This window comes from Talpa europaea, assembly GCF_964194135.1.
Source record: "Talpa europaea genome assembly, chromosome: 1".
Classification (NCBI taxonomy): Eukaryota; Metazoa; Chordata; class Mammalia; order Eulipotyphla; family Talpidae; genus Talpa; species Talpa europaea.
In genome coordinates, this window is record NC_140073.1 from 144,123,444 (window position 1) to 144,193,166 (window position 69,723).

The following is a 69,723-nucleotide window of genomic DNA, read 5'->3' on the forward strand; positions in this document are numbered from 1 at the left end:
GCAGGGATCAGGGAAATCTGCATGAAGGAGCAGATGGGCAGTCGTGGGCGGGACTTCATTTGGAGAGACTGGAGGAAATAAGAATGGACATTCTGGGCCCGGCGAACTGCTTGAGCATGGAGGTGGGAAATTGTTGGCATATTTATTCAAAGGCAGGTATTAGAAGCTAAGTCTTGAAAGGTTGACGGGTGCCTTGCTATGGAGGGCCTTGAATATCAGGCAGGTGGTTTTTTTTCTTTTTTCTTTTTTTTTACCTAATTCAGGAAGCTGATGAGAGCCAGCTATTGGAGGTGCAAAGTAACAGGATTGAAGCAGATACTTAGGAAGAAAGCTCTGGACTCACGTGTAGCAGTTTGTTGAGGCAGCGGGGGAGACCCATTAAAATGTCATTTCAATAACTGAAATTTAGTTGCGAGATAATAAAGGATAAACAACAGTAGGAGGTGAGCATAGATAGGAGAGGGTATTTGAAGGACATTACTCATGGAACCACAGCATGGGGTTACTGACAGGTGAATGAAAGAGAATAGCTTTTTCACCTACTAACTTCAGCCAGGGGGTGCCCCATCTATCTCAGCTGGTACCAGGAACCACAAATAATGTGTCCATCCCTTATTCTGATGGAAAACCGTTTGTATTGTTCTCTCAGGTTTAAGGAATCTCCAGACATGTTCCTCTGTCAGGAAACTGAGGTATGAACAGGATCATGAAGGGCAAAATGGGACGAGGGACCTGGAGTCTCAGCCCTCTCATTCCAACGTCATTCCTACCCCACAAAGTAAGGATATTGAAGCACACAGTAGCACTTACCTTCCCGCTCCCAGCTTCTGCAGGCGGGAGGGATTGCTGATTACGGGTACTAAACTAATCTTGTGTTTTGTCCCACCTTCACTGCTCTCCATTCCCAGGTTTTGAAAACTACTCACGGCCTGTAAGTTTCATCTTCTCCCATTCAAGATGCCCCTCTCAGACTTTGTTCTAGCCCTGAAGGACAATCCCTACTTTGGGGCAGGATTTGGGCTGGTGGGTGTGGGCACAGCCCTAGCCATGGCCCGGAAGGGCGCCCAGCTGGGCCTGTTGGCTTTCCGAAGGCATTACATGATTACACTGGAAGTCCCTGCTCGAGACAGGAGCTATGCCTGGTTGCTTAGCTGGCTCACCCGCCATAGTAGAAGTACTCAGCACCTCAGTGTGGAGACTTCATACCTTCAGCATGATAGTGGCCGCATCTCCACTAAGTTTGAGTTTATCCCCAGCCCTGGAAACCACTTTGTCTGGTAAGTTTGGAAGCCCTAAGAGTAGAAAAGGAGAATGAGGGGAACTGGGTTTCACTCCATTCACACATCCCTTTTAAACCCTAGGTATCAGGGAAAATGGATCCGAGTGGAACGAAGTCGAGAGATGCAGATGATAGATCTGCAGACGGGGACACCTTGGGAATCTGTCACCCTCACAGCCCTGGGCACTGACCGCACGGTTTTCTTCAATATCCTGGAGGAAGGTGTGGGATGGCACAGGGAGAGGGGCTTGCAGGAATGGGAAGCTTTGACATCAGAGGAAGAGAATCTTGGAGAGGAGCAATAGGAGGATCTGAGCTCATGGGAGCAGGGGGCCAAAAGGAAGTTGTTTGGGCGCAGCCCTGCCTAGTTGCATGGCAAAAAGAGGAATTATTGGCTTGGTCTCCTCTTGCCTCCTCCCAGCTCGAGCGCTAGCCTTGCAGCAGGAAGAGGGGAAGACAGTGATGTACACAGCCGTGGGCTCTGAATGGCGCTCCTTTGGTTATCCACGCCGCCGTCGGCCACTGAATTCTGTGGTTCTGGAACAGGGTCTGGCTGACCGAATTGTCAGAGACATTCGGGAATTCATCGATAACCCCAAGTGGTACATTGACAGAGGTGAGGAGCTGGGGTCTTGACAAAGCTTTTTTTTTTTTTTGAAGATTTATTTATACATACAGGCCAGGGATGCAGGGGTGGGGAAGTGAGGATTCACCAGAGACAGAGTGGGGAACAGAACAGGCAGATTGACCGAAGTGCACTGCTGAGGGGAGCAGCTGGTGAGATAGGAGAGGTCTGCTGCGCCATGTGGGTTTCTCCCTGGCTGGCCAGGGATCGAACTCGTGCTGCAGAGTCTGCGGATTGCTTCATAGTGCAGTGTTTAACCCCTTGCGCCACCAGGGAGGCCCGACAAAGCTATTTTTAATGTGGTGTTAGAGCAGGAGGAAATAGGCAGTTCTCTGCCCACATGGGGTGAATATAAAGCTCTCTAGACAGCTCAATTTCCAGAGATGAAGGGGAAAGAAGAGTTGCCTGTGGGGATGAGTTCTTCCAATACTGAGGTCATCAGGCCTCCAGGGAGCAGGGTTTGGCTATATATGTGGCCAGCCCTCGGGCGAGCACATGATTCATTTTAGATCTTGATGATCATCTTGGCTGCATTCATAGGTATTCCCTATAGACGTGGCTACCTGCTTTACGGGCCTCCTGGTTGCGGAAAGAGCAGTTTTATGTGAGTAGAGTCAAAGTTCCTTTTAACCTGCAAACTGGAAACAAACTAGGCTGATGGGGTTGGAAAGGGAAAAAACATTAACGACTGTCATCAGAAGAAACATGAGACATGGAATGTCAGGGTAGGGTGGTAGGAGGGTGGTAGGAGGGTTTGGAGACACACCCTGTAGTAGTGAGGAAAGAGCAGTTGGGCCCAGGGACAGAACTCCCAGGTCGCTGACCACATGTCATCCCATCCTCCACAGAACAGCCCTGGCTGGGGAACTGGAGTACAGCATCTGCCTGCTGAGTCTCACAGATTCCAGCCTCTCCGATGACCGGCTCAACCACCTGCTGAGCGTGGCCCCTCAGCAAAGCCTGGTACTTCTGGAGGACGTGGATGCTGCTTTTCTCAGTCGAGATTTGGCCTTGGAGAGTAAGTGAGGGCAATTAAGGGAGGGAGAGTTGTTTTTTTTCTTCTTTTTCACATTTGTCCTGGAGAACTTTTTTTTTTAAAAGATTTATTTATGGGGCCTCCCGGTGGCGCAGCGGTTGAGCGCTGGGTTGCGAAACTGCCCGCAGCCTCTGCAGCGCCAGTTCGATTCCCGGCTGCTCCCCGGCCACCAGAGGAGGGTCCCACATGGCGCGCAGACCTCTCCTGCCGCCCACTGCTCCCCTCAGCAGTGTACCTCGGTCCTTCTGCCTGCTCTGCTCCCCGCTCTGGCTCTGGTGAATTCTCTCACCCTCCCGCGCTTCTGACTGTACCCAGTGCTTGTATAAATAAATAAAAATAAATCTTTAAAAAAAAAATTTATTTATGCATACAAGAACTGGGGTACAGGCCAGAGGTGTGGGGCGTGAGAGGATTCATCAGAGAGAGTGGGGAATAGGTGAATTGACCAAAATATACTGCTGAGGGGAGCAGTGGGTGAGACAGGAGAGGTCTGCTGTGCCATGTGGGTCACCTCCCAGGCAGGGATCAAACTTGTGCTGTAGTGGCTGCGGATAGCGTCATAGTGCTGCATCTTAACCCCTTGTGCCACCAGGGAGGCCCTGGAGGAGGAGTGTTTCCAATGAGGAATAGTGGACGAAGGTGGGAACCCGGGGAACTGATGGAAGCTGCCTGGCATAGCAGCCAGAGCCTATGGGTGTTAAGCAGACATGGTGGGGAGTGGAAGGAGACTGACAATCCGTGCTTCTTTCTGCTTTTTCTATAGACCCAGTAAAATACCAAGGTCTAGGTCGCCTCACCTTTAGTGGGCTGCTCAATGCCCTGGATGGTGTGGCTTCCACTGAGGCACGCATTGTGTTCATGACCACCAACTATGTTGACAGGTAAGAGTGAAGTATTCTGAGACTGAGACAAGACTGCAACCCTTTACCAGAGGGTTCAGGAAGGTCTGCTTGTGGTTCTGTTGCCTGACTCAGCTTTTCTGCCTTCTTTTAGGTTGGACCCTGCCCTGATACGCCCCGGGCGAGTAGACTTTAAGGAATACGTGGGTTATTGCTCACACTGGCAGCTCACTCAGATGTTCCAGAGGTTCTATCCAGGACAAGCACTTTCCTTGGCTGAGGACTTTGCGAATCGTGTTCTTCAAGCTGCAGTTGAGATCAGTCCTGCCCAGGTGCAGGGTTACTTCATGCTGTATAAAAATGACCCCAAAGGGGCAATTCACAATACTGAGTCTCTAAGGAGGTGACAATCTAGCTGCTTAACAAACACTTGTAAACCAATAAATACCTGCCATACTTAATCTGGTCTCTGACCTCCCTTAATGTATTGACTAAAATGCAGGGGCTGTGATCACAGATGCATACAGGGGCCACCAGACACCCACATATACATGTGCTGGAGTCATAACCAACGAGAGAGAGACTAGTAAAACAACCAAGTGCAGCCCACCTCAAGGCATCCAAACAAAAATACACATACAGCAGGAGCTCGAATAGCCCTTCCCTGTAATGAAGAGAAAGTCAGTTCCCACCCTAGGGCTCTGGCTGTGTGGAGTGTGCATTCTCCTCAAGTCTGTGTGAATTTTCTCCTAGGACTCCAGTTTTTGCCATGACCAGATGTGCATAAGGTTCACTGGTGTGTCTCAATTGTCCCAGCTGGAGTGAGACTGTGTGCCCTGAGATGGAAGGGCATCCTGCAGGTGGGTCTAGTTCCTACCCTGTGCTCTGAGCTGCCAGTATGGGTTCTGGTCACCTGCAACCCTGAACTGGAATAAGTGGGGTGGTAAGTGAATACAAATGATTGTTTAATATTAGAAGAGTTTTGGGTCTTTATTTAGAAATTTGGTGTTTCTGTGACCAGAAATATACGGAAGAAACTTGTTTTATGTCAGTTAGCCTATGCTCAGATAGATTTCATTATGTCCTTCTGCTGAGTCACGGTTTTGAGGCTCTATCAATGAAGTTAAGCGAGGATTTACTATACATGTAATGTGGGTATACCATATTCAGCTGGTCCTTGTGCTAGGTGGCAAGGTGGTTCTTCTGTAGTCTACTTAAATGCTGACATACACTAGTTTTCCCTGGAAGCCACTACACTTCCTTAGATGTCAGACTCTACCATATCCTAATGCCTTGAGAACAGACAGCACAAAGTTGGGGCTAGGATGGCACGTTCCAGCCTTGCTAAGAATGTAGAAAGAATCAGAAGGTGCTGCACAACAAAGCCAAACAAGGCCAAATCTCTTTATTGTCCCCCTCCCACCCCAAATTCCCTGTCCCCCCATAGTACTGCTAGGAACCATCCTCAGATTCCAGGTTTAGGGGATCCCTCCGAGTGCCAGGTCGATAGGCTCCCCGACCCCGAGGCAGGCGGGGGTAGGAAGTACCTGATGTCCGACCCTTGGAGCGCTCCCAGCGGGCACAGTCCCGAGTCCTGCGGGGTGGAGGACCCTGCCAGTCGCCAGGCCCCTTCTCTTGGGGAGGACCTTCAACCCCTTGGTTTTGGGGTTCTGGCTTTAGGTCCATGGGCTCCTTGAAGGGCCCCTCAGGAGGTGGCAGTTCCTGCATGTCACTGGTGCCTTTGGGGGCATTGCACTCCCCTCCCTTTAGGTGCCTCCGTTCCTGCGGTCTCCAGGGGCCTCGGCTGGCCCGGGGGGGATCTAGTGTAGTTTTCTGGTTATCGCCCAACCTTTGCTGATTGGACCCAGTCCCTGGAATCTTCTCACACGTGAACTGGGAGACTGCAGGCAGAGGTGCTGGCAGGGCGGGTTGGGCAGTGGATGAGGTGGACGGTGGTTCTGTGGCAAGAGCACTGGGTGGGTGGGATCCTCTGGAGGCATCTACAGCTGACTCAGTTTCCAAAGGCGCAGGAGGCTAGAAAGAAGTGAGTGACAGAGTGCAGGAGATGCTGTTCCTGGAGGCAGGGAGCCACAGGTTGTTCCTTGCCCATTCTGACCACTGTCAGGCTGTAACCTCTCTGGGGAGAACAAAGCTCAATCCTAGGGCTATGGAGGAGGGGTGTTGGTAGGAAGGCTGAAATTTCCTCACCTGCTGGAGGCTGATGAAGTACCGGTTACGCTCAGCCTCAAGGTCAATGATGCCCCCCCTCTCCTGCTGCCTCTGGTAGAGCCGCTTGCGCTCTTCCTGTTGGCGCAAACTCTCTGCGTTAGGCTGGTACAGCTCCTGGAGGGAAGAAGCAGAATAGCAGGGAGGAAAGTATAAACAGGACAAGGAAGACTCAGACCTGCTTTCTCGCAGGATTGCACAGGTGCTTGGTCATGTCCCTTGGATTTGGGCTCCTGAACCACCTTAAGATCCCAGCGGAATCTGTGGCTTTGCAGAGAGTTACTGTTCCAGAGATTCCATTCAAGGTAGACAAGATGCCATTCCTCCCTCCTTGGAGAATGCCGTTATTCTTGGCTCAGATTAGAAAGGAATTCCCTTACCATGGGCTGTTGGGGTTCAGGGGCTGCTTTCAGTGATGCAAGATCGTACACGAGGGGCTCTCTGCACACTGGACACTGCACACCAACTGCCTTCTACAAAGAGAGAAATCACACCCCTGCTTCATAGCCCAGGGTGCTCGCCAGCTGCCCAACCCCATCAGGCTAAAGAGCACAGCATACCTGTTCAGCAGTGAGGTGCTACAGTGTAGGGGTTACCTAGTTAGAGCTTGGGAAACCTCTGAAACTGCATGCAATATGATTAAACATATAAGGATGTCCTTTTGTGTGGACAGAGGGGAGCTTCCATTACTCTTAAAGGTATCTATGACCCTACAAAGATGAAGAGGGAGCAGAAGGGCAGAAGAGGTGTCAAGTGAGAGCAGGGACTGGCGGGTCGACCTGTTTCGTTGCGGCGTGCTGCCGCTCCTGCTCCTGTCCTTGAGCCTTTAGCTCCTGCTCCATGTGCTGGATGTACCGAGCCAGGCAGTGGCAGTGGAAGTAGTGGTAACAGGGTGTTTTGGTAAAGGCCTCCTTCTCCTGGAGGAAGGACAGATGTGGGGCACTGAGTCAGTCCACTCTCATAACCTCACTGCCCATCCCAAATGGATCCCAGGTGCCAAGGGAGAAACTCACCTGGAAACCATAGAGGCAGATGACACACTGGCCATGGGGGATGTTGTTATCTGTGAGAATTTCCTTCCCTTTCTGAGAGGAAAGAAGATGCTGTTAAAACAGGGAGGCAGGGGCCTGAACTGCAAGCACAGCCTGCCTACCACTCCCGGAGTGCCTGGCTGGACTCCTCTCACCAAGTCAGAGTGATAACCTTGTGTTCATGCATTTCTTTCGTGGGGATGCTCCCTCTGCTTGGGATCGACCCTCTTCCATGTCCCCACCTTACCCCCTAAATCTGCTTGACTTCAAAATCCAATGTGATTGTTTTACCACTCATTAAGCTGCCTTTAATATATCTTGAGGGGAGTGGTGGTGGTGGTGAAAATAATACATCTTAGACAGAAACAAATGTTCAGGTAAGACTGACATCTACCGGAGGCCTTTCTTAATGAACCCCCTTCAGCCTGTTGTGGAGTCAACTTTCAAAAAGCCAAGCATTTCATGCAAATGAAATATGCACATTTGTGTTGCTGTTTGACCAGCTAACTCCCTGGAATTCCAGAGTTCAAGGCTGCACAGTGGCACCTGGGTCAGGAGTGCAGCTGTGATCTGTGCCCTCTCTGACTTTAGGCCACCCACCTTCATTCTTTTCTAGAACATTTTCTAAAGCACTCAGAGCAGAGGAAAACAGGACTGTATTGAGACTGTGTTTCTAATCTTAGCTAACCAAGGTTATCTGTGTATATTAACTTATAGTTCTAGATGTTGTTTCAGGTGGGCTGTTTCCTTCATGAGGGCAGAAACTTTGAGCACTAGGACCAAGATTTCTTCCAGGCAGCTCCAATAGCAGACTAGCCTTCATATGTTCACTATGCAAAGGCCCTCCAGGGAACAACCTCTTGCTACATTGAGTTGCCAGTGCCAAGAGAACAAGAATTGCACTGAAAGTTAAAAAAAGAAAGAAAGAAAAAAAGAAGAAGCACATCACAGAGGAAACGTTATTTTCTGTCAAGATGGTTGAACAGGCAACTTGGAAAAGATACAGTACTATATTTTGGGGAGATTTTTTCCAACTGAAAAAGTGTCATCTTTGTGGATCCACTTGGCTTTAACCTACACAAGGACTAAATGAGTGACTCCAGAGATATTTAAGATCCTAGGTCTATGGTTTTCCTTGTGAGAAACTGTTCTCCCTTCAGGGAAGGACGTTACCCCAGGTTAGCACACCTCTTACCTCAATGAGTTCATAAAGCATAGCTGCCCCCAGCCCATCATTGGCCACACGGCTCAGCGCCTGTGAGATCCTGGAGGAAGAAGACAAACTAAACATGAGACCTGGCTTCTTTCACTAGAATGAGCTGTATCCAAGTGTTCCCTGCTTTGACGGACCCAACTTACTTGTGGATCTGTTCATCTGAGAGTCCTCGGGGGTTACGGATAGAGATCTGTGGCACCTCATGGGGATACTTGGGAGAGAAAATAGCAAGTTACTGCTAAAGCACTCTACCCCAGGGCCTCTCTCCTTCCTCGCTCTGCTGTCAGAGTAGGGTGCTCACCTGTGTTGGGACCTGAAGCACCAGAGTGAAGCAGACATACTGTGAATCCTGGTCCTCTGCAGTGGCAGGGTGCAGAGTGATGTAGATCTCCCATGGTGAGGATCTGCAGGTGGATGAAGCGGAAACCTGGGATGTGACTGGGCAGGGACTTGAGGGGTGGGGAGGATGGGGGTGAGACAGTAAAGTGGGCGGAGGAAGTGGCACCGGGTTTTCTTTTGGGGGACGAAAGGAACAGCCTTTGCCTACATGAGAGGAACATTTCTGAATCAGGGCTCAGTGTCTCAAGACCAGATTATGCAAGGAATCCTCCTGTTTTTAGGGGGTCTCCTGCCCACCCCTAGTTGAATCCATACCTGTTGTTTCCTTTAACCACCTGTAGTTCATCCAGATAGATAGACTCCAAGACCTCGACTTCTGAGGGAAGGACCCTAAAGAGACAGGGGAGATTGACTTACCATTACTGTGCTCCCTGTTAAAGCCCACGGCCAATGAAGGCTGGCCTAGTAGAAAAATGGCAACTAGACTGAGTACATTCTCTGGTTATTCTCCACAAAAACAAGGGAAATACGCTTCTTTAAGCCATCAAGTGGCCAGAGAGGAAGCACGAGAAAACAGAATTTTAGACATCATTTCTGCCAAATGAGAAAACAGATTCCCAGAGAGGTGAAATGAGTAGCCCAAGTCTCAAGGTGTAAGAGGTAGAAATGGAACCAGAAGCAGGTCTCTTGATTCTGCATTCAAATTTTGTCAGCTTTGGGCAGCTCCTTAGTGATGATCTCAGTCAGATATATATATGATGCCAACTGACTAGCGTCCAGATTACCCATACTTAGACGTCTCTATACTACTTTCTCTATATTCCTGGCTTTCTCTTTATCACTATTTACATGGAATCCAGTACCCTGGCTATTATCAAAACACACTGCTGATACCAGTCACCCCAAACCTTCTCAAAAGAGGTACTAGCTTGAACAGAACAACAGGTCTAGGTGGTATAAAGGCTGTGTTGTAGTGAAAGTCATCAGCCTTGGAGTTGGTAACAGGTATCAATCACTTACCAGCTACGTGATCTGAGCAGTTATTTCTGTAAGCCTGAGTTACCCTATCATATATAGATAATACCATCCTTTCTCTAGGGTTACTGTAAAGATTAAAGATGATTTGTTAACTAAAGCATCCTGCAGTATCTTAGCCATACTAGCTAATCTATATCCTTTTTCTGGTTTGTATATAACCGTCTCCTTTCAAAAGAAAGAGGGATGTAGTTAGTACTTGACATATTTATGAACCTTGCTATGTGGTTGAGCTACATCAACCTGTTCAGGTCAGGTCAGAATTCAGTGGTCCTGATGTAAATCAGAGGACAAACATGTTGAATCACAGAAACAGCAGTTGTAATGACACTGAAGATGACTCACTTGAGTCCACAGCTCTACCCAGGCAATATATGGGAAGTACATGTTTTGTTTGTTTTCTTACACTTATACTGGCCCCACTTCACAACAGCAGGGCTACCTTAGTGCAACCTGTGTATCCGTGTTTTTCAAAACTTTAAAAAGTTAGTCACTTTAAAGAGTTCAAAATATATATTTTAAAGTTCTCAAAATATAAAGCAGGTAACAGTGAATTAGTTCCTTCTGACATGGGAGTGGGCGTCTCAGAGGACCATAGATTGGTTGTTAAAATCCTTGTTACCCTCTCCATGGCTTGAGTGACTCCTCAGAATCTTAATCTTTCCTTGAATAATTGGAAAACCAAAGATCTACAGAGCCCATAAAGGCCAGCAGTGGCTGGACTCTCTGAACCAATGAAACACAGAAGTGTAGCCTACATCAAGAAGCCCTTCAATACTGGCTTCACCCTAGCAGTGACTTTGCCCTGGATGTAAGGGATGGGGTGGGATGGTGTTAAGCTGGTGACAAAAAAAGGGGAGGGGATGTGGAAGAAAGAACTATAGACTTTTACAACGATAAGAACATAAGCTTTGGAGTGAGACAATCTGGTACTTTTGAACAAATCATTTTACCTCTCCAGGCCAAATCTAGTATCTTCAGGATTATAAACCGCGTTATTAACGAAAAGGAGGCTTACGCATGCTACAAATCCAACAGTGATCCTCTCAACTATTCTATGAAGTAGATGCCACACCCACATTTTTACAGCTGAGGACACTGACTCACCAAAGCTAGGTAGCCCGGTTAGCATCACACATCTAATAAAATGAGCAACTAACCCACATTTATCCTACTTCCAAATCGCTGGATCCTTCCAGGGTCTTATCTCTTCACCAAGGATGCTCAAATGGAAGGACTTGGAGAACCTTCTATGAGGTGTAAAGCTTTATTCAGACAACACTTCTCATTAGTGTTGTCGGGGAAGGAGGAGGTTGCGAAAGCCTCAGGGGAAACAGGTTGATGCAAGGGTACAGGGGGACGAGAACTGGAGGACATTGGTTCCGAGAAGTCAAACCGAGGTGGGGAGATACGCTAAACGGGCATCCCCCGGGACCCCGAGAAAACACGCTTCGAAGGAGAGAACGGCACGGGGTGAAGAGGAGTGGGGGTCGAGCCAGATAAGGTACGGCCCGAACTGGTCTGGCCGTGGCCGGCGCACCTCGGGTCTCCTAACCCTCAGACCAGCTCCCCTCCACCCCTCCGCTTCCCAGTCCCAAGAAACTCCCTTCGGGCGAGATGTCAGCGTCTCCGCCACCCCTCACCTGGCTCTCAGCCCCCGCCCCCCACCCTGCGGGTCATCCGCGGCCGCCACCAGCTCCCCGGATCGCATTCGGGCGATCAGCCAAAGCCCGTGCCCCTAAGTTACCAGTCCTCCTCCCCTGCAGCGGCCGACGCAGACACCGCCATGTCCTCGCCAGCCCACTTCCGGAACCGGAAACGCTCTCGCGAAGCCGGCGGCCGCGAGCCGGAGGCGGGGTGAGTCGGGCAGCGAGCGGCCGTATCTAGGCAACCGCAGACTCCGGGTCCTTCGTGGGTCCTAGTGGCCAAGCGACGGTTCGGAAGTGCCCTAGAAAGTGCCCATGGCTCGTCCGCCGTCTCTCTCACACCGCTGAACGCCTTTGTCCTCTGAACGTCTGACCAGTTCAAGAGAGCAAAATTGGTAAGAATGGGAGCCTAAAAACAGCGGCAGGGAGGGTGCAGAAGAATTATAAATCAGGCAAAGTGCGCGGGCAGCCAGAGGGGGCGGGGTTGAAGGCTGGGCTGGCGTCCCTCGGCCTGAGGAGCTTGAAGCTCCTAGGCTGGGGGCGAGAGAAGGGTTGCGGTCTGCGATTTGCGCCCGCAGCGGGTCTGCGCTGGGGTGTCGAGGAGGTTGGCAGTGGCAGGAACTTGGGGGAGGCTGGGAGGGGCGGGGTCGGGTGGGCGAGGCTGGGTGGAGGGGGCGGGGTCGAGGGGCGAGGCTGGGTGGATGCGGCAGAGGTTGGGTGGCTGGGGCGGGGGGGGGGGGGGCGGGGAGCAGGGAGGGGGACACGGGTCCAGTGGGTGCGAATTTGGGCGGGGGGAAGACCTGCAAGAGGCGTTCTGTTTACTCCAAGATTTTATCTTTTCATCCACTCCATCCTACCATGTTTTTGTGGCCTGGGTTATTATGAGAAAAAGGCAAGATGATTAATATTAACTTTTTCCCCCTGCCCGAACCAGGCCTCCCAGATGTTTGGAACTGTCCCTGAAGCTGTAGCCCTTCGCTACCTTCTTCCTTCTGAGGGATCCCGAAACCTCTGTCATGGAAAAGTACCACGTATTGGAGATGATTGGAGAAGGCTCTTTTGGGAGGGTGTACAAGGGTCGACGAAAATACAGTGCTCAGGTGGTGAACAAAGAGGGTTATTTCTTGAGTGGGATTTGCACTCCCAATTCTAGTAGAAAATGGGACCATATGGGAAGCATTAATAACAAGCAATCCTAAGGCATTGATTGCTTCATGTTTCTTAGGAGCGTGAGCCCTGAAGTTGGATTAATTGAATTCAGATTCTAATCCCATGACTTTCTAGCCTTAGAGTTATAGACAAGTTACTTAAGTTCTCAGTGTTTTAGTTTCCTCATCTGTTGAATGGGAATAAGAACAGTATTTGATAAAGTTTGAGGATTAAATGATGTTGCATTTAATGCCTGACATCTAGCATATAACAAATTATTATTATTAATCTCTGATGCACCATGCAGAAAGCAGTAAATCCCCTGAACGCTATACTTCCCTATCATTTTTTCTTCTTTCCCATATAATCTTCCCCATAAATCTTGAGTTTTTTCAACCCAGATCAGAGCACCTCTCCCAGAATCCACTAAAGGGATCTGTCTGGCAGATGCTATTTTCTCCTGAGGCAAGAGATAGGGCAAGCCTGGGTAAGGCTGGGGTACCATGGGGGAAGGTAGTGGGAACAGTTATCGTGAGAATTACTCAAACAATTTGAAGTCCAGGTTGTGGAACGCTGAGGTTAATGTTGAAGTTCTAGTCCTTTTCAATAGTGTGGTTAAGCTTTGACTCTTAGCACTCACTGACAGGTAGTGGCTCTGAAGTTCATTCCAAAATTGGGACGCTCAGAGAAGGAGCTGAAGAATCTGCAACGAGAGATTGAAATCATGCGGGGTCTGCGGCATCCCAACATTGTGCATATGCTCGACAGCTTTGAGACTGACAAAGAGGTGTGCTTTAACAGTTTGGGGCCACCTCCCTTCAAACACATGGGTCCCAGGAATCTCCCAACTTCAGACTGCATAAAGCTCGGGCTATCCATGTCATTGCCTATTCCCTACAGGTGGTGGTAGTGACAGACTATGCTGAGGGAGAGCTCTTTCAGATCCTGGAAGATGATGGAAAACTTCCTGAAGATCAGGTATGCTTCCTGGCTCAAATTTCTCCCTGCCCCTGGCTTCTCTTCTCAGTAAAGATTGGTAGGTAGAAGTGAGGGCATTGAGAGTCTCTATTTTGAAGACTCCTGAGAAAAACCTAAAAGTCTAGGTGGATATAGAGATGCTGTGGTGTGATAGTAAAGTATGCAAACATTGAAACCAAAATTTCTGAGTACAAAACGCAACTCTGTCATTTAATGGCTGGATCCTTTGGGCAATTTAACCACTTGATGCTTAAGCTTCCTCAGTTGTAGAGATAATGTCTACCTCACAAGGCTATTGTGAAGAAAGATCAGTTAAGTCACATAAAGTGTTTGAAAGAGTGCCCAACACAAAGTATTTAGCTATTAATTTTGTTGTTACTAGGCCAATGTGGTAGTACCAGAGAAGGCGGGAAGAAATAAGGGTTGTGGTTATGTCAGGACTTGTTTCCATGACACAGGGATTATGTGGGATTTGAGCACATTTTTTGGCCATGCTCATTCTAGGGATTTCTCTGTACTCTAGCAAGTAAACCTCCCATAAGACTTATCTTCTGAGCTCCCATTATTTATGTCATGATACTTGTTTGGTGTCTGGCTCTTTCTTTTGAGAAGAGCTATACGTTGCATACATACTAAGTGCCAGGCACCATTCTGAGAATTACATAACTTTATGTGCTTTAACTGACTTAATCTCCACAGTGAGGTAGGTGGTATCATTATTATCACTTTATAGATGCTGAATCTGAGAGACACAGATAAGTTGCCCACAGCTGGTAAGACCTTATTTGAATGAATGGGTTAACAAAGGAAAGAAAGAATGAGAAGGGGAGTAAGTTCTAAAGAAGGTGTTGTGTAAGACTTGAGAAGAAAGGGAGGGTAAAGAAGATCTTCAGCAGAGACATCTAGGGAAGAGTCTTGGGACTTGTCAACAGGTCCTTTCCCTGCCCTTCCCTTCGTCTTTTCCATCTGACTGTTTGACCTCTAGGTTCAGGCCATTGCTGCCCAGTTGGTATCAGCCCTATACTATCTACATTCCCACCGCATCCTCCACCGAGACATGAAACCTCAGAATATCCTTCTTGCCAAAGGTGGTGGCATCAAACTCTGTGACTTTGGGTGAGGAGCCTGACCTTCTGTCTCTGCTTCTCATTCTACAAGGACTCTTAGACCCTGCCTTTGACTTCTGTGGGCCTCATTTTAGAACCTGAGCTGGAGACTGGGAGGTGATGGGTCTTTTGGAAGGTGCTTTATTTGGTTTGGGATACCTCACACAATGATAGGTAATAGTGACCGAGTCTAGTTTTCATGGATTATTTTCTCTCTTTCCATTTCATTCTGTCATCTGCAGATTTGCCCGGGCTATGAGCACCAACACGATGGTGCTAACATCCATCAAAGGCACACCACTCTATATGTCTCCAGAGCTGGTGGAAGAGCGACCGTATGACCACACTGCGGACCTCTGGTCTGTGGGTTGCATCCTGTATGAACTGGCCATAGGCACCCCTCCCTTCTATACCACGAGCATCTTTCAGCTGGTCAACCTTATCCTCAAGGACCCTGTGCGCTGGCCCCCCACCATTAGTCCTTGCTTCAAGGTAATCAATATAGAAAGGGAGATTGCTGCTGCACCAGAAACCTGTTTCCCTCTACCCTTCTTCCCTTTTCCAAAATTCTTTTCCAGGTATAGGGCAGGACTTTGTAGTTACTGAATTAATATGGAGCTGAGCAAAGTTATAGGAGCTTGTTCTGGAGGGTGTTCTAATGTCTTCGAAACTTGGGCAGCCCCTCATTGGGCCTGTATATTATCACACTAGAAAGGTAATTTCGACATACGAGGGACAGATATTGATCGTTTCACATACCCACTATTCTACTTATTTCCTAGCAGATGCAGTGTCCAGTTGATATCTAGACTTACCCACACAATTTTCCTCTTCCTGAAAGAAGACATCCAAATGGCCTGAACTAGTGGGATTAGTTCAGCCATTAGGGGCAGATGATAGATGTGGTTGGTGCCTGCTCATTGCAGCTAAGTCTCAGCAGACACCCTGTTCATTTTTTATCTAGGGCAAGGTTTGGGCCTTCAGTGGAATTTAACTACAACCTTCTACTAGAGCGAAATTTTGTTATAACTTCTCTTTATCTAGGGTTAAAAGGGACAAGTTTCTCCCAACCTACTTGGTTCAAGTAATTATTGAAAAGAACCTAAACAGTAGGAACCTAAGTAAGTGACATACCTCGGATAGTCATTCTCCTTTAGGGCAGACAGGCTGGTAGCTTCAGCAGAGCCCAGGTAAGCTACTCATTTTATTTTAGAACAGTGGTCATAATCTGCTCATACTTACTATTCCTGTTTCATGCACAATTGAGGATTTTCCCTAGGGTAGCTCATAACATGTACCCTTTTCAGAGTCAGTGTCCCTAACCCTCTAGGCATCTGAAGTCTTGCTGAAATATTTGTTTTTGTGTGCTCCCACGCACATCTTTACTCTGACTTCAATATAGAAAGGGAGATTGCTTCTGCACCAGAAGCCTTTTTCCCTCTGCCCTTCTTCCCTTTTCCAAAATTCTTTCCCAGGTGTAGGGCAGGACTTTGCAGTTATTGAATTAATACGGAGCTGAGCAAAGTTGTAGTATGCTTTTAACCATAAACACAGCTGTTTCTACCACCTGCAAACAAACTACAGTCGAAGGGAGGGCAGAGTAAGCAGTTTGGGACTCCTTCTTAAGTTTGCTTTCTGAGGATGATTGTGAAGTTGCCAGTCTTCTCTTTCTCCCATATTTTCCTCACTTCTTCCCAAAGTTGGTGACATTGAGGTTTCTGTTTTTACTTCTGGGATTTTGAAGTATTCATGGTCAGGAATTGGGCCTCCCCAAGAGGTGAGGTAGTGATGTCCGTTCACTTCAGCCAGGGAAAAGAAGCCTAAGAGTAGGGTTAGAGATGGTATGATCAAGACCTACCCAGGCTGCTCTAAGCATGAGCTTAGGAGTCTTGGTTTGCCAGTTCTGCTGGTAGGTCAGAGAGGAAGTGAAGACTGATGGGGTATTTCTTCTCTCCACAGAACTTTCTGCAAGGACTTCTCACCAAGGACTCCCGGCAGCGTCTGTCCTGGCCAGACCTCTTACATCACCCCTTTATTGCTGGTCGTGTCACCAGTAAGTCATTAGGATTCCCAGGGATCCTGTATTTCCCCAGTATTCTCCCTCATATATCCCATCTTTCCCCAACATCTGGATCCAACACGCCACCTTTACTCCACCAGTTTGAACTTTCTTCCTAGCTTTTTGCCTAATCTTTATCACTTCTCTTTCTACCCGCCTCCCTCTTTGTCACTTTGTCAAAATGGTCTCATTCCACAGAAGCCTGGAGATACTGAAGTTGCTCTGGCTAAATGGCCATAGTGGTAAAGCTCCAGTGTGAACATGTCTTCCCTCTCTTCCCTCCTGGCAGTAGTAACAGAACCAGCTGGCCCAGATTTGGGTACCCCATTCACCAGTCGCCTGCCTCCAGAACTTCAGGTCCTAAAGGACCAACAGGCTCATCAGCTGGCCCCTAAGGGCAGTCGATCTCGTTTCTTACGACAAGCCTGTAAGCGCATGGCTGAAGAGGCCAAGCAGAAGGTGTGTGGGGCAGACAGAAATATGTGACATGACTGGGCTAGTTAGTAAGTAGGGGAGTCATAGAAGGTGGGTGACTTTCTAGGGTTCACACTGCCTGTGGCAGCCAAATGGTTCTGATTCAGTGTCTCCTGCCCACTTTCTACAGAAACACCAAAACACAGGACCTGCAGTTGATCAGGAAGAAATGATCAACAAGGTGACTTCTGGTACAGTACCTCTGTCCAGACTAAAGACCACTTCTCAGGAAACAGGCCTCTTGGCTGGGATCTTGGCTTCAGAAATGAAGAGCAGCTGGGCTGACTGGGGGGCTGGAGAGGCCCCTCCCACACCTCGGTGAGGAGGGTATAATTAGGAGTTTATAGGATGAGGTAGCTGCAGATCTTTGGCTCTGGCCAAAGCAAATACGTGATGGTTCCTATCAACAGCCACTGCCTAAATATAGACAGGATCCTTGGAATCTGAGTCCTGGGTTCTTGAATTCTAATTCCAGATACTTTCCTGGCCCATCAGGAAAAGTGGGAGCATACTTTTCTCTATGATTTAGTTATACAGTAGTTAAAAGTGAAAGAATCATTCCTATGCCCAAGGAAAGATGATTTGAATTGAGAAACACGGGTGAAAACTGTGAAGGCAAACTTAAGAATAAGATCCAAAGTGAGAGGACAGTTGCAGATAAGTGTGTAGTGGTCAACATATCATATCCCTGTCAAATCCTAGAAGGAGATCTCCTCAATCCATGGCTTGTTCTCCATTCCTCTTTTCTGGACCCCAATGGGAGGGACAAATTAATGAACCCTAAAGCCTCACAGGTAGAACTCATCCTATTCATCATTTTCTCTGGTAGGGAAAACCGGATCACCCAGGATTGTGAACGAACGTTCCCAGAGTTAAGGCCAGAGGTAGCGGGCCAGCAGAGCATGGATGCGGTAGACATAGAAAATGAGGTGAGCCCTAGTTCTTGCCATGGGACCTTGACCTTGATCTTGTTCCTGCCATGGGATTTTGGTCTGAGTAAATGTTTTCTCTAACAGTGATTCCCAGCACTCCCAGCCTGATTTCCTGTTGTGTTAAAAATACTTTCTTACTTAGTTTATAAATTTTAATTGCATGGATTTAAACATGTAACTATCAAAAATTGGAGCACATAGGTAAAAATGAAAGTCCTTCTTGAGCCTTACCTGTCTCAGAGTTATCTACTGTTGTTTGTTTAGTCTGTCTCTTCCAAATGTTTACATATATGTGTATACACTTGCAGAAATATGTGGATTAGCTGTTATTACATTATTGAGTTTATTACATATGTCTCATTTTGCATCCTGCCTTTCTTACCATGTGATCTGTTTTATTTATTTTTTAAAAAGATTTATGCATATTTATGCATACCAGAACTGGGGTATAGGCCAGAGATGTGGGGGGGTGAGAGGATTCACCAGAGACAGAGTGGGGAACAGAACAGGCAGACTGACTGAAATACACTGCTGAGAAGAGCAGCGGACGAGACAGGAGAGGTCTGCTATGCCATGTGGGTAGCTTTCTAGCTGCTGGGGATTGAACTCAGCGGCTGCCAACAGCTTCACAGTGCTATGCTTAACCCCTTGTGCCACCAGGGAGGCACCCCCCCCCCTCCCTGCCGTGGTCTGTTTTAGAGAACTTTTTACGACTGAACATGTAGTTCTACCTCAGGCACTTGTGGGGTTTTTTTAGGGTTTTAACTTTTTATTTGAAATAATCTCAAGCTTAAAGTATCGTTGTCAGTATACTACACAAAGAATTCCTATATGTTCTTTCATGCAAATTCACCAATTGTTAAAATTCTGCCACATTTACTTTGTGTTTCACTCTCTCTATATGTATATGGACATGTCATTTTTCTAATTACTTTAATGTATATTTGCTATGAACACGGTTCATTCACTTGCACAAACACAGTACAGTTTTAGAAGTCAGAAATTTCACATTGATAAAATTCTCTTACTTAGCCTATGTTCCATATTCAGATTTTGCCAGTTGCTCCAGTAATTTTTTTTTAAAGATTTATTTATTTATGCATACAAGAGCTGGGGTGCAGGCTAGAGTTGGGGGGCTGTGAGAGAATTCATCAGAACAGAGTGGGGAACAGAACAGGCAGATTGAAAAAAGTACACTGCTGAGGGGAACAGCGGGTGAGTCAGGAGAGGTCTGCCGCGCCATGTGGGTTGCTCCCTGGCTGCCTGGGGATCGAACTCATGCTGCAGAGGCTGCAGATTGCTTCATAGTGCTGTGCTTAACCCCTTGCGCCACCAGGGAGGCCCAGTAATGTTTTTTTATAGCAAAAAAAGATTCATTTTTCTGGTCTATGATGCATCCCAGCGTTGCTCATTGTGGGAGTTGTTATACCTTATTTGACCTATTTGACCTGGGACAGTTCCTAGTCTGTCTTTATCTTTCATGACTGACAGAGTTGAGGGCGGCCACAGGCCAGTTATTTCACAGAATGTTCCTGAAATTGATGTTCCTCATGATTTGATACAATTTTGGGCAGGAATACAACATAAGTAGTATGTCTTCATTACCGCAGTCTTCCTGATATGGATATGCTGTAGTTTATTATTCCATTGCTGACATGTTTTTTGATGTTTTCATTTTTTAAAATCATAAACCACACTGCAATGAACCTCTTTCTAGATAATCTCTTCATGCACATGGGCCAATATTTTCCAAAAGAGTTCAAGACCTTTTGAATACTGTCAACTATACTTTTTTAAACTGGTGGCTAAAAAAACACATTTGTGCCAAATACACTGGCTTTGGTTACTTCATGATTCCCAAGTTGGAAGCTACTGCCCTTGAGCCCCACACACTCCTCCTGACCTCTCTTGCCTCCTTACCTCAGGAGCCAGACAGTGATGATGAGTGGCAACACTTGCTAGAAACCACCGAGCCTGTGCCTATCCAGCTGAAAGCCCCTCTCACCCTCCTGTGCAACCCTGACTTCTGCCAGCGCATCCAGGCTCAGCTGCTCGATGCTGGAGGGCAGGTAATGGGCAGACTGATGTTGTGGAAGAGTTCTGAGTCTATTTTCACAGAAGAGTCATTAAAAACAGCAAAAGGAGAAACAAAGTTGTCTCTTTCTAGTTCTCTTTCAGTCCATCTGTTTAACTCAGTGAGGTTTTAGTAACACTGAAAGAGCAGGCCTGGAGGTGTCTCTTCTTGAAGGGAAAAGTATCCATCTTAAGGAGGGGTCCTGTCTGCTCAGAACTGATCCATTAACCACATGATCCAAAACCTGTTTTTCTGGTAAACATTTTGGGTATTGTGAACAAGAGGCAAAAATTGGAAGTTATTATAGTATTTCTATAATGACAGAAAACATATTTCCACAGATTTTTTTGTTGATGAAATTAAAAGCGTGTATGTAATAAGTAAGCATACAATATTTTGTAATGCAGACCTATGAATGAGAAGAATGAGATTCTTTTCTAGGGGATAACATTTTAGTTAATTGGTGGAGGATAGGAACTGGGTCTGATGTCACCTGGAGAGAGGGGGACCCTCTCCCTCTCCCTTCGTCTTGGCTGTTACATGTCAGGGGACCTGATGATCTGTATTCCTCATCCCTGGCATCGTTTCCTTATTCCCTGTTCATCTTCCCTGGGCTTTAGACTCTGCCCAAGAAGGAATGAGAACATTTGGCCTGTTTTACCTATTCCCTGGGGATACTTGATGACTCTGATTTTACCTCTGATTATACTGATTACTGCCTCTTTCCCCCTTGTCACTCAGATCCTGAAAGGCATTCTGGAGGGTGCTTCCCGTATCCTTCCTGCACTCCGGGTCCTGAGCAGTCTTCTGTCCAGCTGCAGTGACTCTGTTCTTTTGTATTCCTTCTGCCGTGAGGCAGGGCTTCCAGGGCTGCTGCTCAGCCTACTCAGACACAGCCAGGAGAGCAGCAGTGTCCAGCAGGTAAACCCTGGGGCACCGCTGAAGAAGTGTAGGAGTTTCTTCTTGGACTTCTCTTCCAGCTGCCTTCTCCTCTTGTCTTTCTAGTTAGTAGATCATGAATCACAAAGTCTGATGTCTTCTGGGGCAGACAGATAATGTGAGTCAGTGAAATGACTTGTGTGGCACTATTATGGGGAAATATGATAAATTGGAGACCACCTGTCCAGTCCAAACAGGAAACCCTCATCTCAGCTCCCGCCCATTGTTAGCACGAGGAATATGAGCCCAGTGTTGCCAGACCATTAATTTCCCGGAGAAGCTAGAAATCCAGATTTTAATGTGCAGTTTTCCACTATTTAGAGCACTATGCTTTGAAATGTTAAATCCCAGGCTTTATTGACCCACTTTTACAGAGCAGGGCACTGAAATTCAGAGATAACTCATACACAGGTACTAACTTGTAACTGGTCATGGAGACGATAAGTAGAACAGATTGAAACTCGAGTTTGGGGCCAAGCCTTTACTCCTCTATGCCGTATGCTGCTGCAGCTGAGCTGGGAGGACAGAACAGAGCAATGTTTAGTGGGGCTTAGTTTCAGGCAGCTAGAAAGCTGCATTCTGCTGATGAGTGTTTTAAAGTGATTCAGGAAAGAATTTGAACTTATTTGAAAAGCAGGACCTCCTTAACTCCAATACGTTGTTTAAGCGAAAAAAGACACAATATCAGGCTATTTACAGCCCACTGGATGACACTTTATTAATCTAAATCTTCTCTCTCTGTACAAATGCTTTCCTTCCCGACCCTTTCTGTTTGGGGAACCTGACTGAAGATGTGCATGCCTTTTCTTTTTTTTTTTTTTTTTAATTGCTTTTTCTAGTCTTTACCTCTATCCCCTACACATCCCTGACCCTCTGTCCTCTTCCTTGGCAGCAATGCTGGTATGGGACCTTCGTACGGGACTTGATGGCTGCGATTCAGGCCTACTTTGCCTGCACCTTCAATCTGGAAAGGAACCAAACAAGTGACAGGTGGGCTGAGAGGAAGTTTTGCTCTTATGGCCAGTATGACTTCAGTTTCTAACCCCTTCACTTCCCCTTCCCATTAGGAAGAGGCTAAGGAAGGAGAAACAGTGATCTGTGATAGGTTTAGGAATCAGTCGACTGAGCCCTCAGAGTCCAGCTAGTCCTATTAAGAATCCTGAGACATCTTTAGATTTTCCCCTCAAGACTTTAAGGTTCTAAGAGTCAGCAGTCACCATGACCTAAATGGAAGGGTCAAGAAGTAAATAACCTCAAGAATATGGCAGAGAAGGGTCTCGGCGATATGTGTGTGAAACTGCATGTCTTTTGGGGAGAGGGGACGGAGCATTATGAGGTGTTCCTTTGCAGAGATTGTCTTGCCTGCCTGAAACTGATTCATTAACTACATCCAGGGTTTTTTAGTTGAGAGTTGAGACGAAACCACAGGCTTATTTTTTTTCCAGCTTACAAGTATTTCAGGAGGCTGCCAACCTCTTTCTGGACCAGTTGGGAAAACTGCTGGCTCAGCCAGATGACTCTGAGCAGACTTTGCGGAGGGACAGCCTTACGGTAATCCATGCCTACATGCAGATTTGTCTCTCCTGTCTTTGCCAGTGTACCCCCATCACCTTTCTTATGACCATGAAGAGTTGTATCAAGGTAATACAACAAACATTTGTTGAATGCCTACTATGTGCCCTATGACACATGAGTTGGTGACCAACTTCAAGGGAGCAAGGATAGTTTCTCTACTTGGGGAGATGTAAAGTGATGAAGGACAAGAATATAAAAAGCCATTAGAGCTTCCTATAAAGTACAGAAGCGCCACTGCAGAAGATAAGATTAATGTTAATTTGAGAGTCATAGAAGAAATCTTGAAGATCATCCCTGATAGGATTTGAAGAATGCATAGAAGTTTGTCAGGTAGATGAGGTAGGAAAGTAGGGTGAACACTCCAGACAAAAATATAAGCATGTGTAAAGGCCCAGAGGCATTAAGCAGTGTGGCCTATTTCAGGGAACCACAAAGAGAAGTATTCTTTCTTTTTGGTTTTATGAGATTAAACTTCACTTAAGAGGCTGATTAGTTTTCTAGTATTAACATTATGATTGAACAGACTTTTACAGTGCAATCCAAAGATCATTTATGCCCAATAATTCATCATTCCTAAAAAGTTTTCATCCTGAGCATGCTGGTGTCTAGAATATACCTCTTTTTCTTCCTCCCCAACAGCAAGTCACCAACCTTGGAACAACATACCTGTGTTTCGGTTCCCTGTTGTTGGTGACGAACTGGTGATATTTTCTATAGTTTTTCTAATGTTGTGTTTAGTGAAAAGGTTTACCAGACAACCTCCCTAGATTGCTATAGGTGAGTGAGTGGAGTCAGCCAAATTACTTCTTTTTTTTTTTTTTTTTTAATAGAGGCATGCTTTATTTATTTAGTTTGTTTGTTTGTTTGATACATGCACTGGGTACAGTCAGAAGCGCGGGAGGGTGAGAGAATTCACCAGAGCCAGAGCAGGGAGCAGAACAGGCAGAAGGACCGAAGTACACTGCTGAGGGGAGCAGCGGGCGGCAGGAGAGGTCTGCGCACCATGTGGGACCCTCCTCCGGTGGCCGGGGAGCAGCCGGGGATCGAACCGGCGCCGCAGAGGCCGCAGGCAGCTTCGCAACCCAGCGCTCAACCACTGCGCCACCGGGGAGGCCCCCAAATTACTTCTTAAAGAGTCTTGTAGGTCAACTAGTATTTCTTAGTCCTGTTTGTCTTAGTAAACTATGTGGTATACTGAGAACCACTAGTAAATTATGTGGGTTCTCTCCCCTGGACTCTGGAGGTGAAGGACCAGAGAATGGAAGATTGATCGAGAAAGTAACTGAGTTCAGACTGATCTCAGAAGACACAAATCTCTAGAGAGAAACATGAACATGTGCAAGGAAGTAAATAATAACCCAGTCACCACCAAACTAGCAATTGGGAACTCAGAGCTTACATCCCTGCCTCTGTCTGGTCTCTTCTAGTTTGAGAGCTATTTTAACATCCCTCAACCTTTCAAGTCGGGGAGCTTTTAAAGTCTACCCTAAATATTGGCCAGCAGTGACACGTGTTACGGCTAGCGCTTCTCTTGTGTCACTGTGCCACGAGAGGCGTGGGAAGGTTGGAAGAAATACCCCATCACATGAAGTTCTGAATCAGTAGGACTAGGTTGGGAAAGACCAACAAATCTCCAGGAATTACACTCCTGATCCACAGATAACATTTTGAAAACCATCCTCTAGGGAACAGCTCATGTTATAATAGAGTAACATCTAAAATTCCTGTCCTTGAACTGTGAAGGCAGTTACAAGGCATTTTCTATGTGAGGAATACATAGAATTAGACAGCCGTACTCCTGAGTTTTTATCCTCTTCTCAGCTCCTCTGGGAATCTTGCGTCTTACCCTAAATCCAGTCACTTCTGATGCCCTCATTATAATGCTGCCCCTGCCTCTCCTAGTGCTTTACTGTTCTGTGTGAAGCCATGGATGGGAACAGCTGGGCCATCTCCAGAGCCTTTTACTCCAGCCTACTGACTACGCAGCATGCTGTGTTGGATGGGCTTCTTCATGGCTTGACAGTTCCACAGCTCCCTTTCCACACGCCCCCAGGTAAAGTCAGAGTCGGGGGTGGGTACGAGGTTCTCCTAACTTACTTGTCCTACAGGACCAATTCTGCTTTTTCTACTGCCATGTCCTAGAGCAGTGCCTGGTGTCTAGTGAGTGTTCAGTACATAACTGTGAACTGAAAGAATGAATGGAGACCTGAGAGGACCAACCAAACCCATCCTGTGCCCTTTGTCTTTCTCCATAGGAGCCCCCCAAGTAAGCCAGCCACTGCGAGAGCAGAGTGAGGATCTGCCTGGTGTCATTTCCTCTGTGCTTGCAGCCATATGCACTGCCCCTGTAGGGATGCCTGGTTGCTGGGAAGCCAAGGAGCAGGTCTGTGCTGCAGATTCTCATCCCTGTTGCCATCATTGGAAAGGCTGGCCCCAGCTTCTCAGAAAGGCAGAAAAACAAGCTTGTATGCCTGCTCTTAATCTGTGTTTCCAGAAACAGATGCTCCAGTCTGGGATCTGAGCCACTTATAGAACATGAATATTCTAGAGCCCTTGACTAGCTGGAGAACTCATTGACAAACTGCCTGTATGGTAGGGTACGGTAGGGTAGGTAGCTTAAAGTGATGCCTTAAGAACTCAGGATTCATACCTCCTACTTTCTGTTGCCCAGCAGTACTTCTGTATCTGCCTGAGCTGGGGCTAAGTTAGGCCATGACATTTGGTTCTCCATTGTCTCCCTTGACTGGGGTCTGAGGTTCCTGGTGAACCTGGGGAAGAGTGTCTGGCAAGGAGTTATGAGTCCTGATTAATTGGAGACATAAGAGGAATATATCTGTTTGGAATAATGGGTGTGGGGTTGAGCCTTCAGGTATATCCCTGTAGATCTCTCGGCATTTGGCAAATCAACTCACTGAAGACAGCAATCATCTAAGGCCGTCCCTCATCTCTGGCTTGCAGCACCCTGTCCTGTGCCTCCACCTTCTCAAGGTACTACCTATCCATACCTCTTGGCACTTTGGATTTTTTTTTTTTGCATAGAAGAACTGGGGTGTAGGCCAGAGGTGCGGGTGTGCGAGTATTCACCAGAAATGGAGTGGGGAACAACAATGCAGTCCCTGGACTCCTGGATTGGAAGGCTCACTACAACAACAGGTGGATTCACTGAGTACACTGCTGAGGGGAACAGTGGGTGAGGCAGGAGAGGTCTGCTGCACCACATGTGGGTTAGCTTCCGGGTGGGAGATCGAGCTGAGCCACAGCAGTGACAGTATTGAGACTCAACCCCTAGGCCATTAGGGAGGCCCCAGAGATTTTTTTTTTAAGATTTATTTATTTATTTATACAAGCACTGGGTATAGTCAGAAGCATGGGAGGGTGAGAGAATTCACCAGAGCCAGAGCAGGGAACAGAACAGGCAAACTGACAAAATACACTGCTGAGGGGAGCAGCGGGCATGGCAGGAGAGGTCTGTCACACCATGTAGGACCCTTGCTGGCGGCTGGGGATCGAACTGGTGCTGCAGACAGGCAGCTTCGCAGCCTGGTGCTTAACCGCTGTGCCACCAGGGGAGGCCCCCCAGAGTTCTTTTTAACCCCCAGATTGAGAGAGACCCTGAGAGAGATGCAAGACCATCTTGGAGAACCCCTTTCTGCTTTTAAATTTTTTCAACTCAGAAGGCCCCATTGTTAGCCTGTCCTTACAGAATTAAGTATCCCTGTCTCACTATCTCACAGCAGGAAGCAGAAGGGGCCTGGACATCTCACATACACCACAAGTGTGGATGCTAGGTCTGTGGAGAGACTAGTCTGTGTTGGTAGTGAGCCTTCCAATGTAGGAGCCCAGGGGCTGCTCTGCCTGACCAACGGACTCCTTCTTGCCCCCTTAGGTGCTCTACTCCTGCTGCCATGTCAGTGAGCGCCTCTGCCATCTCATAAGCCAAGAGCCCCTGGCATTGGAGTCCCTGTTGATGTTGGTCCAGGGCAAGGTAGGCCAGCCACATGGGTGGGTATCTCATGGAGACCCCACCATCTCAGAGATGGCGCTAATATATGAGGTTCCTTTGTAGGTGAAGATAGAAGATCGGGAGGAATCTACTGAAGTGACGCTCTATCTCCTCTCCCTTCTTGTCCTTCGACTGCAAGATTTGCCTTCTGGGTGAGTTGTAAGGTGGAATCTCTTCATTGAAATGTTTTACCCAGTTATGAATATGGAGAGTGGCACCCCATAGCCTGTATTTAGGAGGGATTAGGATAGAGAAAATGAGGTTTCTATACAAAGAATAGATCTGAATCCCCCCAACAAAGTTTGTGCCTTGGAGGTGGACACGTGGCCTGTGTAGAGAGTGCTACCCAAGGAGAGGGAAGGCCATTTGCTAACTTCCTTTCACATTGCTGCAGCCCTGGATGTATCTCTTTTTTTTTCCCCCAGAATGGAGAAACTAGGCAGTGAGATCGCTACCCTCTTCACCCATTCACATGTTGTCTCTCTTGTGGTGAGTTTTCAACCATCACCTTTTTTCCTCTTCTCACCTATCATGCAAGCTTCTGGGAGTGGGGGAGTCACCATCCCATCTGCAGCTGTAATGAGGCTCTGTGGACAGAGACATACACCCTCCCGCTCTGTCCTGAAGATGATTCTGACTTAGACATTCCTTCTCTGACCCTCCCAGAGTGCAGCAGCCTGCCTTTTGGGACAGCTTGGTCAGCACGGGGTGAGCCTTGATCTCCAGCCTGCAGACTGGATCGCTGCAGCCACACATGCCCTGTCTGCTCCTGCAGAGGTGAGGTCTACCAGGGAAGATGTAGACGTATTTTCTCTGAGTCAAACAGGGATCGAGGGAGAAAAGCCTGAGATGCCAGCAAACCTAGAGTAAACTAAGGAGTTGTTGAGGAATGAAGGAGGATTCCTTTTCCTACCCTTCTGCTCCCAGATAAAGTGCCCTCCTAAACCAGACCGGTCAGGTCCTCTAATGCTATACTTTTTTTTTTTTTAAGATTTATTTATGCATACAAGAACTGGGGTACAGGGCAGAGGTGTGGGGCGTGAGAGGATTCACCAGAGTCAGAGTGGGGAAGAGAACAGGCAGATTGACTGAAATACACTGCTGAGGGGAGCAGTGGGCGGGTCAGAAGAGTCTGCTATGGCATGCGGGTTGCTCCCTGGCCAGGGATCAAACTCACACTGCAGGCTGTGGATAAATTCATAGGTTGCGTCTTAACCCCTTGCGCCACCAGAGAAGCCCCTAATCCTATACTTTTAAAGAGAGAAGGGACAGAGACCTAAGTCATCTGAGGAGTAAGATTTCCCTGCCCATTTTAGTTCCCTCCTCCAGAATCTTCTGCTGTTCTTGTTCAGATCCTTCCTAAGGCTTGATTTCTCTTCCTTCTCTAACATTTTGCACTTTTTCCATTTTCTCCTTAACTGAGATGGAAAAGGTGGCTGACATCCTATGAACGCCTCAGGAGTTCAGTAGATTATGTAGCCTCCTTTCTGCTTTCTCCTTTTTTAGGCCTTCTTCCTACCTCCTTTTTAGTACTCCTCCTTTGGAGTCCATATTTCCCTCATTTTGTAAAAAGAGGGATAGAATCGTATTCAAATTATTGTCATTCCTTATGTATGTAGAATTCTTTATAATTTATAAAGCACTTTTGCATGTTATCCCAGAACACATGAAAGATGGACGCCTCAGGCCTCTCTGGTGGCGCAGGCGGTTGAGCGCCACGCTGTGAGGCTGCCTGTGGCCTCTGCAGCGCTGGTTTGATCCCAGCCACCGGTGAGGGTCCCACATGGCGCGGCTGACCTCTCCTGTCTCGCCTGCTGCTCCCCTCAGCAGTGTGTTTCATACATCGGACTATTCTGTTCCCTGCTCTGTCTCTGGTGAATCTTCTCACCCTCCCACGCATCCTGCCTGTGCCCCGGTTCTTGTATAAATAAATAAATAAATCTTGGGGAAAAAAAAAAGATGGACACCTCAAATGTAATAATATTATCCTTTTTACTGGATGACGTTTCAGTAGGGATGGCATAACATTCATTCATTCTTTTTTTTTTTTCCAAGATTTATTTATTTATTTATACAAGCAATGGGTACAGTCAGAAACGCGGGAGGGTGAAAGAATTCACCAGAGCCAGAGCGGGAGCAAAACAGGCAGAAGAACCGAAGTACACTGCTGAGGGGAGCAGCGGGCGGCAGGAGAGGTCTGCGCGCCATGTGGGACCCCTGCCCTGGCGGCCAGGGATTGAACCATTGCTGCAGAGGCTTCAGGCAGCTTCGCAAGCCAGCACTCAACCACTGCACCACCAGGGAGGCCCCATTCATTCATTATTGATGGCAGCACTAACATTCATCCAGGAACCTAAGTCAGAAGCCTGGTTGTCACATAGGCTGCTCCCTCTTCTTATTCCCCCATCCAAGTGGTTCTTCCAGGTCTCTGTCCTGCCCTGCTGTTGTCTCTCAGACCTTTACCTTCCTTAGTACCATCACTGACCTGGCTTGGTTTATGTGCACTTCATCCCCCTGTGACTGTGGCATTTGCCTACTAAAGGGTCTCCTGTGCCCTCTCCTTTCCAGCACATTCTCTTTATTGTCATCAGAGTGAGCTTCTCTAAAATCTGGTCATTATGTCACTTATATGTAGAATATAGGGAAGCAAAACAAAGGGTCAGATAAAGCCAAACTGACAAACCCTAGAAATCTGAGGCTACGGTGGGTGCGGAGGGGATAGGAGAGAAGAGTGGGAGGGCTATAGACAGTGGACTGTGATAGGGGACTAGGGGTGCTCTGGTGGTGGGCATAGTATAGTAACTACACCTGAAGGGGGAGATGCTGTACCTCTAAAACACAGTGTAAACCAGTGTTACCTGTATTTAAAAAAAAATTAGTTCAACTAATAATTATTTAGCCCATAAGTATGCATTGAAGGGCTTCCCCTGGTGGTGCAGGCAGTTGAGCACAGCACTGTGAAGGTGTCTGTGGCCTTTGCAGTGCAGGTTCTATCCTGGCCGGCCAGAGAGAAACCCACATGGCGCGGCAGGCCTCTCCTGTCTCGCCTGCCGCTCCCCTCAGCAGTGGATTCCAGTCACTCTGCCTGTTCTGTTCCCAGCTCTGTCTTTGATGAATCCTCTCACCCTCTCCCATGTCTGATCTGTACCCCGGTTCTTGCATGTATGAATAAATAAATCTTAAAAAAAAAAAAAAAAAGATGAGGAACCAGTTAAAAAAAAAAAAAAAAAGTAGGCATTGAGTCCAGACACTATTATAGGCTCTGACACTATTATACAGCTGTGAATAAAAGACACCAATTATCTTGCCCACATTGAGCTTATGTGAGTCCTCAGTGACTTCCCACTGCTTCTGGGATAAAGTCCAAATTTTAATCTGCTACTCAAAGCTCATCTGTTACCTCTGGGCTCTGTAATCCTGCTATTCTAACTCAGGGAAGCTATTGGAAAGACTTACCATTTCCAAAATTCACTATGGTCTTTTATACCTGCCTGCATTTAGATATACTGTGATTTTTTAGAATGTTTTCCCTCCTTATTAACTCTTTCATTTGTCTGCCTTTTAAACTTTCGATCCATCAGTTTTCTACTTCCAGGAATCAGAGTTAGGCATTCTCGGCTGTGTCCCCACTGCAGTCTCTTGTCTAGCAAGTGTCTTCCTAAGCTGTATTGTTGCTGTGTCTGCTTACCCTACCAGAACTGTGTGTCTTTAGGACTGGTCATTGAACGAATAGGCTAGAACCAAGACATAAGCCCAGAAGAACTCTCTCCACTACACCGGGCCAAGGAAGAGCTCTTTCTGCCTGACCAGGAGTTGGGTGCACAGAGGGGACAGAGGGGACACCTCATCTGTCTCAGAGATCTGTTTTTCTCCTGCCTCTCTGACAGGTTCGGCTGACTCCACCAGGTGGCTATGGGTTCTACGATGGCCTCCTCATCCTTTTGCTGCAGCTTGTCACCCAGGAACAGTTGCGGCCTACGATGGGGGAAGTAAGCAGTAAGAAGCTGGGGAGCCACTGGATGATAGGAATGAAGAAGCAGCTCACACTTGCCTTTCCTTTCAAACTACAGTCTTAGAGCAGATCACCTGCGCTAGTATGGACCCTTTAAAGGATTCATTCAGCTGCGTCCCTTGGGGTTCAGTGGAGGGAAAAGCTGGAATTTTCTGGTTCTAGCATGTGGGTTGAGACATCAGCGGGTTATGATGGGGTTAGAACAGGAACTAAGGCTATCATATAATCCTAGGTGGGAAAACAATTATTTCTGGGACTCTCTTTCCTTATAGTTTAGGGATAAGAGTAAAAAAAAAAAAAAACACTTCGATTCCTGACTTCAATTTCCTCACCCACCCTCCTTCAATTTTGTCTCCAGCAGGCAAAGGGTAGCTTGATTAGGGATGTGGTTAGCTCAGAAATGTGGACTGTTCTGTGGCACCGCTTCTCCATGGCTTTGAGGCTGCCCAAGGAGATATCCACCCAGGAGGAGGAGCTGTCTCTATCCAGTCTACAAAGCTCTGAGCCAGACTGGACGCTCATCTCACCCCAAGGTATCTTTCCATCAGCCTGGCCTCCTTGGTGGGGCCAGTGTATCAATCCCTCCTCAAGAGGAGGCAGCCTGTAACTGGGTTATCCCACAGATTGCTGCTGCTGCCTCCTAGGGAGAGGATGGCAGAGTATAAGCTGGAGCTGCTCAAGGATGGGGGAGGGACCAAAAAGGTGGTAGTCCTGGGGGCTGTGTGGAAGCAGGGGACCTCAGTGCCTCTTGCCTACCCCACTGACACCCATTCTTGTTATTTCCAGGCATGGCAGCCCTGCTGAGCCTGGCCATGGCCATCTTTACCCAGGAACCCAAGTTATGCCTGAGCCACCTTTCTCAGCATGGAAGTATCCTCATGTCCACCCTGAAGCATCTGCTTTCCCCCAGCTTCCTGCATCAGCTGGGCCAGGCGTGAGTCTGAGCCAAAGGAGGGAAACCAGAAGATTCAGAGAGTCTGGGTCTTCTGGGAGGTGGGAAGGTAAAGGTAGGAGGGAAAGAGCTGACAGTTTCAGCTATGAGGCAAGAAATAGGATTGCTGAAATTGGGGAAAGGGAGGTAGACTAGAGAATTTGAGAAGAGGGTTGAAGGTAAAGGGTAGGAAAGACTGAGTGTGACTTTCCACACTCCCCTCCTTAGGCCTCATGGGACTGAGTTTCTCCCCGTCGTGGTGCTCTCAGTCTGCCAGCTCTTCTGCTTCCCCTTTGCCCTGGATGTGGACTTCAACCTCCTTGTAGGTGTCTTGGCTGATCTCACAAACTCCGAAGTCACAGCCCACCTACTGCAGGTACTTGGGAAGCTACCTGGACATGAAGGTGGGTCAGGAAGATGGCCAACCTCTGTACTCTGATTCACTTGGGTACAGCTCTGGGGCTCTCCTAGGCCCTGTTAGAGTGGAGCATCTGGTTTGATTTAGAGTTGGAGTGGAGAAAGCATTCAGACCTGAAAAGAGGCTTATGGTTGCAACTGGGGCTGGCCACTCCTTCTCTCCAGCAGTCTCTTATCTGGATTCCGTTGCATCTCCACGGGGAGATTATCCATCTGGCTCTGGACACTTAGCTCCTCAGCCAGGAATCACTTCTCTGGCAGTTGCTAGCTTTAAGGTCGCTGAAGGCAGAGAAAGAGTCCTGGCAGAGCAAGGAATGAATGTAGAAAGGACCAGTTCCCATGGGCCTCACATTGGGTCTCACATGGGATGCTATGGCTCAGGTCTCCCAGCTTTCTGTGGTATTTCTCATCATAGCTGGGCTTTTCTCACTCCCAGATTTTGGCTTCTAGCTATCTAATTGCAGTGTAGTCTCTCTCTCCATGAACTACTTTAGCTGCTCCCCTCCTCCTCCCAGGTGTGCTGCCATCATCTTCAGTTGCCACACGTCGAGCTGCCCATCAGTCTGCTCACACGCCTAGCCCTCACTGATCCCACCTCTCTCAACCAGTTTGTGAACACAGTGGCCGCCTCCCCTAGAGCCATCCTCTCGTTCCTCTCAGTTGCTCTCCTGGGTGACCAACCGCTGTTGACTTCTGATCTTCTCTCGCTGCTGGCCCACACAGCCCGGATGCTGTCTCCCAGTCACTTGTCCTTTATCCAAGAGCTCCTGGCTGGCTCCGATGAATCCTATCGACCCCTGCGCAGTCTCCTAGGCCACCCAGAGAATTATGTGCGGGCGCGCACTTACGGGCTGCTGGGACACTTGCTCCAACACAGCGTGGCCCTGCGAGGGGCCCTGCAGAGCCAGGCTGGACTGCTCAGCCTTCTGTTGCTGGGGCTTGAGGACAAGGACCCCACTGTGCGGCGCAGTGCCAGCTTTGCTGTGGGTAATGCAGCTTACCAAGCTGGCCCCCTGGGCCCTGCCCTGGCAGCTGCGGTACCCGGCATGACCCAGCTGCTTGGAGATCCTCAGGCTGGTATCCGGCGCAATGCTGCGTCAGCTCTGGGCAACTTGGGGTCTGAGGGGTTGGGGGAGGAGCTGCTACAGTGCCAAGTACCTCAGCGACTCCTAGAGATGGCGTGTGGAGATCCCCAGCCAAGTGTGAAGGAGGCTGCCCTCATTGCCCTGCGGAGCCTCCAACAGGAACCCCGGCTCCATCAGGTACACCCCAGGGGTCTTAGGAACCACAGTGAGGGAGTTGGTGCTCACAGGTTTTTGTGAAATTGTCTTTAAGGAATTGGTACATCAAGAAACCCAAACTGTACCCCTCTCTGAGAACAGTGTCTTGGAGATGTGTTTTCTACATACCATCTCCAACGCTAGAGAATGGCAGGGGTTTGGAGGAGGACTCCACTGGGCTGAGAAAGTCTGGACTCTCAAGATCCACTCTTTAGGGGAGGGAAGTCTAGTAGATGTTGAGGTGTAGTGTGGTTTCATTCTGGGGGTTGTGAAGGTACTAACACTTTTTTAGTACTCTCCAGGTGAAAAGCACCATGCTAACCACTTTGCCTTTATTATCTGTTTTTTTTTTTTTTAAGATTTATTTATTTATTTATACAAGCACTGGGTACAGTCAGAAGCGCGGGAGGATGAGAGAATTCACCAGAGCCAGAGTGGGGAACAGAGCAGGCAGAAGGACCGAAGTACACTGCTGAGGGGAACAGCGGGCGGCAGGAGAGGTCTGCGCGCCATGTGGGACCCTCCTCCCGTGGCTGGGGATCGAACCGGTGCTGCAGAGGCTGTGGGCAGCTTCGCAACCCAGCGCTCAACCGCTGCGCCACCGGGGAGGCCCTATTATCTGGTTTTTAAGCTATTATGCTGCTCATTGTGCAGGTGAGGGAAGTGAGGCACAAAGAATTCAATAACTTATCCAAGTTACAAAGCTAGTATATAGACTTGGACTTTGAATCCAGAGCCCACACTCTTTTTTCCCTGCCTTGGTTTCATAATGTAGCCATTTTTATTATGGACAAAGCACCCTTGCATTTGGTGAGATAGGAGCCCATACTCTTTTTTTTTTTTTTAAAAAAAAAGATTTATTGGGCCTCGCCGGTGGCACAGCGGTTGAGCGCTGGGTTGCGAGGCTGCCCGTGGCCTCTGCGGCACCAGTTCGATCCCCGGCTGCTCCCTGGCCACCGGAGGAGGGTCCTGCATGGTGCGCAGACCTCTCCTGCCGCTTGCTGCTCCCCTCAGCAGTGTACTTGGGTCCTTCTGCCGGCTCTGCTCCCCGCTCTGTCTCTGGTGAATTCTCTCACCCTCCCGCGCTTCTGACTGTACCCAGTGCTTGTATAAGTAAATAAATAAATAAATCTAAAATAAATAAATAAATATTAAAAAAGATTTATTTATGCATACAAGAGCTGGAGTACAGGCCAGAGATGCATGGGGGTGAGAGGATTCACCAGAGACAGAGTAGGGAAGAGAACAGGCAGATTGAGCGAAGTACGCTGCTGAGAGGAGCAGCAGGCGAGTCAGAAGAGGTCTGCTGCACCATATGGGTTGCTCCCTGGCCAGCTGGGGATCGAACTCGTGCTGCAGAGGCTGAGGATTGGTTCATAGTATGGTGCTTAACCCCATGTACCACCAGGGAGGCCCCAGGGGCCCATACTCTTAACCACGGCTTTGTTCTTCTCTTCCTGCTCCATTTTCAGTGTATAAGCCATTCAATGAAAATCATACATCTACATAAGATAGTGCTAAATTCCAAATAATAGCTTGGTATGGCAGCATTGGGTGGTTCATGCAGAATAGACATTTTGATGCGATATGAGTGAGTACATACATTATAGTATTTTTTGACAACCCATGTGGGGAAATCATAAAAGAAATTCTTGGGTGGTGATGAGGTTATGACCCCCTGGTCTGCCTCTGTGAGTGAAAATCAGACTTTTTGGCTCACCATCACCATGGCATCCTTTACATCTTCCTGGGGACAAGGCATACTCCCTTGGTGCCTTGGTTTCATGGTCTGTAACCAGAGAGAATGAAACAAGACCTCTGGTCTTGCCTCTGAGGTTTTATTTTTCTCACACAATCTATTTTGAATCCCCAAGAGCCCATTTTCTTTTTCTTCCTTTTCTGGAGTGGGAATTGCTGGGCCCAAGGAGCATCTAATGCATGTTGTGTTCTGTTTACTGCTTTCTCTCCAACAGGTGCTGGTATCCCTGGGTGCCAGTGAGAAATTAGCTTTGCTCTCCCTGGGGAATCAGTTGTTGCCACACAGCAGCCCCCGGCCTGCGTCTGCCAAACACTGCAGGAAACTCATTCGCCTTCTGAGGCCAACCCACAGCACGTGATGCCCAACTCTCAGGGCCCAGCCTCCAACCCTGGTTGCCCTACTCTTGCCAAGTCTTCCATTTTCTACTCTACAAGCCACCAATTTAACTGAGAGCTTAAGTGACATGAACGAGAAACTGCCAACTCGACTGATTGGAGAATGAGAAATTGAAGAGATTTATGTATAAAGCTCCTTCCTTCCCCCCAGATTCAGGATGCTATCAACAAGTAAACTTCATTATTATTGGTGCCAGAGAAGATTGCTTCCTTCTGTTCATCTTGGGGCCTTTTCTCCAGTAATGTGCCTTTAACCCCAGGAACATGCCTCCTGGACCTTTGGGAAACACCTTCTTTCTGACAGACCTCTTCTTTCTGAAACTCCTTACAATCCTCCCAGCAGGTACTTGCCTTGGCCCCAGGACAGTGATGGAGACAGAGCCTATTTAGCTCTAGATGGTCCCTATGGTGGAGGGTTCCCCAGCCCATAGCTTACATTCCCACATATGGATGGGGGTGGGGAGTGTGTATATATATATACACACACATATGTGTATGTATGTAATAGTTCTGTTATATAAACTCTTGTCATGAAAGGTGTGCTTCACCCTACTTGGAGCTGACAGGGTAAAGAGTTAGAAGGCTCAGCTCCTCCAATAGTGTCTCTGGTGCTGGAAGCACAGATACCCTTTTTACCTAGATCCTGGTTTGGGAGCTTATTTGTATCAAATAGCTTCCTCCTTCCCAGGTAGTTGTTTGTGGTCACTACTTCCAAATTAAGGACAGTAGGGCTAAAATAGGAAAGAATAGGTTCAACAGAAGCAAATTGGATTGCTTTAAGATCTAAAGCTTAGTGACTAGTTTTAATATTGGATGAAGTTTTAATAGGAAAGCCTAGGTCCTCAGAAAGCAGTTATTTGTGGAGACTGCAGATGACCAGGAAGGTGTTTGCCAGGCCCCATCAGAATCATAATTCAGCTGCAAACGTAACAGAAGGCTGAGATCTTGACTTGCTGGATGGCTTGGGACAAGTTTCCCAAGCCCTGATTTCTCCATCCATCAAAAAGGATTTCTAAAACAAATTTCAACTATTTCAGTAATTAAAGGTAAATATGGTGCCTTTATTTTATTTTATTTTTTTGTTTTGTTTTAGGATAGAGCCTTATTTTTTTTTTTTAAACATTTATTTTTATTTATTTATTTATTTATACAAGCACTGGGCACAGTCAGAAGCGCGGGAGGGTGAGAGAATTCACCAGAGCCAGAGCGGGGATCAGACCAGGCAGAAGGACCGAAGTACACTGCTGAGGGGAGCAGCGGGCGGCAGGAGAGGTCTGCGCGCCATGTGGGACCCTCCTCCGGTGGCCGGGGAGCAGCCAGGGATTGAACCAGCGCCGCAGAGGCCGCGGGCAGCTTTGCAACCCAGAGCTCAACAGCTGTGCCACCGGGGGAGGCCCTGGTGCCTTTATTTTAAATAAGAAATATTATTTAGTTCTCATCTTCATTGGCCACTCTTTATGTTTTAGCAAAAATAACTTTTTTATAGAGACCACCATAATCTTATCCAGATGATTTCATTTCAGCTCATATATTTATTGCATCCCTTTTAGTTCCAGATACCTATGTTCTGGGCATTGGAGATAAAGGAGTACTTGTTTGTTACAGTGTTTCCAATCTGGGGAAGGGAAGGGGTAGGAAAAAAATCAAGAGAGTTGTAGAGAGTATGTAGGAAAGGGGGGGGGAGAATCCTCGAGTTCAAACAGACTGCAGTGTTGGATGGTCAGGATAGGACTCACTGAGATGGTGACCTTTTTTTTTTAAAGATTGATTTATTTATGTATACAAGAGCTAGGGTACAGGCCAGAGGAGGGGGGGGGTGAGAGGATTCACCAGAGACAGAGTTGGGAGCAGAATAGGCAGACCAAAGTACACTGCTGAGGGGAGCAGTGGGCGAGACAGGAGAGGTCTGCTGCGCCGTGCGGGTTGCTCCCTGGCCGCCTGGGGATCGAACTCATGCTGCAGAGGCTTCGGATAGCTTCATAGGGTGCATCTTAACCCCTTGCACCACCAGGGAGGCCTGAGACAGTGACATTTGAGCGAAGGCTTAAGGGAGGTGAGGGAATGAGCAATGTAGCTATCTGATGGAAAAGCCTCAGTAGAGAGAACGACCTCTTTCTTCAGAGGTTCTGAGATGGAGGGTGCCTGGCCTGCTTGAGAAGTCATGAGAGACCAGCTTAGATGGAAGAAGAAGGAGGAAGAAGATAGTAGGAAATGAGGACAGGAAGGTAATGGGGACGGGCATTGCAGCCCTTATAGAGCTTGTGCTTTAGAGAGAGAGGGATCCATTGGTGGTTTTTTTTTTTTTTTAAGATTTATTTATTTATGCATACAGGAACTGGGGTATAGGTCAGAGGTGCAGGGGGTGAAAGGACTCACCAGAGACCGAGTGGGGAACAGAACAGGCACACTGACTGAAACATACTGCTGAGGGGAGAAGCAGGTGAGACAGGAGAGGTCTGCTGCACCATGTGGGTAGCTCCCTGGCCGGCTGGCGATCGAACTTGTGCTGCAGAGGTTGTGGACAGCTTTCACAGTGCTGTGGTTGTGCTTTAACGCCTTGCGCCACCAGGGAGGCCCTCATTGGTGGGTTTTGAACAACAGTGAGTGCTGTGATCTATTTTGTTTTCTAAAAGATTGCTCTTCATTCTGGTGGTGTGGCATTTGTGAGGAATAAGGGTAAGCAGTTAGGAGGTTATTGTAATAATCTAGGAAAGAGAGAATGGTATTTTGAATATGGAAGAAATATGATTTCTTGACTGATTGGATGTGGGGGGTGTGAGCAAAGATGACACCAAGGCTTTTGGCAAGTGAACACTTGAAAGGATGATTTGCCATTTCCTGAAACAGGGAAGGCTAATATCCAAGTGGCACTGGTAGGAAGATTTGAGCTCGCATTTGAATGTGTCAGGTATAAGAAGCTGGAAATTTCCCAACACTCAAAAGTAGAGAAATTAGTTTCAACAGCTAATACAGCTATTCTTTTTTATTCAGGCATTTAAAAATAATCCTAGGATTATTTTTGAGTTTAATTAATTGAGTTAATATTATTCATAAGTACTTGGTATCTTTGAAAAATTAGAACTTTTCCTTTTAACAAAAATACAGCACTTAGAGCTGTTTGGATTTAGGCAAATACAGTAAGTCCTCACTTAGATCATCATCAATAGATTTTTGGAAACTGTCTTTTAAATGAAACACCATTTAATGAAAGGAGGGCCTCAAATAATGAAAAATACCAACTGGGGATTGTTTTATTCTCATCAATGTTATAATGAAACAAGTTTAAATGAATTGACATTATTTGAGGACCTGCAGTAAAGTGCTGTATTTTATTTAATTCATTTTTAAAAGATTTATTTTTATTATTTATGCATACAAGAACTGGGGGCCAGACCAGAAGTGTGAGAGGTGAGAGGACTCATCAGAGACAGAGTAGAGAGCAGAGCAGGGAGACCTACTGAAATACACTGCTAAGGAGAACAGTAGGAGAGACAGGAGAGATCTGCTGCGCCATGTGGGTTCACTCCTTTGCTGGGGATTGGACTCAGGTCACAGTGGCTGGCGATAGCTTCATAGTGCTGAGACTTTAACCCCTGCACCACCAGGGAGGCTGAGTGCTATATTTTAAAATTTGGGTTTTTCCCCCCAAATCATGGGTAATTCCCTTTTTACACCCAATGATTCATTACATTCAAGCTTGAAATATGCCTATCTGATACATAACAATTTGATATAGAGAAATTGAATAAATATATATTCAAAGTTCGTAGGCCATTACATGAAGCAATAGTTACTTTTTGAAGAAGCATAATAAAACGTACCCATCCTTGGAAGCATACGATCTGAAGGATTAAAAATATGTGAACAATTTTACATCTAGCAGTAGTTGCACACAATACTAAGAGGGTTTGGAGTGGTCTGAGTAGTGCCTGGAATTCAGAGAATGCCCTGAGTTTGAGGACTGTGACACAAGTGTGTTTGTCAGTCTGCCTGTTCTGTTCTGTTCTGTTCCCCACTCTGTCTCTGGTGAATCCTGTCACAATCCCGAATATCTGGTCTGTACCCCAACTCTTGTATGCATAAATAAATAAATCTTTTTAAAAAAGAATGTTTACTTAAATCATCAAAATGTTAAAATATCCTGTGATTGCCACAACACACTACCACAACACAAATTTAGCAGCAGTAGAACTTTATTCCACCACAGTTCTGGAAGCCAAAAGGCAGGCTATACTTGGGCCTCTAGTCCCTCAGAAGGCGCTAGGAGAGAATCCATTACTTACCTCTTCTAGTTTCTGGGGTTCTGGGTGCTGCTAGGTTTGTATCTACATCCCTCCAGTCTCTCTGCCACAGTGGTCATATTGCTGCTTTTTCCTGTGTGGTCTATCTGCCAGATCACCCTGAGTTTCACTAAGGGCACATGTCATTGGATTAGAACCCAACTAGATAATCTAGGAAAAATTCTTAATCCTCCCAAAACCCTTAACCATATCTTTTGCAATATAAAGTAATATTTACAGGGCCTCCCCGGTGGCGCAGCGGTTGAGCACTGGGTTGCGAAGCTGCCGGCGACCTCTGCGGCGCCGGTTCGATCCCCAGCTGCTCCCCGGCCACCGGAGGAGGGTCCCACATGGCGCGCAGACCTCTCCTGCCGCCCGCTGCTCCCCTCAGCAGTGTACTTCGGTCCTTCTGCCTGCTCTGCTTCCTGCTCTGGCTCTGGTGAATTCTCTCACCCTCCCGTGCTTCTGACTGTACCCAGTGCTTGTATAAACAAAACAAACAAACAAACAAATAATAATAAATAAATAAAAAAACATGCCTCTATTAAAAAAAAAAGTAATATTTACAGGTTCCTGGAATTAGGATTTAAGTGATAGTGGTGGGGATGGTGGGGCATCATTCAGTTCATTACAATGACTGACTAATTTTTTAACATAATCTAAATTCTTTTTTTTTTTTTAAGATTTATTTATTTATTTATACAAGCACTGGGTATAGTCAGAAGTGCGGGAGGGTGAGAGAATTCACCAGAGCCAGAGCAGGGAGCAGAGCAGGCAGAAGGACCGAAGTACACTGCTGAGGGGAGCAGCAGGCGGCAGGAGAGGTCTGCGCGCCGTGTGGGACCCTCCTCTGGTAGCCGGAGAGCAGCCGGGGATTGAACTGGCGCTGCAGAGGCTGTGGGCAGCTTCGCAACCCAGCGTTCAACCGTGGCGCCACCGGGGAGGCCCTAACATAATCTAAATTCTTAATGTCTAAAGTTCATATTAGGATTTCTCCTTTGCCTCAAAAATTGCTTTTACAGTTGCTTGGTTTGAATCAGGTTCAAATGAGGTCACCATAGCCTTTGATTATGTCTCTCATAAAGTAGAATAGCTTGGGCGTTTCTTTGTTTCTTTCTTTCCTTTTTTTTTTTTTTTTTGGTTACTCAAATTGTTGAAGAAACAAGGTCATTCATCTGCACATTGGCCCACATTCTGGAATTGTCTAATTGCTTTCATGTGGTGTTGTTTTTATCTACAGGAAGTTGGAGCCAAATTAGATTAGGTTGGATTAGATTCTTCGTAAATGTTCAGTTGCATCACATCAGGAGATAACATAGCTATCTCACATTTCATCATCGAAGATTACAATACAGAACTGATGACAAACACCCTTCCAGTGTAAAATTCCCTTATAAATCCTCTAGTGGTTTTAACATCCATCAATAACTTGCCAAAATAAATGATTTATTTAGCATTCTTGCTCTGATCTACATTATTCTTATTGGGTTAGTTTCATCTCTTATTGTCTATGCCTGTAGGTGTTTAGAAAAGATTCTTTCTCTTTCTTGCTATCTCTAGGGCAAATTCTTTAGGTCTAGGGACATTTGAGAATGAAGCAGCATGACCTGTTCTTGACTGGGGAGATGAGTCAGTATATCCTACACTTCACACTTGAAGCCATAATGAAGGTGACTGCACTTGTCCCTTGCCGGGCGGCTTGGGGTTAGACAGAGGAGGGTGCGGGATGCAGAGTGGATGGGGCCATTTCTCCTTACCTGGGGTCAAAACCAAAGACTGTTCTTGGAAAGAACTACTAAGAAATTTCTTTATTAAGCCTGAGGTTTTTTTTCGTGTGTGTGTGTATGTGTGGTTTTTTGTTTTTTAATTTCAGAAGAACGAGTTAGGTGCGGCTAAAGAAAGCCCACGGTAAAGAAAGCCCACGGGGGTTAGGAAGAATCAAGAATCTGGAGTCCCAGGATGGAACCTGGCGGGGCTTTAACCTCGGGACTACGACTCCCAGAATTCCGCTCTACGGACGCCCCCACCCTCACTGAAGCGATCGCGCATGCGCACGCCAGGGGCCGGCCTACCCCCACAGGCCCATAACCCCCGGGATTCCACGCGCTCGCCTCCCTCCGGATCGAATCGCCCCTTCCAGGCCCTCTGTCCGTCCGCTGGGGGCGCGCGCAGTTCGAGCCTGGCGGCCCCGGCGCCGGCGCTGCGAGCGCGGGTCTCGAGGCGCAGCGCGGTTGCCAGGGGCAGCAGAGGCCTCCCGCTCGCCCGCAGGCCGGAGAAGGAAGCAGCGCCGGGCCGGCGCCGAGCCGGGCCGCGGCTGGGTCCGCCGGGTGAGTGTGGCTGCGGGGCCGGGGCCAGCCTCCCGCTCGACCCTCCCGCCCCGGCCCGGCCGGCTCCTTTCTCGCGGGTCCCCAGCCCTGCCCTGCCCGCCCCGCCCCCGCCCCCACTCCCCGCCCGCCGCCTCGCCGGCCCCGGGCGCGCAGGGGCCGCGGCCTTCCACTCGGCCCGGCTTCGCGCCTCCTCGGAACCCGCCTCCCCTTCGCCTGGGCCCGGGAGCTGGGCCGGCCCCGCCCCTGGCTGCCCGAACCCCGCAGAATCCCCTCTCCCTAGGCCTCGGAGCCTCGTCCCCGCTGCGCTTGGATTTAAATTCTCGCTTGGGTGTGAACCTGAGCGCCTCTCAGGCTTCTGGGCTGAATTTTATACGGATATCCACTTTTCAAAACCCCCACACCTCCAGAATTTAGCATCTATAGAGAAATACTTTCCTAAACTGCAAGATTCAGCCTGAATCTGAGATCCGGTGCAGTTCAACTCGCATCCATCTAGCCAGTCTTTCATTTAATCATTCAGTAATTTTTCGTAAACATTGACAAATTATTTAATGAGCCAGGATATTGTGGAAGGCGCCGAGGTGCGGGGGGGTGGCGGGGAGACGGTGGTGGACTAAGTGGGGGTGTTTATCGCGCTGGTGGTCTTGGGGAGAGGAGACTTTAATCGAGAAAACAAGCATTTGCCATACTGTGTGGTGTGTGCTGTGATAGAACATTAGAAAGATACCTACCCCAGGTTTCCTTGTTAAACTCTGTTATCCTTATTTCCTGGTCGTAAAATTCCCATTCCGGGTCTGGGAAACGTTTTAATCCTCCTTTAGAGTCATTCCCGCTCTCTCTCAAGTACTGAAGGTCTTCTCTAACTTAAGCACCTGTTGGTTTAGCCAGTCAGCAGGCAGCTCCGGGGCCCATGGGACAGTGTTCCAGACTATTTATTCCTGCAGTAAATACTAAGACATGGTTTGCATAAAACACTACCTCTCTTGGTGATTTTTACCAAAAGTTACCAGCCGGTTATTGTTTGGAGCCTTAAAAAATTAGTGTTTTCTGGGAATAAAGAGGTGCGAGGACATTTTAGATACAAAGTTGCTTTAGAAAGACACAGCAAGTCCTGAAAAGAACTGGGAGCAGTTTGACAGACCTCAGCTGGCAAATAGGAAGAGGAAGTGTATAGGCGTTAGATCACAAAGGGCGTTAGATGTTTTGCTGAAGAACTTTAACTGTATGTTCCAGAGCAGTGGTTTTTAAGCTGGGATAGTCGGTGCCCAGTACTGCCAAGGGATACACCTGCCCATACAGGTTTAGAAGAATGAATTTCTGGATATTCAGTTTCCAAATACTCTTCTAAAATAGACTTTACCAAAAAGAAAAAAGAGGAGTTGGGGTCAAATCCCTCACAATCAAATTTTACTGTATTGCCTAGAGTGTAAAAAATGTCAGGTGCCAAACGAAGCCTCAGAGAGGCCCCCTTTATTAGCTGATTAAATTGTTTTACAAACCCGGAAGACTTCCTACCTTTCCCCTGTCTCATAGTCTTAGAGTGAAGCTTGTATCTTGTTGGGAACACAACAGTTAGATGTGACTGTATGTTTGTTGGAAACTTGCGTTTTTCAAGCTATATTGAATAAAACATGTATAAACATTTTTAAGAGATTTCATTTAGGTGTTTAATTTTACTTGAATCAAGTCTTGAAATGTTTATTTCAGATATTTACTTTGCTATATAAGGTAATATTTAAAGGTTCCTGGAATTAAGATTTATCTTGGGGGGAGAAATTTTGTGTGTGTGTGTGGGAGAGTGGACCATTAAGTCCACTGCAATGACTAAATAATGGTTTTCTTAACAGAGTCTAAGTTCATAATGTCCCCAGTCCATAGTCAGACTCGTTAACTTCATTCTTTCTATGAAACGTTTAATATTTTTCTACCTTCCCTTAACAAAAGAATAAACTTGTTTGAACTTGTGATGAAAAATCTTAGATGGTATCTTTAAGGTGTGCAAAGAATACTTGGTTTTAGGGACCCATGAGTAAAACCAATTGAAGAGTATGTTGCCAGAAAACCATGGAAGGATAATAAGGAAAACTCTGTCACTTTTCTGATGCCATTTAAAAGTTGGCATCTAGATTTCTGATTTTTGTGACCAGCTCTACGGTGACATGGGAGTAACTATTGGGAGAATGGGCAGCTTTGAGGAGAAAGAAAGAGAAGTTACATTTTAGACATACTGAGTTGAGGTCCCTGCAGCACACCTAGGTAGAAAGGCCCAGGAGGTGTTCTGCAGGTCTGGAACTCACTACAGAGGTCTGTAGCATGATTGAAAGTTGAGAAGGTTGATGTTGTATCAGTAGGATGGAAGAGGTTGCTCTGGGAGAGTTTATGGTTAACAATTGTAGCTGCCATTTATTGAGTGCTTAGTGTGTGCCAGATAAAATGAGAAGATTAATTTTCACCATATTAGACATTAAAATGTTCATTTAGAAATAATAACCCTATTACATGTTAGCATAAATCACATTTTTTTTTATTTTTTATTTTTTCTTGAGAGTGGCCTGTTTTATTCCTTTTTTTTTTTTTAATTTTCTAGAGGCATGTCTTATTTCTTTACTTATTTGTTTGTTTGTTTTGTTTTTGGTTTATACATGAACTGGGTACAGTCAGAAGCGCGGGAGGGTGAGAGAATTCACCAGAGCCAGAGTGGGGAGCAGAGCAGGCAGAAGGACCGAAGTACACTGCTGAGGGGAGCAGCGGGCGGCAGGAGAGGTCTGCGCGCCATGTGGGACCCTCCTCTGGTGGCCGGGGAGCAGCCGGGAATCGAACCGGCGCCGCAGAGGTGGCAGGCAGCTTCGCAACCCAGCGCTCAACCGCTGCGCCACTGAGGAGGCCCATAAATCACATTTTTAAAATAAGAAATGTTATTTCAAGATTAATGGGAAGAGTGGCATTGTTTTTGCCTGTCTTTTAAAATGTCTGACTTAATAGGGATTTTCATGTCTGTTTCTGCCCTCATTTAATTGTAATGTGTTGTTTTGATTGAATTATGAAGAAAATCCAACCTCTGGTTCATGGTGACAGGTACAGTTTTGCCAGATTCTCATTTTCTCTTGGAAGCTCAGTTTTATCATTGGCAACAAATAGTGTCAGTTGTGCTCTTGAAGTGATGGGCTTATTTTGTTTCATTTTCTAGAAAATGCCTGCCAAATACCAGAGTCTGAATAACCATCAGTTATGTGTAACTTATTCTTTCAAGTAAATATGGTGTTCCGCAGGAAAATCTTGCAGTTCAAACACACACTCAGGTGCTTTACTTAGAAACAACAATCATGTTCTGTGTGTCAGATAAGTGTCTTCTCACGTCATACACAATAGTACACAGATATTACTCAAAGGTTGAGACTTAATATATAATTTTTACTGTGTTACTCAAGGCCATTCTCAAGTAAAAGCTGGCATGTATTCTTTCACTATGCTGTGAAGAATCTTACTTGGTGCCATTGTCTCAACTTCTATACTGACTAGTAGTTTGATTTTCAGGGGACAGGTCAGCACAGTAAAGAAAAGAAAATCGTGTCTTAGTTTTGTTATGAAAACAGTTTACTTAGCAGAACCCTTGAAAGTGTCTTCCGGGTCTGCAGACCATTATGGAAAACCACAGCTGTAGAAAGCACCTGAGGAGGAGGAGAGCGGTTTCTCTCTGATTAGTCACTAATTACATTGAGCCTTTAACTGTTTTCACTTTTCAGTAATTTGTAGATTACCTCCCTCAGCTCTGGCTGCCTTAAACTGGGTTCCCTCCCCCACCCCCAGGTTTGCTAAATCCTTTAGCATTACTGAACTGTGTTCTAGGAGAGGTTCCTACTTGAACTTGTGCTTCTGACCCTCCTCATTATGACTGGGGTATTGACCTTCTGTTCTCACTAGAGCTTTTAAAGAAATTCATTGCTGCTCCAGTTTTCTTTGGGGAACATAGCGTGGGATCTATCTCACAAGAGAAAATAGCTCTGATTCCTGTACTCCATCCCATTCTGTTTGCTTCTAGGTAATTCATTTCAATCTTCTAACATACCTATTGAACAGTTAAAGTGATCTTATCATTGATACTTTGAACTGTAGACTCTGAACCATTTCTGATATCCTCAGTTCCCCTTGCAACCCGAGGGACCGCTAGATGGAGGAAGAAAAGGAAACTGCAGATCCCAAGAGGCACCCACACTCCTGTAACACAGGAGAGTGATTTAATCAGCAGGTAATGAATAATTGCTTTCTGCAGAAATAGATACCTTGTCCGAGTTGTCTGGGCCTGGCCCCTGGAGACTTGATCATTTGAGACAAGAGCCATAGATTTTCTCACCTAGGCTGCTCATCATGCTCATTTAAGGAGAAAACTTGAGGCAAATTACCCACACATCTGGAAGTTGGAAAGAGATGGGTAGTTTCTGAATGCTTTACAAATGAGCAGAATGTTGAGATTCCTGACACTAGATGCTTTAGAAAGGCTTAGGCTGGAGTCCGATATCTGGGTCAGGATGCTACTGCAACAGTCCTACATTTGGCGAAGGGGTGGGGACTTAGTGAATAGACTGGGCTGACCAGGCATGTAAATTGAAAGGGATGTTTGAGGAGACCTGGGTGCCACTCCTGAGGAGGAGGCCACGGTAGGGCAGCTTGTCTATTACGAATATGCAGGGATTCCCCTGTACAAACCATCATGGAGCGTATGAGGCATGTGAAAAGAAGACAGTGGTAAAAGACAGCCTTTGCAAAGTATCAAATTAGAGGAATAAATACCCAACAGATATTCATAAAGAGGGTGTGACTTGAGCCAGGAAAAGGAAATATAAGAATTTTGTATAGAAAAGGAAAATATAAGAATTCAGAAAGATGTCGCTTATGAAGGTCTGCAGACAGGTTTGAAAGGCTTTTCCCAGGAGCTTAGTGTAAAGGCATCACAATTCATAAAGCAGAGTTCAAGGTGGATGGGAATGGAAATAAACTTTAAAAGTCTGAAGCAGACTACTGTGAGGTCTTTCAACCCTGGCCCCATCCCAGACCAGCTGAAAATGTGCCCCAAGTTATTCTGATGTAAGTGGTGTGGTGGGCTGCTGTGAAATTTACTGAGGACTCATGGAACATTTTTGAAAAAGGAGTAGCCTGGTCAAGTAATGTTTGAGCAAAGTTAATCTGAAGGTTGTCTCAAGGATGGAATTGGGAAGGGCAAAACTGGGACACAAATTTCAGTCTGAAATTTGTTGCTGTTGCTGTTGTCCACAGGTGGGGGCAGGGGTGGTGGACATCAAAGCAGGAAGCTTGCTATGAAGAAAGCACTCCTAAATTTTGTGACTGATTTGACTTTGGAGAATAAGAAAAAGGGAGTCAGGAATGATTTAAGTTTTCCTTTTAGGTCACTGAAAGAAAGACGGTTCCACTTAAAGAAATGGGAAGGTCAGGAGTGCCGAGCTGTTTGACAAGCTGGATTAAGTGGAAAAGGTGGAACAGAGACTTGGTGATGAGGACTTGAAACTTGAGAGAGGTCAGGTCTGAAAGTGATTTCTCCTACGGATAGTACTTGAAATTGTGAGAGCAGATTGTTTTGATAAAAGAGAGGAACTGTGGAGGATTTTCCAGGAGAGCTAAGGAGGAGGGAAAGGCATGATTGAAGGAGTTGGTGTAACTAGCAGAATTAATGAGTAAAGGGATCATGAGTAAAGAAATAGCAACAAGGAGATGGTGGTATAGCAGGAACATGTTTACTTTCTTAAAAAGCAAAACTCAACTGGGTACATTTTATTTCATTATTTTTTAAAGATTATTTATTCATGCATACAAGAGCTGGGGTGTAGGCCAAAGGTGTGGGGGCTTGGGGAGTGCTGGTGAGAGGATTCACCAGAGACAGAGTGGGGAGCAGAACAGGTGGATTGACTGAAATACACTGCTGAGGGGAGCACTGGGCGAGATAGGAGAGGTCTGCTGCGCCATGTGGGTAGCTCCCTGGCTGGGGATTGAATTTGTGTTGCAGAGGCTGTGGATAGCTTCATAGTGCTGAGACTTAACCCCCTGCACCACCAGGAAAGCCCCAACTGGGTACATTTTGAAGTTTTAGTGATTCTTATTTAGTGGTTTAGTGGTTTTATTTAGTGATTATGAGTTGGGCAACATGCCATCTAGCAGATAGAATCTCCAAAGAGCTGTACAAATGAAAGACTTATGGGCAGATGGAAACTGACAAGGAATATGTACTAGTAAAAAGTGTATGGATTGTGGCAGGCCACTTTCCTTTAGGGAACAGCAGGGGTCTGTCAGTCAGATTACCTTACTGTTGCTAACCAGGTGATTCCAGACTGGCTGGTTTAAGGATTCTATTCCTGGGATTGACTGAAATTGTAATTAAGGAAGTACTAAGTCTTGGTTTGGTGATGTGGGACTTAGCATAAGTGACTCCATTTTGAGCCTGTTGTCTCTGCTCCTTTAGCAAATTTGAAGAGGTCCAACTTGCTTTGCTGGTTATGCCTGTTGTAGATCCATTTTTTTTTTTTAAGATTGATTTATTTTATTTATACAAGCACTGGGTACAGTCAGAAGCGCAGGAGGGTGAGAGAATTCACCAGAGCCAGAGCAGGGAGCAGAACAGGCAGAGGGACCGAGGTGCACTGCTGAGGGGAGCAGCGGGCAGCAGGAGGGGTCTGCGCGCCATGTGGGACCCTCACCCGGCGGCCAGGGGTCGAACCGGCACTGCAGAGGCTGCGGGTAGCTTCGCAACCCAGCACTCAACCACTGCGCCACCGGGGAGGTCCCATTGTTTCTTTTTTTAAAGATTTATTTTATTTATACAAGAGCCGGGGTACAGGCCAGATGCGTGGGAGGGTGAGAGGATTCACCAGAGACAGAGTTGGGGAACAGAACAGGCAGACTGACAAAATGCACTGCTGAAGGGAGCAGCGGGCGAGGCAGGAGAGGTCTTCTCACCATGTGGGTTGTTTTGAGGCCGGCAGGGATTGAACCAGTGTTGCAGAGGCTGCGGACAGCTTCACAGTGCTGTGCTCAACCTGCTGCGCCACTAGGGAGGCCCAGATCCATTGTTTATTCAGCAAATATTTAGTGAACCCTGATTACATTTCTAGGGTTGGGCATACAGTGTGTGAATCAGGTTCCAGCTATCCAGAGCTTTCATTCTGGAAGAGAAGATAGACAAATCCCCAAGGATTACATATATATTATAATTTTTTACTTAGAATATTATTAAATTTTTAAACTAGGTGATTCATTTATATAATTCCAAAATTAAAATGATAGAAAAAGCCATACATAGATAATTTCATACCCCACTGGTAACCTATTTGAAAAAAAAAATCAGTTTATCTTTCCATTGTTTCTTTAGGCAGTTGTAAGGAAATAATAATATATAATTTCAGATAGTGAGGGAGTGAAACAATAAAATAGGGAATATGGGGGTAGGGCAATATCAGGGTAGAGAGGGAAGGTGGTGATATTAGCTGAATATAGGTGAGAGAACTGAGTTGGCCATTCAGAGATCTGAGTTTCCAGGGGAACAGAAGGGTGAACATTTCTGGTGAGAAGGAAGGGGTGGCTGTGAATAATGTTAGAGAGATTGTCAGGAGTCAGAAATCAAGTGAAGCCATCAGATGGCTTTAAGCTGTGTTTTCAAAAGCACCACAGCACAGTCTGGAGTATAGATTGTAAGAAGGCATTAAGAGTAGGAGCAGGTGAGAGATGATGGCAGCTTGGACTAAGTAAGAGTGGGAGTGGAGAATATATGGATTCATGACATTTGAAGCTGGAAAGACTTGTTAGTGGATGAGTGAGTGCAAGAGAGTTCTGCTGAGGTGGGGAAATGCTTACCACAGGACATGTTAGGAGTTTTTGGGTTGCGTGCACACCGTCCAAGGACTGTAACCCCTTCTGTCTGGACATTTTTTAATTCATGTCTTCATAGTGTAGTTTGCAGCTTATTTCCTACATGACCCTGAAAGGCCAATTGAGGAATGTGATTGATCCACTCCTTTCTCGCTAGTCCTCCCACTTAGCATGACTTTACTAAAGTCTGACATTCCCATCTAATTTCAAGGAGATTAGAAGATAACATGTTCCCTCCTTGAATAACAGTGGTCACAGAAGTTCTTGTGCTTCCCACATTGTCCCCTTTGCTTTATTCATTTACTCATGTTGAGGTAACATTGGTTTACCCTGTCATCTGTATTTTGGAAATGTAAGATCCCTCCCCTTTTGGTGTTACCATCATGCTCCCATCACTAAAGCGCCCATAGCCCACCACCCCACTTTGTCCTTGCCTCTCCCCGACAGATGTCTCTGTTCTGTAGTTTGCTTTCAAGGGCTAGTTTTTGGGTTTGCTTTATCTGACCGTTTGTCTGGTTTCTCTGTATTCCACATATAAGTGATACCATCCGGTATTTGTCTTTCTCCTGCTGAATCATTCACTGGTTGCCTGGTTTAAGGATTCCATTCCTGGGATTGACTGAAATTGTAATTAAGGAAGTATTAAGTCTTGGTTTGGTGATGTGGGGTCCTTTCCTGCCAGTCTAATTTCAAAGAAAAGTTGAAGTTAACTTTGTGTGCTTGCCTGTCTCCTGGTCTGAGACAAATCAAGCTTCCTTTTAAGTAGTAATCCCATCTAAAAAATAACTTTTTAATTTTGAAATTATTTCAGAGTTGCAAAAATTTACAAAATAGTATAAAGAATCCATGTTTACTCTTTACCCAGATTCAAATGTTAACGTTTTACCGTACTTACTGAATTATTCATATGTGAACATTTTGGAATGTTTGAGAGTATATTACACGATGAGATGTCCATTACATCTGAATATTTCATAAAGCACCCTAAATGTTTCCTGAAACAAAGACAATCTCTAACATTGCCACAGAATAGTGAGTAAAATCAGGAAACTAACAGTGATATAATACCATATACTATATAAGGCTGTTACCCGATCTGCCTTAATGAGCTCCTGGTGCCCCTACCGTATCCTTTATCTGTTTCAGGATCACACATTGCATTTAGTTGTCATGTCTTTTTAGTTTCCTTTAATCTGAGTAGTTTCTCAGGCTTACTTTGTCTTGAATGAACTTGACACATTTGAGGAGTAGGGACTAGTCCTGTAGAATGGCCTAGTTAGTATTTCCTTGTGCATTAGGTAATGCATTTTGGCAGGAAGTCGAAGAAATGACAGTGCATTATATATCATTTTGACTATTACTGATGGTAATAATTTTAATCACTTGATTAAGATGGTGTCTGCAAGGTTTTTCTACTGTCAAATAGAAAAGTTTTCCCCTTTGTAAGTAATAAATATCTTATGGTGAGCTATTTTGATTTTTGGTTTTTTTTTTTTTTTGAAAGGTTTATTTATGCATACAAGAATTGGAGTACAGGCCAGAGGTGCCTGGGGGTTGAGAGGATTCACCAGAGACAGAGTGGGGAGCAGAACAGGTGGATTGACTGAAATACACTGCTGAGGGGAGCAGCGGGCACAACAGGAGAGGTCTGCTGCGCCATGTGGGTCACCTCCCTGGCTGGAGATGGAACTCATGCTGCAGTAGGTTTGGATTGCTTCATAGTGCTGGTGCTTAACCCCTTGCACCACCAGGGAGGCCCCATGGTAAGCTATTTTGAAGCAGCGCAATTACCTACTTTCTTAATAATCTTTCAACCACTAATTTTAGGATCCACTGATGAGTTTTGCCTGAAGCAGCAATTACTTTGTGGTAGTTGATGATGGTGGTTTTCTATTCTTATTATGTGGAATCTTGCTTTAAGTTATTCTTTCTCCTGCATTTATTCATCCTTTTATTTATATCAGTAAGGATTGTTGTTTTATTTTACCAAATATTTATTTTGCAACTCAGATTATCCCAGTTTTGGTTAAAGTGTAACTTTTTAGGCTGGCTCCTCTATTCTTTTTTTATTCCCTCTCACTTTTTTTTTTTTTTTTTTTGTGGGACCCTCCCCGGCAGCCGGGGAACGAACCGGTGCTGCAGAGGCAGCGGGCAGCCTCACAGCCCAGCGCTCAACCGCTGCGCCCCACGGGGAGGCCCTCCCTCCCACTTTTAATAGCTTTATTGAGGTATAATATGCATATCATATAGTTGATTCATTGCACCCCCCTCTTATTTTGACTCTAGTCCTTCCTTTCCCTGCTCCTCCCACCCCCACCCCATAGTGTGTCTGGTTTATAATTGCTTGTTGATTTTGATTTTTACTTTGTAAACAATCACTTTAACTCTATTCATCCAGTGTTTTCAGTAATTCCAACCATCTAGTTATAAAAATTATAAGAAACAAAGGTTTTCTCTGGCATGTCCCAAGGTATTTTTCAGTTGCTTTTTGGCGCCAAGTCGCACCTGCAGCTGGAGTCTAGTTATGATAAAAATAAATTTAATGAATGTCTCCAAATGATGTTTATATGAACGAATATTACTTGTACTAGTTGAAATTTTGTGGTAGAATAATTGTTGCTTGCTCCATTTGTTTTTCACCCCTTCGTTGCAGCTTGTTTAGATCATTCGGAGCCAGTAACAGTGAGCATTAACTACTACTCCTTGATGTTTAGGGTGGGCCACACACTATGCTTATTGTGGATTTATAATTTCTGCTTACCCTGTCTGGTGGGGGTTATGGTATTCCCTCACTTCTTGTCTTTTCTCAAACCAGCTGTGTGATTTCAGCACTGAATGGGATTCACAGTTCATCAGAACTCCGTTTGGCATGAATCGCCAACGGTAGTAACTGCTGATACAGCACTACAGTAGTAGTGCCTGGAGAATCTTAGAAAGCTTCATACAAGTAGTATATGTGTTTGTTATTGAAAGATAAAACAACACAGATGCCTATGAAATAAAGTAGAAAGGATTCCACTCTCATCCCCTGCTGTCTTTTATCTCACCCCCGTCCCCAAGACAACCACCATAAAAGCCTGGTGTATGTTCTTTTAGACCTTTGTTTTGGCATAAACATATTCAGAATTCTTAAGAGCTGTTTCAGAGGGACTTTTCTTTGACTGTCTGCTCAGCAACTCTACCCTCGACTAGCCTTTCTTTTTTTCCTTGTTTGCTTCCAGACTTAAACTCTGCAGACTATAGCTTATTATTTATACCTCCTGTTCCCGTAACCCCTTAAGCCTTCCTTTCCCCCTGGGATAATGTATAAGAACAAGAAAGGCATAAGATTAGTAACTTTATAAAATATATTAGATTCAAAAAAATTCTTTCTCAGATGAGGTCAGTTTTTGGCTTCTAAAGTAAGTTCGCTCACAAACTGTTAATTGGAGGATCAGCTGATGGTGGATCTTTTGGACTTAGATAGAGTAAGTGTGAATATCTTCGCTTATCAGTAAGTATTGGATATATGTAGCTTAAAAATGTATATAAATTGGGGCCTTCCCTGGTGGCGCAGGCGATTGAGCACCACGCTGTGAAGCTGTCCACAGCATCTGCAGTGCTGGTTCGATCCCGGACAACCGGCCGGCGAGGGTCCCACATGGCGTGGCAGACCTCTCCTGTCTTACCTGCTGCTCCCCTCAGCAGTGTATTTCATCAGTCTGCCTGTTCTGTTCCCTGCTCTGTCTCTGGTGAATCCTCTCACCCTTCCGCACATCTGGCCTGTACCCCGGTTCGTGTATAAATAAATAAACCTTTGGGGAAAAAAAAACTATGTAAATTGAAAATAATGGAATTTGTGAATCCATTATAAATTATATAATCATCAGTACTCTAAGTTTATTTTTTAAGATTTATTTTTTTTATTTATGCATACAGAGCTGGAGAACATGCAGATTAACTGAAAAACACTGTTGAGGGGAGCAGCAGGCGAGACAGGAGTGATCTGCTGCACCATGTGGGTTAGTGCCCTGGCCAGGGATTGAACTGGTACTGCAGTGGCTGCCCATAGCTTCGTAGTTCTGAGACTTAACCCCTTGCACCACCAGGGAGGCCCCAGTACTCTTCGTTTAGATTTAAGTTGAATCTTTTTGAAACAGTGCTTCCATTAGTGACCTGTGTGTAGCTTTGTGCATATATAAATAACTTTCTCTCCTTGTTCTTGTTCCTTTGCTGTCTCAGTCTTAAAATATTTCCTGGGAGCTGGGCAGCCTTTTTCTTAGATTCTAAAGGTGGGTACACAGAGACATACAAAGTATGTATTATTACAGTGCACTTAGAAATTTGAGAGAGATTGGGGAGAGGGTCTCCTTGGTATTCAGGAGCCCAGAGTATACTACAGGGGAGAAATTTGATGATCTTGCAAAGAAATTGCCTTTTGAGGGCCTCCCTGGTGGTGCAAGGGGTTAAACACCACACTATGAAGCAATCTACAGCCTTTGCAGGCCAGCCAGGGAGAAACCCACATGGCGCAGAAGACCTCTCCTGTCTTGCCCGCTGCTCCCCTCAGCAGCGTGTTTCAGTCAGTCTGCCTGTTCTGTTCCCCACTCTGTCTCTGGTGGATCCTCTCACCCCTTGCATCTCTGGCCTGTACCCCAGCTCTTATATGCATAAATAAAAAAATCTCTAAAAAAAAGAAAAGAAAAGAAATTGCCTTTTGAGTGCGTGCTGTCTGTGGGGGATGGGCCCCAGACATTATTTGCCCATCTGAACTTTGACTTTACGGCAGAAACCACTATTCTTCCTGTGTTCATTTTAAAAACTTTTCTCACTTCCTCTTATATTTTGGACCTTCTAAAGTGTTTTGTCAATCTGCATTCCAGTCTGGAGCGATGGGGGTCATTCCTTGGCACTTGAGTGATAATGCTATTGAGCAGACCTGTGGCAGCAGTTGACTCTGGGACCTGGGCACCTGGGCACCTGGATGTTTTAGCTGGGTCTTGGCTTCCCATCATGTGGAGTTCTGATTTTATCAGGAATCCCTGTAAGAAAAAGGAGGAAATTGGTTTAGCAACCATCATTTCCTTGTCTAAAATAGATACTGCTTCTGAACCAAAAGCAGTATTACCAGGTTAAAACATTTGTATATGCTGCTGTTCTGAGTGATATTGTTTACTTCATGTTTTTGAAGCTACTCTGCAGAATGTCCTTCATGACAGATTTGTCTTTCCTTGGCAGCTCCTGACACAGACATCTTACTCAACCCTGGGTGTCTGTTAATAGCCATGGAGCTACTTCCAAAAGGAGGGTGACATGACAGAAACATCCCACCTGTTCGGTCCTTGTGTTCAAACATGCTGCTCTAGGAAGACAGGTAGCCCTTTTCCAAACCATCTTCCTACAAATCAGAGAAAACAACGAATAGGACATGCCACTGTGGAGACATTCAAGATGTGAAGTCTTGTTAGTCAAAGAGAATAGAGTCTACTTTATTCTGGCACTTACCGCTGACCTGCTTCACTCTGCCCAGAAACAGGGCACCAGCAACTTCTGGCGAGGGTGAGAGTGTAGCCTCCTCTTCCTCACGTGGATAAAAAGACAAGTTGGCTAGATGCTGGGCGGCCTGTAGTCAGTATTCCTGGCACTGAGGACTAATATGGTGGGCTGCAGAGAGGCAGACATTGAGCAGTGTGTGAGAAGGAAGGCTTTTCTTCACTGCGCCCTGAGGCTGGTGTGCAGCGAGCGCCTGCAGCTAGAAGGGAAATGGAATTGGCTGCCGTGCAGATGAGAACGTGTGGGCACTTGACCCACGGAGGGGCTCAGTATAAACAGAGGAATTGTGTTTCCAACAGGCTTTTGTCTTGTACCTGAAAGTTAGGGATAATCGAGGAAACAGGGACATAAATATGTTCATTTATTTAGGAGGCCTTGTGGAGTCCGACACACTCGAGTTTTAATTGGGTCACTCCTTATTGGTCATTTAATTACAGAAAAATTAGCTTTTTTGAGTCTCAGATTCATCATCAGTAAATTGAATGTAAGATTTTTGTGAGAATTCAATGGGATAACACAGGTGAAGTATCCAGCATGGTACTTGACATTTGTTAGGGGCCCAAACTAGGATTCCTCAGTGCCTGTTTGCTACCTCTTCATTCAGTATACTTCGGTTTATTTATTCAGCAGAATAGTGAGTACTTACTGTGTGCCAGAAACTGTACCGGAGATAATCAGCTGGAGGAAAACATGCTCCTGGCTCTTGATCAGAGGAGTTAGTCCCTTTTTAGAGCTCAGTGTAATAGAAACCGTAACGGTGTGAGCACAGAAATGAGGCATCATCCTGTTAGAACTGGGGGGTCCGGGAAGGATACCTGGAAAAGGCTGTATTTGAGCAGATTATTTTTTAGTCTGGTGAAAGGGAAGGAGAGGGCTCCAAGGAGTGGCACTTATAAGGAGAGGGCTCCAAGGAGGGCTCCAAGGAGTGGCATCAAGGTCTGAGACAGCAAGATTCATCAGAGGATCCAGAAATGGGGTATTTTTCAGAGTGTACCAATCTGAAATTTCATTTCCTTACCCTTTTCTCCCATCCCTCTGGAGTGTCTGTTGTGGTGCATTGGTGGTGGGACAAGATGAATTCCTGAAGGAGGATGGTGTGAATTGGGACTGACTCTGTTGAATGTGCAGCTCTCTTGTTCATGTGTGCTCACAAGTCACTGGCAGGATTTGACTCTCTCCTTTGTTTATGCTTTTCCACCATACGTGAACAGAGTATAATTGTCCCCTCATTTTTCCATAGTCTGCACTTAGTGAAGGTTCATAATTGGTTCCCTTAATTTTAAATTACAAGTATCAAGCTCTAATTTAGCATTTAGGTTGTTTTTAATCCACTATCATTTTCAGTCTTGTCAGTGATGAGTTATGATTTTTATATTTGTGGGAAAGAATCCATGTAGGCCATCCTTTGCAGAAAAAAAAGTTGACAGCATGTAGCTTCTGCAGACTTTTGGTTGGGAGATGACACCACAATTCCTGTAGCTGTAGACAGGAATTGTGGCTTTTCCGTGGCCATCATTCTCTTAGGAAATACAAGGTCCTCTCTTTGTTGAAGATGTGTGGTTTTTTTTTTTTTTTTTTTTTTTTTGTGGGATCCTCAGCGGTGGCCGGGGATCGAACTGGTGCAGCAGAGGCTGCGGGCAGCCACGCAACCCAGCGCTCAACTGCTGCGCCACCAGGGGAGGCCCCTGTTTAAGATGTGTTTTATATGAAGTTGAGCAGAAGAAATTCTTGGCTAATACCTTTCCTCTAGCCTCTCTGAACACACTTGATAAGGATGTCAAGATTCCATTCAAAGTTCCCCGGATAAACGACTTCTTCCAGAAATGTCTTCTGCACCCTTGGGTGCAGTCATGAAAGCAGGCTTACCTTTCCCTGCAATTGTGAAAACTGGAAACTGTTCTGCGATTTTGATTTAGAAAATAAATGACCATCTTGAACAGACTGGGACCCAGAACTTTAGTCTTGGTCAGAGTATTTGCATTAGAGGAAATAGTGAATGAGAGAAATGTATAAATAGGCTGTCCCTTCAAACTGAAGCCTGGGATTTGGAATAAAGAAAACATCTCTCCTCTTACCTTTCCTGCCCCCATCATCTACTCCCCCACTGTGGCTGCTGGAAATTGTTATTTTATTTTATTTTTTAAAGATTTATTTATTTATTTATACAAGCACTGGGTACAGTCAGAAGCGTGGGAGGGTGAGAGAATTCACTAGAGGCAGAGTGGGGAGCAGAGCAGGCAGACTGACGAAGTACACTGCTGAGGGGAGCTGCGGGCACAGCAGGAGAGGTCTGTGTGCCATGTGGGACCCTCACCAGCAGCCGGGGATCGAACCAGTGCTGCAGAGGCTGCAGACAGCTTTGCAGCCCAGCCCTCAACCGCTGCGCCACCAGGGGAGGCCCTGGAAATTATTTTAAATAGAATTGTCATCGTCTACTTCCATCTTGTTTCTTTTTCCCACCGACATGTGAGATGATGGAGTCTTTAAGTCTATATAGGCTGCAAGACTCTTGAAGAGATGAAATTGCCTCGGCACCAGAATGAACACCAAAGATCAGCATCTGAGCTTGTCACACTTAACTGTGAAATGGACACTACACTAGGGACAGCTGAGAATTGGTTAGGGAACAGTAAATATAAAATAGATTTCTCAAGTGGTCTTTGACTTTGGAGAATTGGTTAGTGAAGTAGAAGATACTGGATAGTTGCTCTACCACCCTCAAATTTGCCTTATTCCTAAATATACTAGTATTAGGTGAGGGAAGGAAGCCATTCATATAAGGTCATGGATGGTGAGACAGAAAAATGTGATTTTCTTTGGAGAAAGAGGAAAGAGCAGAGTGAGAGAGTGGGAACACGTTAGCAGATTTACAGTGATGGGACTTTAATGTCCCAGTTCTTGATAAAGCTGCTTTGACTGCATGAGGGCAGCAGGAAGACCACGGAAAACATTCTAAGAGTCTTCCCCAAATAATGACCAAGGCTGGTTGCCCAAGAAAAATGCTGATGTGGGACCGTATTGCTTACCTGAGGACCACTGTAGCACTGAAACTCTCCCCCTAGGACTTTAATATTCCCAGTTGTTTTTCTCCTTTTAGGCTGACGGGCTTCAGGGATGCAGTTGCTACTACTGGAGGTGCGTGGCATCTTACCTGAACCAGGTCATGAAGCCATGTGGCCATGATGTGGACCCCTCATGGCCTCAGCAGGAACAGAGCATTACAGTATTGGCCTCCGGCGGGGAAACAGCTTCAAGCAGAGTGGTCCCTCAGGCACAGTGCCTGCCCCATCACCTGAGAAGCCCTCTGAGGGCAAAGTCTGGTCTCAGGCCCATCAGCAGGTGAAGCCTATCTGGAAGCTGGAGAAAAAGCACGTGGGGACACTTTCAGCCGGGCAGGGCACAGGCTTCTTGGGTGTCCCACCCCAGCCAGCATATTTCTTTTGCCCCAGCACTTTATGTAGCTCTGGGACCACAGCTGTCATTGCAGACCACAGCAACTCCTGTTACCTGCACTCTCTCCCGGACTTGATCAGCAATCCCCTGCTGTACCGCCGCTCCAACTACAGGCACAAACCATACCAGCAGCTGGAGTCGTTTTGCTTGCGTTCAAGCCCATCAGACAAAAGACCTTTTTCTCTTCCTCAACAGAGCCTCCCTGTCAGTCTCACTGCCAATAAGGCCACCTCTTCCATGGTTTTCCCCATGACCCAACCCATGGCATCCTTATCCACAGATCCATACCTCTCGCTGGGAGCAGCTGGGGAAAACCCTTCAGGGAAGAGCCTGGCCTCTGCCATCTCAGGGAAGATCCCATCTCCAATCTCTTCTTCCTACAAACCCATGCTAAATAACAACTCCTTCTTGAGGCCAAATAGCACTAAAGTGCCTTTATCGCAGGCCGCCGAGGGCCTGAAGCCAGTATCTTCACCCAAGATCCAACTTGTCTCCTGGCATCACTCAGGGGGCACTGGAGACTGTATACTCCAGCCTGTTGAACACAAGGTTTCCCAAAGTAGTGGCACTATGCTAAATGATGCCCCTACCCACAACATCCCAACTACCCCTAACTCCTTCAATACTTCCACCACCAGTGTTGCCTCTTCCTGGTATAATCAGAGTAGCCTGGATGGCAATTCTGCTTCTCAGGCTCTGACTAAGGAGGTTCGATTCACTGAGGCTGTAAGGAAGTTGACTGCAAGAAGTTTTGAGAAGAAGCCAAGACCAAGCTACCAGTTTGAACAGTCTTTCATGAATCCCAGCTTGCAGTGGACGCCCATCAACAAGAACAGACAGTGGAAACCTGTGAAAGGCCAGCAATTTTCTCAGGAGGATGCTGGAGCAGACAGTAGGATCCTCTCTGGGTCCTCAGACACCTTGGAGTTGGACAGTACAGTCTTCTGTACTAAACGTATCAGCATTCACCTCCTTGCCTCTCACACCAGTGGGCTTAGTCATAGTCCTACCTGTGGCTCTCTGCCTGAGCGCAACTCTCCACCACTTGAAGAAGACAAAACTCTGGCTCTGCTTTCACCACCTCAGCCCCTTGGCATTGCTGACATGACTACCTGCCTCTCTTCCATCCATCTGAGCCAACTTGGGAAGGAGGGGCCTAAGGTATCCAGAGAGCTGGATTTAGCTGCTAGGGATGTTGGGTAAGTTGGGGAAGGTTTTTGGCTCATTTAGAAAAGTAGAATGTGTATACCATAATTTGGAGACACCCAGTCAATGGCTCTGAGGTTTGGTTTTATTATTTAGCTGCCTTAGAATTGTTTCATTTTAGGACAGAGAGCAGCAAACTACAACTTGCATGCCAAATGTGCATGCGTTTCCTGCCTTTGTAAATAAAGCAGGAAATGTAAATAAATAATAAATGTAACAATATAATAAATGTATAAATGTAATAATAAATGTAATCATATTTATTACATAATAAATGTAATAAATAATAAATGTAAAGAAAGCATTTACTGCTGTTTTTGGCTACTTGCATGTTAAAATTTTAGGGTTGAGTAGTTGTGACATACTGAATGGCCCACAAAATTGAATATGCTCTCTGTTTCTTTAGAGGAAGAGGGGGAGGTGCAGCACTTTAGGTTAAAACTAGGGGAGAGATAAAAATCCTAAATACCACATGTTGGGTTCTGTGGCTTTTCTGCCTAATTCCAAATCTAGTCAAGTTCTCAATTGTTCCTGAGTGATAGCTGTTTCAGAGTTAGGGCGTACACACAGACATGGCTCTGTCTCTTCTGCCTGGTTACCTCTGTGGAACTGTGGTCCAGTAAGGCCTTAGTCTGAGTTTCCAGAGAGATGTTTAGGGACATTTGAAGTCAATTATCAGACATTCATTGATGGTGTTTTATATGCAGAATTTTGTCCTTAAATGCTATGAAGGACTTCAGAGAAGATGGAAGACTTAGTGCTTCTCTGCAGAGTAGGGGATGTAAGGTTGAGGAACTATGACTAGACCTAAGCTATGAGGGCAAGAGATCCAGGCAAGAGACCGCAGGTTGGTGACTGGGGAAAAGATAAACTTGGGAAATGATGAAGAATTGAGAAACTGACCTGTTTTTTGGAGTTAACTCAGCTTGGGGCCTTGGTTCTTATTTCCAGTTCAGCTACCGACCTTCAGCTAGACCGGGTGGAGGCTGAAGATTTAGAAGAAGAGCTTGTTGATGGTTTGGAAGACAGCTGTAGCCATGATGAGAATGAAGAGGAGGAAGACGGTGAGTAGGGGACCCTCTGACCTCCAGCTGAGAATTGGGCACCATCTGTTAGGGAAGGGGGCTAACAAATGTGTACCAGGTCCTTGACTCTACACTAATCATTCACTTTGGGGGTGTCTAAAGTGTTAGTAGATTTTGTGGCACTTTGTTCTTTAGTCCTCCTGTCCCATAGTCTTGCCTTCTCCCTGCTACTCAAGCTTCAGGAAGGCAGTGCGAGGCAGCAGGGTGGTGCTTGTGGCTACGCAAGGTGGCTGAACCCAGGATGTCCAAGGAGGAGCTTCCTGGGCTTGGTAAGTTTGTGTAGCAGCCTCTCCCAGTTGGAACTTCTCTGCTCTTCCCCCTAGGAGACTCAGAGTACTCCTCATTCAGTGGTGTCTCCCCCAGCGAGTCGGTAGCAGTGATCTCTCGGTGAGTGTTAGCTGTGTAGATCGTTGGTAGATGCTGGATTTGACATCACACCTACTTCAAGACAGCTGTTTAGCCCTTTATTTAACCTTTTTGATTCATAAGATAAAATTCACAAAAGGTGTTTGGTAATAATTTGCCTGTGAATTTAATGTCTTTACAATGTACAGATCTTGTCTATCTGAGGCTTAAACATGGAGGTTGCGGAATCCCAAACCACTTTGCATTTTAAAGATGCCTGAAATCACAAATACTTTTGGATTGCTAAAATCTTATTTTTTCCCAATTGTGATAGTTGAGGATTCACTTTTTTTTTTAAAGATTTATTTATTTATGCATACAACTAACTGGGGTACAGGCCAGAGGTGTGGGGGCAGGGATTGGTAAGAGGATTCACCAGAGACAGAGTGGGGAACAGAACAGGCAGATTGACTGAAATACACTGCTGAGGGGAGCAATGGGCGAGTCAGGAGAGGTCTGTTACACCATGCGGGTAGCTCCCTGGCCGGGGATCGAACTTGTGCTGCGGAGGCTGCGGATAGCTTCATAGGTTGCATCTTAACCCCTTGCACCACCAGGGAGGGTTCACTGTTTTGAGACCTCTTAAGGTAACGTTGGCCAAGCCATTGTTGGAACAGCCAGTAGGGAGCCCATGAGGCCCTCTGCCCCAGATCCCTAGAGCTGCTTTATCACACAGCTCTACATGTTAAGTCTGGCTTCACAGTTATTTCCAAAGTGAAGAAGAGTTAATCATCCTTGTATCTTCAGAAAAACCTAAATATAAAATGAATTAGAAGCATAACTGTCTCTTTTCTTTCCATTGCTTTTTTCCCCTTTAAAAACCTCTGTACTACTTCTTAGGTCTTTTGTATTTTTCTTCCATTTTAGTTATCCTTATCTATTTCTCTTTGTCTTAGTGTAGCATAGTCCTCTATTATTACCTAGCTGAATTCATTATCTCTGCTTGGAACCACTCTTTTCAGGGACTTATCTATCTAGCCTCTGGCTTGTCACAGCAAGTTTTGGAACTGTATCATAGGGTGAAGTTTTGCAAAATTTTGTCTTTAGGTGACATTTAATGGTGTACTTCTGTATTGGTTAGCCCTGGCACTTTATGGATCAGTATTTACAAAATAATTAAGCACTTTGTAGAATCACAATTTAAAAGAATACCTGAAATGGGCCTCCCCTGGTGGCGCAGCGGTTGAGCACTGGGTTGTGAGGCTGCCCACAGCCTCTGCAGTGCCAGTTCGAGCCCGGGCCGCCTGCGAAGGTCCCACCAAAAAAAAAAAAAAAAAAAAGAAAGTATACCTGAAAGAAATGCTAACTAATAATAACAACACTTAGGGCTGGGCTTTGTCTTTCTTTGCCACATGTCTTTTTTTTATCTTAGGAACTGCACGGAGATTCTGACCCAACCCCTTTCCACTGAGAAAGTTGTCCGACCAGCTCTCATCTATAGTCTCTTTCCCAACGTGCCCCCTACCATCTATTTTGGCACTCGGGATGAGAGAGGTAAACCTCAGCGGAGCTCCCAGGAGAAGGAAGGAGACTGACAAAGTTGGGAGGAGTGGAAGGGGCTGTTGGGTGGTTATCATCACACTGGGAACTCAGCTGCCCACTTCCCACCACCCCTGTTGGTTTAATATGGCCTGTTTTCTCACCTTACAACTGACCCTTATAGGCCTTATAATCTCATGCTTAGTTCATGCTCTCTATCTTTGTTTTTTCTTCTTTCAATTTCCCCTTCTTTCTGTGTTCCTCATTTCTAGGCTGCTCCCATCTGCCCCAGAGCATGCTCCTTTGAAATTTAGATCTGGATCAATACTTAGTGGTGTGCCTACCCAGACAGGGTTGAACAGCAGTGCCGTCTTTTCCCTCTTCTCACCTTGAATCTCCTGTCTTCCTCCACCTCCTGCCCCTTTTCCCTCAGTGGAGAAACTTCCCTGGGAGCAGAGGAAGCTGCTTCGGTGGAAGATGAGCACAGTGACCCCCAACATTGTCAAGCAGACCATTGGACGGTCCCACTTCAAAGTCAGCAAGCGTGAGTCACTTACCTTCCTTCGAGCCTGTCCTCTGCCCCAACAGATGGGCTTTGGACAGGAGGAGAGTCCTAGATACTTACTATTCTGTGGGCACCCTGTCTTAAAGTTGTCAACCTTATCTGGAGTCATAACTCTGAAATCCCTATGGGCTGGAGCCCATTCTTCAAAACTGGAAAACAGAGGTCCATTGTTCTACCAGCGCCTCATGTAGGACAGCTCCATGGAAACTCTTTGAGAACAGGGCCTGGGAACTGTGCCCAGGCCCAATGGTATTTCTGGAGCTTCTGAGCCTGTCTCTGTCCCAGGGACCGAACTAGCAGAACTGACTCCCTGATGTGTCTTCTATAGGAAATGATGACTGGCTAGGCTGCTGGGGCCACCACATGAAGTCTCCTAGTTTCCGATCCATTCGGGAGCATCAGAAGGTATGGATCTTTCTGAGAATCTTTCCCCCTGGACATTCCTAGACAGGAAGAAGTCAGTATTGGGAGTGGGGGAGGGAAGAGGATGATGACCATGGAGAAGTTATCAAGGTTTATAAAGGACTGGAGAAGTTACAGGAGGGGGGTGTAGTGTGACTCTGGTAGATCATACATAGCCAGCAGTTCAGCTGCAGGGTCTTGGACAGTCACAGCCTCTACAAGAGGCTTTTCTCGAATGTGTGTTTTCAGTTGATGATATTTTCCCTGTAACTACTGCATTGACTTCATTCCTCAAAATTGAATATGTGTTATGAGGACTCTCATCTCATGTTGGAACACAAGACCCTTGCCCCAGACTTACTGAAGGCCATACGTTTTCCTATAAGCTGTTTTGTTCTAGTGTTGTGAAAAAAGAATTAACAGCTTTTTTTTGTACTGCTGGTGAACAGCATCTCTATCACTGTTAAATGTTATCGACTGTCAGCTCTAGGGAACATTAAATTTTTTTGTGTTTTTTTGTGTCTTATCTTTTGGTGAGTAATCTGCAGCTAAACTTAAGGACATATGATGGTGATAATAAGATGGAGCAGAGGCTTGGGTTGTTGCGGAGGAAGTTGGAATGGTATAGTGAGTGTCTTATGCACTCTTCCTTGTGGTCTCACCTGGGCCCTCTTCTGACTCTCACCTTTGTCCCTTCTGTAGCTGAATCACTTCCCAGGTTCATTCCAGATTGGGCGAAAGGACAGACTGTGGCGGAACCTGTCCCGTATGCAGAGCCGCTTTGGCAGGAAGGAGTTCAGTTTCTTCCCCCAATCCTTTATCCTGCCCCAGGATGCCAAGCTCCTGCGGAAAGCCTGGGAGAGCAGCAGTCGCCAAAAGTGGATTGTTAAACCAGTGAGTGAGTCACAGTGGGTAGTAGACGGTGGACTTGGTCTGAAAGTGGGAAAACCAAAGAACTGGGCCAGGAGCAAATGTCATCTCATTTCTACTTCTAGCCAGCATCAGCCCGAGGCATTGGCATCCAGGTCATTCACAAGTGGAGTCAGCTCCCCAAGCGAAGGCCTCTTCTGGTGCAGAGGTGAGCCTATTTCCCTCCTAGACCCCTTACCCATCTCCTCATCCTGGAGCTTCCCTTTTTACAGTGTTCTCCTGCCCTTTGTCCTTCTCGACAAAGTCTTTCCTCACATAACTATTTTCAGGCCTGTCCTGGAGACTGTTAGCTGGCTTATTCCTCATTTACCCACTGAACCCCAGCTCATTTGTCAGGTGCCTGACTCTGACTTCTCCCCTGTGTAGGTACCTACACAAACCCTACCTCATCAGTGGCAGTAAATTTGATCTGCGAATCTATGTTTACGTCACCTCCTATGACCCACTGCGGATTTACCTCTTTTCAGATGGACTTGTCCGCTTTGCCAGTTGCAAGTATGTGGTAGTGGTGAGGTGTCACCCTGACTGTTTTGGGGGTCTGTTTTTTTAAGGGGGAGGGAAGCTGGAGGACACTGAAGAGAAAATAATAAATGTTTTGTTCGCCGGAAAGAAAGTGGGGTATATTTGGGAAAACCTTGTCTTCCTTGATTTTCACAAGAGTAGTTTATGATACTGCTCATCAGATGTGTGGGGATTCCTTCCCTCCACCACCAGCCTAAGCACTTCTCCACAATACCAGCAGGATGCCCTACAATTTAACTCCATTTTGACAGTGTTTATCCTGAGAGAGAGTAAGATCGCACAGGTTATGGGCTCAGTCCCACAGAACTGCACCCATCCCGCTTCAAATGACAATTGCAAGTCCAGTTGTTGTCACCTGTGCTTCTGATCACTGTGAATCTGATGTTCCAATGACTGCCTTCTTGGATTCAGTTAATTTGCAGAGCAGCTCACAGAACTCAAGGAAACAGCTTACTGGTTTGTTATAAAAGGATATGATAAAGGTTACAGATGAATGCACAGATGGAAGAGTTTCATTGTGCAAGGGTATGTGGGAACTTCTCTGCCCTCTTCGGCTTGCTGCTTCCACCACTCCCACATATTCACCCACCTGGAAGTTCTCCAAACCCCATACTTGTGGGATTTTTATGGAGACTTCATCACATAGACATGTTTGATCGTTAACTCCATTTTGAGCCCCTTTCCTGTCTCAAGAGATTGGAGGCATGGGGTTGAAAATTCTAAGCTTCTATTCATGGCTTGGTCTTTCCAGTGACCAGCTGTGTTCCAGAAGCCCACTCAGAGTTGCTGCATTGGAACAAAAGACACTGCTGTCACCTAGGAAATTTCAAGGACCCTGTGTCAGAAATTGTGGTCAAAGAGCAAATAATTAGAACAAGAGATGTTCCTAGTGTTCTTTCTACTTCTCAATACTTAGACATTTACAAGACATTTACTTAGACATTTACAATACTTAGACATTCACGAGTTCTGAATTGAGGGCAGAGACTAGTATATTTCTTAGCATAAATCACAAAGTATAACATGGGGAATGAGAAATAAGGAGATTCTCTAGTACACTGAATTCAGTAGAAGTCTTGACTGAACCATCCTGAGAGGGTCTTTTTGTGAGACATTAGGAGGAAAAATGAATTTCTGGAAAGTGACCTTACCAGTGAACATACTTCTCAAGTCCTTGCACACCTGAAGAGATCTGTCTACTTGTTAGGATTTTACCTCTTTAGGTTTTAGTAAAACATTTGGAACATTGTCCATATGCTCTCTCACCATCTTACTTCTGCCTTTTTCCCCTGTTCTAGGTATTCCCCTTCCATGAAGAGTCTTAGTAACAAGTTCATGCACCTGACCAACTACAGTGTCAATAAAAAGAACACGGAGTACCAGACCAATGAAGATGAAACTGCCTGCCAGGGCCACAAATGGTACTTAGGAGTGTCCCTGTCAGGCGGGGCCTAGAGATGCCCAGGGTTTTGAGTTTGGGGAGGTTCATGGGGATGATGAGTGGAGGAGTAATATAAAATGAAAAGATTAAAGACTTGGTGATTCAGAATTGGTCTGCTAGCATTCAAATTCATCTCTTTCTGAAATCAAAATATCAAAAGAAGAAATATGAAGAAAATACCTCTGGGCCTCGTAATTCCTTTTTCTCTTTTGTTCATCTTCACTCATTCTGAGAATACAAACCCCGCGTGGTCTGGTCTTCTCTCTGTTCCCCTGCCAGGGCATTGAAAGCTTTGTGGAATTACCTGAACCAGAAGGGCGTCAATAGTGATGTCATCTGGGAGAAGATAAAGGATGTTGTTGTCAAAACCATCATTTCGTGAGTCATACTCCCACCCTGGATGTGGGGCTGCCACTGACCCTTTCTGTTCTCCTGGGCCTCCACACTGCTGTGCTCTGGACTTAGATCATACTGTGTTTCAGTTTCTGAGAACAAGAATGGGGAGGAGCAGATAGAGTTAAATTCTGCTTTTCTATAGAACTGCTGGCCCCCGTTAGAAGCATCTCTTGAGAGCTACTTTCCTGCATGGTTTTCGTTCTCCCATCTCTGGGCCATTTTCCTGTAATGGCAACTTTGGACAGGGTCCTTCTGGAGGAGCTGGGCTGAATACTTCCTCCACTTTGTGCTCAGGTCAGAACCCTATGTGATCAGCCTGCTGAAGATGTACGTGCGGCGACCCTACAACTGCCACGAACTCTTTGGCTTTGACATCATGCTGGACGAGAACCTCAAGCCTTGGGTCCTGGAAGTCAACATTTCCCCAAGGTAGATGGTTTTCTTAGGTACCCACAGTAGAAGTTACCTAAAACCTCATAGTCTGTTTCTGCTCTAGTCTTGCTGACTTTGGGATTTGTGTTTTCCCTTCATGGTGTGTTTGCTCATGCATTTGTTCTTTGCCATTATCTCAAGGTTCTATGAGGATGGAGAGCGATTGTTAAAAGTTGTTTTTTAAGGTTTATTTATTTATGCATACAAGAGCTGGGGTACAGGCCAGAGATGTGGGGGTGGTGAGAGGATTCACCAGAGACAGAGTAGGGAACAGAACAGGTAGACTGACTGAAATACACTGCTGAGGGCAGCAGCGGGCGAGTCAGGAGAGATCTGCTGCGCCATGTGGGTTTCTCCCTGGTCGGCCGGGGATGGAACTCGTGCTGCAGAGGCTGCAGGTTGCTTCATAGTGTGGTGCTTAACCCCTTGTGCCACTGGGGAGGCCCTAAAAGTTGTTCTTTTAAACTTGATCCTGACGGCATGCTTTTCCCTAGCAACTGAAAGTACCACCCTAAGTGAGGTCATTCATTGTCTGTGGAGCCAGAAGACCCCCCGGATAGTGCTCATGAGTTTGCATGTTTGAGCTCTTTCATCCTGGGGCAGCCAGGGAGTAAATAGGGCTAGTGCTGACCTGGACTTACGACCGGAAGCAGTTGTGGAGTACTGCTTTGAACTCTGCATCTTTTCTCCATAGTCTCCACTCTAACTCTCCACTGGACATCAGCATCAAAGGCCAGATGATCCGTGACCTTCTGAACCTGGCGGGTTTTGTCCTGCCCAGTGCAGATGATATTGCTTCCAGCACTAGCAGCTCCAGCAGCTCCACCACCAGGTCAGCCTGCTTGCTCTCTCCTGCTACTCTCTGTGGTCCTACATGCAGCCCACCCGGGCTTCACTACCACATCAGTGCCCCCAAGAGCATGTTTGGTAGTACTGCTTCTCTGGTTGGGAGTCTCTACAGGACCTGGGGAATCAGCTTTAAGTTGCACACCTTCCTTTCCCAGACATCCCTTCCTTTGCTTCTCTTCCTGTTCCCACGCTCTGACAGACTCTCAGGAACCTCATGGTTGGCATGATCATTGAGGACCAATTAGTTTGATTTTCTCTCAAACATTGCTTGCCTCTCACAGTTGACTGATATGGTCCTGGTCCCCTGTGCTCATGGGAATTTTTCCTCCTGAAATGCACCTCAGTTGTACTCTTCATGCATCCATCAAAGCCTAGCTAACGGCAGCATCTTCACGACGCAGTGTGGGTTCTCTGCTCCACACCCCCTATCACTCAGAACCACTCTTGAGGAAAGGGAGTGATACCTGTTTGGCACTTCTATAGCAACTTTAGTGTCCTCAAATTTGTAGCTGAGGAGACTGAAAATCACTGGTATTAAGTAACCCATCAAGGTTGTTCAACTGATAAAGTAGAGGTACAATTCAAATCCTGATTTGCTGGTAACGGCACTTGCCTTCTCCACCATACCTTGTAGACACATGTTTGGCTCTGTGCTATGGTGGTTACTTATCATTTGACATTGACCATCCCATAAGCAACTTGGAGGCCATCTTTCATTCTCACTAGTAATCAGAGTAATGTGGTTGAAGAAACTGAAGTGCAGTGAGGTCAAGTAGCTTTCCCATGATCACACAGCCAATAGGACTGGATTGGGTATTTAGTTATGTGTTTACTAAATTAAACTAAACTGTACAGTGATTATTCCAGGGTCGTCTTTTTACCCATTCGATGTACTCTAAAGAGGTATTTTGTACTCTCTTAGTTCTTCCAGTACTTGATCTTTGACTTTTAGACAAGCTACTTGTGTGGGGTGCACTGTAGTATGGTCTAGTCAGCTGTCCATACTTCCTTCTCTTCTCTGGTAAGGACCGACCTCTACATGTCCTCAGGATGTAAACCTGCAGACTTTACCCTTTGCTTCCTTTCTACCCCTACCTTAGCCTGCCCAGCTCCCCCAGGGACAAAAGTCGAATGGCCCCAGAGCACTTCACTGCACAGAGGATGAAGAAAGCCTACTATCTGACTCCCAAAA

General features: G+C 46.2%; 4 protein-coding genes across 9 annotated transcripts in view; 3 read left to right on the forward strand and 1 right to left on the reverse strand.

Moving 5' to 3' along the window:
- Positions 1-957: 957 nt before the first annotated feature.
- BCS1L (BCS1 homolog, ubiquinol-cytochrome c reductase complex chaperone) lies at positions 958-4,186 on the forward strand (the record flags this gene model as incomplete). The annotated part of the gene is made up of 7 exons (XM_084249117.1): positions 958-1,277; positions 1,362-1,501; positions 1,701-1,895; positions 2,445-2,508; positions 2,753-2,922; positions 3,704-3,821; positions 3,934-4,186. 7 exons carry the CDS (start codon positions 958-960, stop codon positions 4,184-4,186), a joined length of 1,260 nt encoding a protein of 419 aa, XP_084105243.1.
- A 1,039-nt stretch (positions 4,187-5,225) lies between these two features.
- Positions 5,226-11,414, reverse strand: RNF25 (ring finger protein 25; the record flags this gene model as incomplete). 2 transcript variants are annotated; one of them, XM_084255514.1, is made up of 10 exons in its annotated part: positions 5,226-5,813; positions 5,988-6,122; positions 6,386-6,475; positions 6,785-6,922; positions 7,019-7,090; positions 8,232-8,301; positions 8,396-8,463; positions 8,554-8,656; positions 8,907-8,981; positions 11,374-11,414. In XM_084255514.1, the coding sequence occupies 10 exons, from the start codon at positions 11,412-11,414 to the stop codon at positions 5,232-5,234; spliced, it is 1,374 nt and encodes a 457-aa protein (XP_084111640.1). In that variant the 3' UTR covers positions 5,226-5,231. The 2 variants fall into 2 exon arrangements, with proteins under 2 accessions (XP_084111640.1, XP_084111639.1); XM_084255513.1 differs by having other exon boundaries at positions 6,386-6,478.
- An 874-nt stretch (positions 11,415-12,288) lies between these two features.
- On the forward strand, positions 12,289-35,318 carry STK36 (serine/threonine kinase 36; the record flags this gene model as incomplete). 5 transcript variants are annotated; one of them, XM_084231349.1, is made up of 26 exons in its annotated part: positions 12,289-12,372; positions 13,068-13,208; positions 13,322-13,399; positions 14,385-14,515; positions 14,748-14,997; positions 16,465-16,558; positions 16,854-17,023; positions 17,169-17,356; positions 17,868-17,967; positions 19,896-20,039; positions 20,786-20,965; positions 21,876-21,973; positions 22,429-22,534; positions 24,461-24,611; positions 24,814-24,941; positions 25,442-25,546; positions 26,445-26,543; positions 26,625-26,713; positions 26,987-27,050; positions 27,228-27,338; positions 30,449-30,550; positions 30,932-31,106; positions 31,360-31,507; positions 31,733-31,880; positions 32,437-33,183; positions 35,175-35,318. In XM_084231349.1, 26 exons carry the CDS (start codon positions 12,289-12,291, stop codon positions 35,316-35,318), a joined length of 3,975 nt encoding a protein of 1,324 aa, XP_084087475.1. The 5 variants fall into 5 exon arrangements, with proteins under 5 accessions (XP_084087475.1, XP_084087476.1, XP_084087477.1 ...); XM_084231350.1 differs by having other exon boundaries at positions 30,449-30,529; positions 30,935-31,106; XM_084231351.1 differs by having other exon boundaries at positions 30,449-30,523; positions 30,935-31,106.
- Positions 35,319-58,561: 23,243 nt separating this feature from the next.
- The window catches only part of TTLL4 (tubulin tyrosine ligase like 4), a gene marked incomplete at both ends in the record, with an annotated part of 13,834 nt that continues 2,672 nt past the window's right edge, over positions 58,562-69,723 (forward strand). Inside the window, 14 exons of the mRNA XM_084245236.1 lie at positions 58,562-60,018; positions 60,977-61,089; positions 61,434-61,497; positions 62,888-63,009; positions 63,428-63,538; positions 63,888-63,964; positions 64,664-64,855; positions 64,957-65,039; positions 65,258-65,386; positions 66,712-66,834; positions 67,134-67,232; positions 67,545-67,679; positions 68,377-68,514; positions 69,632-69,723. The exon at positions 69,632-69,723 is cut by the window's right edge and continues 11 nt beyond it. Coding sequence (XP_084101362.1) covers positions 58,562-60,018; positions 60,977-61,089; positions 61,434-61,497; positions 62,888-63,009; positions 63,428-63,538; positions 63,888-63,964; positions 64,664-64,855; positions 64,957-65,039; positions 65,258-65,386; positions 66,712-66,834; positions 67,134-67,232; positions 67,545-67,679; positions 68,377-68,514; positions 69,632-69,723 — 2,935 coding nt within the window. The remainder of the gene's footprint in view (positions 60,019-60,976; positions 61,090-61,433; positions 61,498-62,887; positions 63,010-63,427; positions 63,539-63,887; positions 63,965-64,663; positions 64,856-64,956; positions 65,040-65,257; positions 65,387-66,711; positions 66,835-67,133; positions 67,233-67,544; positions 67,680-68,376; positions 68,515-69,631) is intronic.